This window comes from Balaenoptera borealis (assembly GCF_965194805.1).
Source record: "Balaenoptera borealis genome assembly, contig: HAP1_SCAFFOLD_947, whole genome shotgun sequence".
NCBI lineage: Eukaryota > Metazoa > Chordata > Mammalia > Artiodactyla > Balaenopteridae > Balaenoptera > Balaenoptera borealis.
In genome coordinates this window covers 198,226-270,314 of record NW_028123259.1, presented here as the reverse complement: position 1 = coordinate 270,314, position 72,089 = coordinate 198,226, and the positions used below count along the sequence as shown (strand labels likewise).

The 72,089-nt window shown below is 42.5% G+C and overlaps 1 protein-coding gene and 2 pseudogenes across 3 annotated transcripts; 1 reads left to right on the top strand and 2 right to left on the bottom strand.

Annotated features, from left to right (window-relative positions):
* Nucleotides 1-18,181: 18,181 nt before the first annotated feature.
* Nucleotides 18,182-48,466, top strand: LOC309621753 (uncharacterized protein; the record flags this gene model as incomplete). The annotated part of the gene is made up of 7 exons (XM_082409083.1): nt 18,182-18,319; nt 30,863-31,000; nt 33,797-33,853; nt 34,983-35,324; nt 39,824-39,997; nt 40,155-40,201; nt 40,912-48,466. Coding segments are annotated over 4 exons (350 nt in total), but the record flags the coding sequence as incomplete, so codon positions are not given.
* On the bottom strand, nt 20,449-27,407 carry LOC309621749 (uncharacterized protein C2orf78 pseudogene; annotated as a pseudogene). Its single transcript has 3 exons — nt 27,287-27,407; nt 23,645-24,394; nt 20,449-22,364 (listed from the first exon to the last, which is right to left on the bottom strand). The product of its transcript is annotated as an uncharacterized protein C2orf78 pseudogene (transcript).
* On the bottom strand, nt 35,335-39,825 carry LOC309621748 (RING finger protein 11-like; annotated as a pseudogene). The gene is made up of 2 exons: nt 37,011-39,825; nt 35,335-36,796 (listed from the first exon to the last, which is right to left on the bottom strand). The product of its transcript is annotated as an RING finger protein 11-like (transcript).
* Nucleotides 48,467-72,089: the final 23,623 nt, after the last annotated feature.

The following is a 72,089-nucleotide window of genomic DNA, read 5'->3' as shown; positions in this document are numbered from 1 at the left end:
AAAAGAAATCCATAGATATTAATGAAAACTGGGGTATGTGGCAAGTATCGAAGCCTAATGAATTTACTAACAAATGGCATTCTGTACCATCCATGCAATATTATGAAAGTGAATTTTGCCCACTCTATTTTAGTGAATACTATTAACCAGAAGACACGATGGAGGTGATAGAGGTGAATGAATTCCTAGCCAATGCATACAGACAGAGAAGGTATGTCAGTAAAAAATGCATAACAAGCAACAGAATGCAATAAATGTGCATGTATAGGTAGCCACAACACATATAGACAAGTATTTCAATGAAAACCGGTACGAAGCAGACAGCAAAATAATAAGTGTAAAAGAGTTTCATTATTGTGCTCCTTCATATTTTTACCCAGCAAGTAAGAGGTATTAAGCCTAGGAGAAATATATATTTCAATGAATATAGCTTATATAATAAGCAGAAAGGAAGCTTAAAATGTATCAGGAAGGTTTTTGGATTTATCCTAGAACTTAGATTAGAATCATCTTCAGCATCCAAGAAGATGGCATCCCAAAACCTCAAAAAACCATCATGCCTAGAATCCAATTAAAAAAGATTTTCAAATGTAAGAAAATCCACAGGACTCCACAATATGGTTTTCGATAAACGTGGATGTTTGTTTGTTTTGTTTCTTTGGCCGCGCCGCGTGGCCCTGGCCGTGAAAGCACCGAGTCCTAAGCACTGGACCGCCAGGGAATTCCCTAAGTGGGGGGAATTAGAGATGTGGGGCTTGACTTTTTCTTCTTCTTCTTCTTCTTCGGTAGCTAAGCTCTACAAGCGAACGATGGCTGTTGATCAATGTGCTCTCTGTGTTAGGAAGGAAATAACTGTAAAAATGAAAAGCAGCCTTGCCTTAGAACCTACATATCACACCAAGGAAAATAGTCCTTCTGATTCAATTTAGAAGATATCACTTAAAATGTTGAATTGGTGAAATGTCTACCTAGTTTAAAAATTAGAAAGAATAAAACACTGAAAAGCAGCCCCCTAGATAACCACTGTGGTTGCTTGTTTATAGGAGGCATCATTTCTAAAACGTATTTCTAAAATGTTTATATTCAAAACTGTCAAGTGGCCAACTGTATTCAGAGAGGCAATAAAAGAAAGAAAACGGAGTATGACTTTTCTGATAAGCTGCCTTTCCTGGTGATCCCCTGTTCTGGCCTTACTTTCCTTCTTAGTCTGTTAATGTAAGGGTTTGCTACCATCAACTTGGTTTTGCCCTGCTCTGAGCAGGTTTCCCTCTGTGCTGTTTCTGCTTTAATTGAAAATCTTTGGTTCCCATCAGCATTCCATTGCAAACTCCGTTTTTCTTGAGAGCTCCTCTATGCTTTCCCTCTTCATTCTTACATTTTCTCCCATCTCTTGGTGCCTGTTGGCCTGTGCTAATGAAAACCATCCTAAACTTCCTTACGCTCGACTCTGTGCCTCCCTGTAGAGCCCAGTACTCTCCATCCTCTCTCCCTATTCTCTCTTTTCAACTAGTCGAAATCCTAGTGGAGGGAGACCATTAGAGATGAAACATCTTGGTATATATTGCTAGTTTTCTATGTCCCCTGGCTTTTCTATGTTTCTGTTGAAACACTCTTGAGAAGTGTCTGATTTCGTTTTCTACATGGGTACCCTTTAAGGCTCAATACTGGAAAAGAAGGGGATCAGAGTGATCAACCCAACGTGGTATCCTAACGTAACAGTTAAGGAAAGCAACAGGCTTTGTGAGACAGCCAGTGATTTGTCCAAAGTCACACAGATAGTAAACGTCAAAGTCAAAAGTGAAATTAGGTCTCCAGACGTGTAGTTCAATACTTTCCCTCATTATTCCATGCTATTTTGAATCTCCTACTCAATTTAGGGGCAAAAGAATCGAACGCAAAACTTTCCAAAGTTTCTTTTCTTACCTGACATGGTCAGAGAAGAGGAAGCATCCACTGCAGGTACCAGGGATGAGGAGACAACACTAGAGGATGTCCGAGTGGCTGCAGCTGAACGGCGCACGTGTCCAGTACAGAGGTCACTGGTTACTGGTCCAAACAGCTCCACGGAAACCCCAAGACTCTACCAAGTGGTAGTAGGTTTGGTAGGAGAGTGATGTCACAAAGCAGGCAGTTGAAAGGTATGAGAGAGCCAATAGGGAGGTCCGATCCCCAACAGGAAGGCGGGCTTGGGTGAAGAGAGTGTAGGAGAGCTAAAACAACACCTGAGTTTCTGAGCTTTGGGGAGGAGGAAATCCTAGAAGACAGATTTACCTCCCCCAGGCTCTTCCATTAGGGAAATCATTGCCACATTTCTTACAGACGTTCATTAATACACTGAACTAAGAGTTACTTATATTCTACAGAGTATTCTATTTTATGTATCATATACTTAGAGCTATATAGATCTTATTTAATTAATAATCCTTAGGAAGGAAAGAGCCATCTAGTTTGAACTATTACAGTTGTTCTGAAATCAGATGTGTCTAATGAGTGAACTGATAGCAGCTTTTAAGGAGCCAAAGTAGGGATTAAGAAGCTCTCTTTGTAACTTGGTTCAAGAGTAGGGTGAAGTTTCTTGAGTGTACCTTGTGGAGAATGTTGTGGTCCAAGGCTCTTCTCTTTCAGTTTCTTCTCCTTGACTCCTACCTTCCTTGGGCTGGGCTAGGCTGGGGGCCAGGTTGGACTTGCGACTTAACATTTCTCTTCCGCTTTCTCTTTTTTTTTTTTCTTCCATTATGGGCATTGCTTCGAGGACAAGCCTTGATCTTGCATTGGACGTTACTTCCTGTCAACTTCCAGCAGCAGGAGTCTTCTTTTCAGTGCTTGATGCTTCACGAAATAGACTCTGCCCGTTGGCAGCAAATACCAGAGAGCTAGGAGACAGAGCTGGTTGCAGACCTTTCCTCTTCCAGCCTTTGGTTGCAATTGTTTGGCCCATAATTTGCTAGCTCTAGTTCCTTGGGCCACACAGGTATCCTGCCATCTCCAGCTCTTGTTATATGTGAGAGACATTCTGAACACTGTCCCTTTTTCTTTGCACAGAAGTATATACAGTGTGGCAGTTACTGTAATCTCCTCCGCCTTGCAAACAGCCACTCTAGAATCTTGGACCTCTAGGACTCTCTGTCTTGCATGCTTGGGGGCAAGGCCAAGCAAAATGAAGAGGAGAATAATTAGAGAAAGAGGAGGACGTTGGTGGAGAATTGGGAGCAGGTAAGGTGAAAGGGCACAGGAGAAAAGAGATGCATGTAGACTTTTTGGTTTCTGTGGGAAACAGGTTGACACACTTGGGCCTCATTTGGTATTAACAGAACAGAGAGTTAAAGATCTAAGTAGCTAGATAGTGTGCAGCAACTGCCATGAAGTCTGTACACTGAAGAGAAGAGTCTCACATCTAGTTTTCATTTTGTTTTATGTCATAGTACCTTATTTATAGCATTCACTGGTGTGTTTGTAGAATACAGATGTTTTCAAATGCTCTGGTTTTGTCTACATGGTTATCTCCTTGTCCTGTTTGTAAGGAATCCAACATTGTAAGACATATTGCATGTTTTTCTCTTGACGATTGTTGACCTTGAAGCGTCATGAACTAACTTGAGCTGTTGGATTCTGTGGAGAAACGTTCAAAAGGGTCTGTGAAAAAGGCACTGTGGTGAGTCGCATTATGCACCCGAGCGTAAGGAGCAAGATATCTGCCACCAGCCCAGCTTGGCCTGGATTGCCTCTGTTTTAGTTCCCCTGGTTAGTGCTTTTCTCCCTAACCACTCTTGTGACTGTGATAATGTGAGTAAGGGCGGAGTTGCTAATGATCTATGTGTGAGGTAAGCTGGTTTGAGGGAGGAAATCTATGGACCTAGTCATTTTCCTTGGTGGTAAGCTTTCAGGGGTGCAGAGATGGATCTTCCTGGGGCCTTTTCTGGTCCCAGGAAGATATCGCATAGATGGGACCTCCCAAGACACACATTGAATCTTTAGGCCTGTTTTTCCTATTATGAGGTACGAACGAGTTTCTTCACTGATGGGGATGATGCTTATCTGAGAAGAAATTGTGAAAGGTGGTGTAGTGTAGAGGTGTGGCTTAAGCTTTTAAGTTTTCCTCCAGGTTTTTCCCCTAAGCTTCCTACTTCGGACGGCCTACTTACATGATACTAGTAGGTGATGTCCGGCTAACAACTTCCTAAATATACCTGCAAGCCAGATCAGTGTCTCTTTTCTCTGTATTCCCATGGAAATCAAGAGTCCCGCCGAATTTTCCATCGAAACAGTTGATTTGTGTTGTCTCTAGGAATTCTAAAGGGCGTACCGTTGCTTCCTAACCGGTGTCATTTGGGAGATCCGCCTCTGTACGTTCAAATGATTAATTTTGAGACTTTGCTCATGTGTGCAGTAAACCCTTGAATTCCCTAAGACCTTCCTTTCCTCCATCTCCTACCCCATTAAGCCCGCTTCAGTTCATCTCCTGAATTTCTTTGGAATCTGTCAGCCAGCTCTTCCTCAACTTCCTAATACTGAACTTGCCTGTCTGTTGCGATTAGGTCCTAACTGGTGTCCATATATCTTGTTTCCTTCCAATCCACTCTTCACACAAGAAACCTTCAAAGCAAGTTGGAACGTTGCTCATAAACATCGCTCACAAGCATTGTTTTGAGAATAGAAAACACACTGTTGGCCTTTAAGACTCTGCGTGGTCTAGAATCCTCTCTGCTTCTCTAGCCCCATCTTGTGCCACTTTTGCCCTCACTTTCTATGCTTCAGATACACTGAATTAACCTTAGTTCTCACTCATCTGACAGAAGTCAGTTCAGATACTATTTTTCACTGTGATTCCTAGCATTAAGGAATTTGATTATCAGGTTTTGTATGAGGACTATTTCATCAGGGGTACAGAAGTTCTGGCCATCTCTGGTTTTGGATATCCCTTATTTGTTGAGACCTTTGCGTTGTTTGGTTGCCTTTTGTCTGTTTTCCAGATGGGAAAACAGGAACAAGGGAAGTATAGGTTATTACTAGGTGGGGTTGAGCAAGTGGAGCAGCAAACTGCAAAGCAGAAAGAAGAGGGACGTACTATAGAGGGATATGACTTCCATTCTCAAGGCGCCTGCATCCTGTGCAGGGAGACAGCCTAACATAAAATGTGCCTAACAACAAATATATTGACTTCTTACTAAAAATCTCCAGTTCATAGAACCGAGGGGTTTGTACCTTCTCCTTTAAAAGTGATAGTCCTGGGACTTCCCCGGTGGTCCCGTGGTGAAGACTCTGCGCTTCCAATGCAGCAGGCGTGGGTTCAATCCCTGGTTGGGGAGCTAAGATCCCACATGCTGCGCAGCCAAAGAAATTTTTGTCGAACGTTATACTCCTGTATTGTTGGCTTTAGTGGTTTAGATTTTGTTTTACTGTTAGGAAGATTTCAGTTTATTTACCGGGAACAAACAACACATAATGTAAAAATAGTTTCCCAGAAACGATTTCCATCATTCTCTTCTTCCCTTTCTCCCGCAGACTGGTGTTTCACCTTGACAAGTTCTCTGTCATTCCATAGGAAAGCTGTCTGGCTTGGAGGTTGCAATCCCAGGGAATTTTTCATCAGCGGGGAAGTCTCCATCACTACAGAGGAATCAAGGGAGAAGTCAGTCCCTGGTAAGTGAGATGCTCCCCCTAAACACCAACACAGCAGTCATGTACCTTTCAAGGGGTTCAGGGGCAAGATGGGCAAGGCATTTCTACTAACTCTTCTTAAGGATCACGGACAGTGCCCTATGCTACGAGGTAAGCGGTGACTGCTGTAGTTCTTACTGGTGATCCTTTCCTGTCACTGATTCTCGGCTTTCTTTGTATTTCATAGGACTGTTGTCAGTCCAATACAAAATGAGTCTTATTTTTAAAAACCTGAAATGTTTTACAGAGCCTAGCATTCTCATATAGGGTCCTTTCCATTCTCCCCACTTTCCCGAGAGGCCAAGAACACGTCACACCATGAACTAGGAGAGGGGGTAGAGCCCTTTCTGATGAAATACATCAACAAAGACAGAGCCTTAGCCTGCTTGCTCTCTGGACAGGATCTCGGACCACAAGGTCTTCAATCCTGGTATAAATGAAGGAAGTGAGGACAGTTCAACTGGCACTCTCATAACAAGAGTTCGGAAACACCTTCCGAAGAGACTATAGCAGTAGATGAGGGAAGGGAGTGCTACAGTGTGGCAGTACAGGGGGAACGATCGGCTACAGCAGTGAAAAGTGTGGTACCGATTGGTGTGCTCTCGGGGTTCTTGTACATGTAGCATAGATGACCTCTACGGTGGCCCTCCCACCTTCCCACCTGCATTAGGTGTTCTTTTTTTTTGTAATTTATGTTTATGTATTTATTTACTGTTTGAACTTATTTATTCTACGTATTTATGTTTTTGGCTGCACTGGGTCTCTCATTGCTGTGCACGGGCTTTCTCTAGTTGGCGGCTAGCGGGGGCTACTCTCGGTTGCGGTGTGCGGGCATCTCATCGCGGTGGCTTCTCTTGTTGCGGAGCATGGGCTGTAGGCACGTGGGCTTCGGTAGTTGAGGCTCACGGGCTCTAGAATGCAGGCTCCGTCGTCGTGGCACATGCGCTTAGTTGCTGCACGGCATGTGGGATCTTCGCAGACCAGGGCTCGAACCCGTGTCCCCTGCATTGGCAGGCGCCACCAGGGAAGCCCTAGGTGTTCTCATATAGAGTCTAAAAACAGAGAGCACTGAGAGAAGGTAGTGGTTATTAAAGGCTCAGGATCTAAATTCTACCTGTCTCTACACCCCTTCCCAGCTGTCGATTTGACCCCATTTTTGAATGCCGACCTCATTGTTCAACTTTTCTCTGCCGTCTGTATACTCACCTTGAAAACTTGTTTCTGTGATGCGTTGAGCAGACACAGGGTGGCAGACTGCAGAGGTGGAAGCTGGTGGTCGGATATTTGTGGGCTGAATCTCCTTCAGTCCCATTCCCATTTCTGGTTGCCCAGAGGCCCTACTTCCTGTGTGTGACGCCGAGCCGTAGGATTGCGGGCAGGAGCCAAGTTCTCCATACAGTAAAGACCCCAGTGTGCCTTGGTTACAGTAATATACCTGGCTTCCTTCCTGGCAGGGAAGTGACAGGCGGCTATGCCCCTGCTTTGTTCGTGGGCCTCCTGATCCAGCAGTTCCCTTGGCTCTGCCCCTGTCGTCAGCTGCCCCTAGGATAACTCTGAGCCCTAGCCACTTCTCTGGTAGATTTCCCTATTCCCCCACTACAGTCACACCTGAATAAGGCAACTCAGACCTTTCAGAGATGTGTCCTGAACCTCTTGTTTTCTGAAATACCTATCTGGTGGTTGTGAGACTTAAGGCCAGCGTCCCCGAGAGACTTTTTCTATTTCTCCTAGTAAACCTAGACTCATCTTCTGTCACCTTCAACTCTACTCCAATTGTGTTCTTTCAACCCAGACCTCTGACCCTGCTTTTTACTTCTGCCATTTCATCCTCGCTCCTGCTTCCTTTCCTAAATCCATACGTCTCTTTTGGCCTTCCTAGCCCTGGGCCAAGTTCCTTCCTCTTTGCTCAGTTTTTACCCCTTTCCTTCATTCTCCCATCCAACTTTCAGTCCTTCCTTTCTCACGCCCCAGTTAGCAGCATCTGAAAATTCGAAAGGTTTGTTACTCGTCTATTAATTGTATTCCATTTACTTACTCAGTTCTATACCTGTCTTACCTGTGTATGGAAGAACAGCTGGTAGCCAAGGTGGCACCAAGAATCCTAGCAGCTCTCACTTGACGTATCCGTAGTAGTCGGCAATTTCCATTTCGTTTTCCCTCTCGGTGAAAAATTGCAGCTTGCCCGAAGAGGTGTATCTGGCAGCATTCTCCCGTTGTTGTTGAGCCCGCCTCTTCATGGCCTCTCGCTCTGGCCTCTGCTCTTGTTCGATGGGCTTTGACATGACTGGCTCAGGCACGTTGGGTTCCCTCCATGGAACTCGTTGCTTGCTGAAGTCTTGGAGTAGAAAGTGGGTTTGGAGCTTGGGTGGGGACTGGCGCTTATTCACAGCAGGGGGAACAGGCTCCCGCTGGAGAGGAGCGCCAGATGAAGTTTTGGAGGGTGCAGGCCTAGGAGCAGCAGACTGAGGGACACGAGGCTGGGTATGGTTGGGCCAAGCCGGTTGGGTTGGGTTGGTCACAGTTGGCTGAGCTGGTTTGGCGGGGCCTGGCAAAGAGGCAGGAGCTGGCTGGGATGAATTGGCTGCAGCAGGTTGAGCTGAGTCAGTAGAACCAGGCTGGGCACGGTAAGCCCCAGCAGGCCGATGTGAGGCCAGAGACTGTGGCCTCCGAGGAGCGGGTCGAGCTTGAGGCTTGTCCCAGGCAGAAAAAGGCAGAGGTATCAACTTGACCTTCCCAGGAGGAGGCCGCTCATACTGGGCTGGAGACGGACACTCTGTTTCAGCACTGCTGTCTGGTTTCTGGGCTTGGACTTGCGTTTTCTCAGGACCCTTCCCCTCACGTGGGGTATGCCGCCATGGCTGGATAGCTGGGGGTGGCTGGGGGTCTTTGGGGTTGCTTGACTTTCCCAAGAGCCGACAGGAAGAGCGCCCAGTTTTCGTCTCATTCTTCTTCCCCAGCGCATGAAGAACCTTCACAGACTCCAGCATGCGCACGCCAAGGGAGGTTCGAGGCTTTTGAAAGCTCTGTTGGAGAAGCTCAGTTTGGTGTTCCTTTCGCTTCGTGTGGGGGATTGCTGGCTTCTCTTCTGCCTTGACTTTGTTCCCTGACTGCTTGTTCTCCTCAGCCTTGTTTCTCCCTCTGGTCCTTTTGGTCTTTTCCTGCCCGTGGCTCTTAGTTTTGCTGATCTTTCTGGATGCAGCTTTCTGAGGTTTGCCTTGAGAGTGCTTGGCCGTGTTCACAGGAGCCCTGTCACTGACTGCAGCGTGGCATATAACCACTTCTCCCCCTAACAGGCACTCTGGATTCTTTGGCTGGATTTTGGCCTTGGGAGCGCCACTGATAGGCTCAGAGGCTTTCTGTTTGTTCTTCCTGGGTTGATCAGAGGGAACCTTTATGACACTTGGCTTTTCCTGCACCTGATTCACCTTAATGGCTCTGGTGTCTTTAGCTTTGATCACGTTGGGACCTTGGGATTGATCAAGATCTTTCAAAGGATTAAAGAGCTGGGGAAGGTGAATATCCTCCGCCAGTGTAGTAATGTCTGCAAGACCACTGCTAGGTTCAATCCCATTTTCAAGTGTCCCTAGGTCCTGACGACTCCGGCTGTTCTCTCCCAGATCAGCATTTTCAGAACCAGGCTGCTCCTCTTGGCTGAGGGGATCGGTGCAGGCCAGCGGCTGGTGAATATCAGGGATTCCTAAAGGGAGTAGTGGAGGATCTTGGTTCTCTGTTGGGATCTGGTAGGCATCCAGAGGCTTTGAAAGCTTGGTTTTGATATCATCCACGTGCTTACTCTCTATTTGTCCCTGGCTTGGAGCTGGAGGCAGGGCCAGGAGACGCCTGGCACTCTGGACTGGAGCTGTCACTGAAATGTCCCCAAGTTCAGATGGTGGGTTACTCTCAAGTATGTGGCTGTTTCTGCTACTGCAGGACTTGGGGAGTTCTTGACTTTGTGTCACACAAAACGTCTGGCTTGGAGGTTGCAATCCCAGGGAATTTTTCATCACCAGGGGGGAGGTCTCCATCCCTACAAAGGGATCAAGGGAGAAGTCAGTCCCTGGTAAGTGAGATGCTCCCCCTAAACACCAACACAGCAGTCGTGTACCTTTCAAGGGGTTCAGGGGCAAGATGGGCAAGGCATTTCTACTAACTCTTCTTAAGGATCACGGACAGTGCCCTATGCTACGAGGTAAGCGGTGACTGTTGTAATTCTTACTGGTGAGCCTTTCCTGTCGCTGATTCTCGGCTCGCTTTGTATTTCATAGGACTGTTTATAAGTCCAATACAAAATGAGTCTTATTTTTAAAAACCTGAAATGTTTTACAAAGCCTAGCATTCTCATATAGGGTCCTTTCCATTCTCCCCACTTTCCCGAGAGGCCAAGAACACGTCACACCATGAACTAGGAGAGGGGGTAGAGCCCTTGCTGATGAAACACATCAACAAAGACAGAGTCTTAGCCTGCTTGCTCTCTGGACAGGATCTCGGACCACAAGGTCTTCAATCCTGGTATAAATGAAGGAAGTGAGGACAGTTCAACTGGCACTCACATAACAAGAGTTCTGAAACACCTTCCGAAGAGACTATAGCAGTAGATGAGGGAAGGGAGTGCTACAGTGTGGCAGTACAGGGGGAACGATCGGCTACAGCAGTGAAAAGTGTGGTACCGATTGGTGTGCTCTCGGCGTTCTTGTACATGTAGCATAGATGACCTCTACAGTGGCCCTCCCACCTTCCCACCTGCATTAGGTGTTCTTTTTTTTGTAATTTATGTTTATGTATTTATTTACTGTTTGAACTTATTTATTCTACGTATTTATGTTTTTGGCTGCACTGGGTCTCTCATTGCTGTGCACGGGCTTTCTCTAGTTGGCGGCTAGCGGGGGCTACTCTCGGTTGCGGTGTGCGGGCTTCTCATCGCGGTGGCTTCTCTTGTTGCGGAGCATGGGCTGTAGGCACGCGGGCTTCGGTAGTTGAGGCTCACGGGCTCTAGAATGCAGGCTCCGTCGTTGTGGCACATGCGCTTAGTTGCTGCACGGCATGTGGGATCTTCGCAGACCAGGGCTCGAACCCGTGTCCCCCGCATTGCATTGGCAGGCGGATTCTTAACCACGGCGCCACCAGGGAAGCCCTAGGTGTTCTCATAGAGAGTCTAAAAACAGAGGGCACTGAGCGAAGGTAGTGGTTATTAAAGGCTCAGGATCTAAATTCTACCTGCCTCTACACCCCTTCCCAGCTGTCGATTTGACCCCATTTTTGAGTGCCGACCTCATTCTTCAACTTTCTCTGGCGTTTGTTATACTCACCTTGAAAACTTGTTTCTGTGATGCGTTGAGCAGACACAGGGTGGCAGACTGCAGAGGTGGAAGCTGGTGGTCGGATATTTGTGGGCTGAATCTCCTTCAGTCCCATTCCCATTTCTGGTTGCCCAGAGGCCCGACTTCCTGTGTATGACGCCGAGCCGTAGGATTGCGGGCAGGAGCCAAGTTCTCCATACAGTAAAGACCCCAGTGTGCCTTGGTTACAGTAATATACCTGGCTTCCTTCCTGGCAGGGAAGTGACAGGCGGCTCTGCCCCTGATTTGGAATCTGAGATGGTGTTCCCTGAGCAAGGCTGGCAGAAAGCGATGGATGTAGAGGGACCATGTTCTTGGCGTCTGAAGTTTTATCATCCTGGGCTGCCAGAAACATGGAGGAGGCAGCTGTGTGGCGGTCAGTGAGTGCCAGAGTAAAGTCTCCGAGTGAAGAAGAATTCTTTTCAGTGCTTGCTGTGATGTCCCACTCAAGAACACCTGGATAGGAAGCAGCTGAAGTGGAGATCTGGCTGTGGTCAGTAACTCCAGATAACATAGTCGTGCTAGAATGTTGGTAAAGGTAGGCACTACCCATGAGTGTCTGGAAAGGGGTACCGGTAGCCGATGCCGAACTGACGGCAGGGGCAGAGACTCTGGAGAAGTTGCAGACACTTCGTGTTAGGGAAGTTGCATTGCTCACCACAGGAGGAGAATGCTGCAGAGAATTTAGAGTTCCAAGTAGAGATGGATGTTGGAAATTTTCTGTAAGAACAAGAGGGTCATGAAAAACTCAGGGAGGTTGAGAAATTCTCACTACGTTTGAGGAACGGCATCATCTGAAGGTTCTTGCTATCAGGACACCTCTACTATCACTACTTCCTGAGAAACCCAAAATCAGACAGTTAATGATGGCTGTAAGGACTGAGCAGTTTTCCACTCTTCTCTATTCACTGCCTGTGCTCCCATCTTGGGCACAGACGGGCAGAAGAGCCAAGTGGTGTGGTTCAGAGATTGTTCTCTAGGCTGGAAGCAACCTTCTCCCTGCCCTGTCTTTCCCTTCAGCCTGCACTCGTATTGACTTCTATGCTATTTCCTAGACTGGAAGCATTTTAGAACTAGGAGGCCCTTAGAGAACTTCAATGTTCTCAGTCTCATTTCGTGAGTAAGGAAACTGAGGCTCAGAGAGGTCGGGTTGACTTGTTCAAGTTCTCTCATTATGTTAGTATCATTACCAGGTTTCAGAACCTAAGTATCCTGACTTCCTTGCCAGGACTCCACTCTGAGCATGATACTGCCAGAAAGCAGGAGAAATAGAACTTATAATATAGGCATTTTTTTTGTCCATTAGAAAACAGTACGGCTATTACCATTGTCGTCTTCGGTGTCTCCCTTTGCTTGTGCAGTTCCCACACTATTACCTAGAGGTGACGTACAGCTCAGTCCAACTGGTGAATTGAAAGAGTCATTTTTGCCCTCTTCAAGCCTGGTTTCTCATCCTACCTCAAAATGATTACCCGAAAGTGGATTTCTTAAGTGCTTTTGGAAAGGGAAGAGTTATCTGATTACTTCAGATTCCTCATCTGTAAAGTGGTTATAACACCACCACCAATAATAATAGCAGTAATAATTAATAGATGAATAAGCTGATCTATTGCGTATGATTTATATGGAGGAAGATACAATAAGTTCTAGAAAGACAAAGAAAAATCATGACAAGCATATTACGTTAACGAAAAAGAAATCCATAGATATTAATGAAAACTGGGGTATGTGGCAAGTATCGAAGCCTAATGAATTTACTAACAAATGGCATTCTGTACTATCCATGCAATATTATGAAAGTGAATTTTGCCCACTCTATTTTAGTGAATACTATTAACCAGAAGACACGATGGAGGTGATAGAGGTGAATGAATTCCTAGCCAATGCATACAGACAGAGAAGGTATGTCAGTAAAAAATGCATAACAAGCAACAGAATGCAATAAATGTGCATGTATAGGTAGCCACAACACATATAGACAAGTATTTCAATGAAAACCGGTACGAAGCAGACAGCAAAATAATAAGTGTAAAAGAGTTTCATTATTGTGCTCCTTCATATTTTTACCCAGCAAGTAAGAGGTATTAAGCCTAGGAGAAATATATATTTCAATGAATATAGCTTATATAATAAGCAGAAAGGAAGCTTAAAATGTATCAGGAAGGTTTTTGGATTTATCCTAGAACTTAGATTAGAATCATCTTCAGCATCCAAGAAGATGGCATCCCAAAACCTCAAAAAACCATCATGCCTAGAATCCAATTAAAAAAGATTTTCAAATGTAAGAAAATCCACAGGACTCCACAATATGGTTTTCGATAAACGTGGATGTTTGTTTGTTTTGTTTCTTTGGCCGCGCCGCGTGGCCCTGGCCGTGAAAGCACCGAGTCCTAAGCACTGGACCGCCAGGGAATTCCCTAAGTGGGGGGAATTAGAGATGTGGGGCTTGACTTTTTCTTCTTCTTCTTCGGTAGCTAAGCTCTACAAGCGAACGATGGCTGTTGATCAATGTGCTCTCTGTGTTAGGAAGGAAATAACTGTAAAAATGAAAAGCAGCCTTGCCTTAGAACCTACATATCACACCAAGGAAAATAGTCCTTCTGATTCAATTTAGAAGATATCACTTAAAATGTTGAATTGGTGAAATGTCTACCTAGTTTAAAAATTAGAAAGAATAAAACACTGAAAAGCAGCCCCCTAGATAACCACTGTGGTTGCTTGTTTATAGGAGGCATCATTTCTAAAACGTATTTCTAAAATGTTTATATTCAAAACTGTCAAGTGGCCAACTGTATTCAGAGAGGCAATAAAAGAAAGAAAACGGAGTATGACTTTTCTGATAAGCTGCCTTTCCTGGTGATCCCCTGTTCTGGCCTTACTTTCCTTCTTAGTCTGTTAATGTAAGGGTTTGCTACCATCAACTTGGTTTTGCCCTGCTCTGAGCAGGTTTCCCTCTGTGCTGTTTCTGCTTTAATTGAAAATCTTTGGTTCCCATCAGCATTCCATTGCAAACTCCGTTTTTCTTGAGAGCTCCTCTATGCTTTCCCTCTTCATTCTTACATTTTCTCCCATCTCTTGGTGCCTGTTGGCCTGTGCTAATGAAAACCATCCTAAACTTCCTTACGCTCGACTCTGTGCCTCCCTGTAGAGCCCAGTACTCTCCATCCTCTCTCCCTATTCTCTCTTTTCAACTAGTCGAAATCCTAGTGGAGGGAGACCATTAGAGATGAAACATCTTGGTATATATTGCTAGTTTTCTATGTCCCCTGGCTTTTCTATGTTTCTGTTGAAACACTCTTGAGAAGTGTCTGATTTCGTTTTCTACATGGGTACCCTTTAAGGCTCAATACTGGAAAAGAAGGGGATCAGAGTGATCAACCCAACGTGGTATCCTAACGTAACAGTTAAGGAAAGCAACAGGCTTTGTGAGACAGCCAGTGATTTGTCCAAAGTCACACAGATAGTAAACGTCAAAGTCAAAAGTGAAATTAGGTCTCCAGACGTGTAGTTCAATACTTTCCCTCATTATTCCATGCTATTTTGAATCTCCTACTCAATTTAGGGGCAAAAGAATCGAACGCAAAACTTTCCAAAGTTTCTTTTCTTACCTGACATGGTCAGAGAAGAGGAAGCATCCACTGCAGGTACCAGGGATGAGGAGACAACACTAGAGGATGTCCGAGTGGCTGCAGCTGAACGGCGCACGTGTCCAGTACAGAGGTCACTGGTTACTGGTCCAAACAGCTCCACGGAAACCCCAAGACTCTACCAAGTGGTAGTAGGTTTGGTAGGAGAGTGATGTCACAAAGCAGGCAGTTGAAAGGTATGAGAGAGCCAATAGGGAGGTCCGATCCCCAACAGGAAGGCGGGCTTGGGTGAAGAGAGTGTAGGAGAGCTAAAACAACACCTGAGTTTCTGAGCTTTGGGGAGGAGGAAATCCTAGAAGACAGATTTACCTCCCCCAGGCTCTTCCATTAGGGAAATCATTGCCACATTTCTTACAGACGTTCATTAATACACTGAACTAAGAGTTACTTATATTCTACAGAGTATTCTATTTTATGTATCATATACTTAGAGCTATATAGATCTTCTTTAATTAATAATCCTTAGGAAGGAAAGAGCCATCTAGTTTGAACTATTACAGTTGTTCTGAAATCATATGTGTCTAATGAGTGAACTGATAGCAGCTTTTAAGGAGCCAAAGTAGGGATTAAGAAGCTCTCTTTGTAACTTGGTTCAAGAGTAGGGTGAAGTTTCTTGAGTGTACCTTGTGGAGAATGTTGTGGTCCAAGGCTCTTCTCTTTTAGTTTCTTCTCCTTGACTCCTACCTTCCTTGGGCTGGGCTAGGCTGGGGGCCAGGTTGGACTTGCGACTTAACATTTCTCTTCCGCTTTCTCTTTTTTTTTTCTCTTCCATTATGGGCATTGCTTCGAGGACAAGCCTTGATCTTGCATTGGACGTTACTTCCTGTCAACTTCCAGCAGCAGGAGTCTTCTTTTCAGTGCTTGATGCTTCACGAAATAGACTCTGCCCGTTGGCAGCAAATACCAGAGAGCTAGGAGACAGAGCTGGTTGCAGACCTTTCCTCTTCCAGCCTTTGGTTGCAATTGTTTGGCCCATAATTTGCTAGCTCTAGTTCCTTGGGCCACACAGGTATCCTGCCATCTCCAGCTCTTGTTATATGTGAGAGACATTCTGAACACTGTCCCTTTTTCTTTGCACAGAAGTATATACAGTGTGGCAGTTACTGTAATCTCCTCCGCCTTGCAAACAGCCACTCTAGAATCTTGGACCTCTAGGACTCTCTGTCTTGCATGCTTGGGGGCAAGGCCAAGCAAAATGAAGAGGAGAATAATTAGAGAAAGAGGAGGACGTTGGTGGAGAATTGGGAGCAGGTAAGGTGAAAGGGCACAGGAGAAAAGAGATGCATGTAGACTTTTTGGTTTCTGTGGGAAACAGGTTGACACACTTGGGCCTCATTTGGTATTAACAGAACAGAGAGTTAAAGATCTAAGTAGCTAGATAGTGTGCAGCAACTGCCATGAAGTCTGTACACTGAAGAGAAGAGTCTCACATCTAGTTTTCATTTTGTTTTATGTCATAGTACCTTATTTATAGCATTCACTGGTGTGTTTGTAGAATACAGATGTTTTCAAATGCTCTGGTTTTGTCTACATGGTTATCTCCTTGTCCTGTTTGTAAGGAATCCAACATTGTAAGACATATTGCATGTTTTTCTCTTGACGATTGTTGACCTTGAAGCGTCATGAACTAACTTGAGCTGTTGGATTCTGTGGAGAAACGTTCAAAAGGGTCTGTGAAAAAGGCACTGTGGTGAGTCGCATTATGCACCCGAGCGTAAGGAGCAAGATATCTGCCACCAGCCCAGCTTGGCCTGGATTGCCTCTGTTTTAGTTCCCCTGGTTAGTGCTTTTCTCCCTAACCACTCTTGTGACTGTGATAATGTGAGTAAGGGCGGAGTTGCTAATGATCTATGTGTGAGGTAAGCTGGTTTGAGGGAGGAAATCTATGGACCTAGTCATTTTCCTTGGTGGTAAGCTTTCAGGGGTGCAGAGATGGATCTTCCTGGGGCCTTTTCTGGTCCCAGGAAGATATCGCATAGATGGGACCTCCCAAGACACACATTGAATCTTTAGGCCTGTTTTTCCTATTATGAGGTACGAACGAGTTTCTTCACTGATGGGGATGATGCTTATCTGAGAAGAAATTGTGAAAGGTGGTGTAGTGTAGAGGTGTGGCTTAAGCTTTTAAGTTTTCCTCCAGGTTTTTCCCCTAAGCTTCCTACTTCGGACGGCCTACTTACATGATACTAGTAGGTGATGTCCGGCTAACAGCTTCCTAAATATACCTGCAAGCCAGATCAGTGTCTCTTTTCTCTGTATTCCCATGGAAATCAAGAGTCCCGCCGAATTTTCCATCGAAACAGTTGATTTGTGTTGTCTCTAGGAATTCTAAAGGGCGTACCGTTGCTTCCTAACCGGTGTCATTTGGGAGATCCGCCTCTGTACGTTCAAATGATTAATTTTGAGACTTTGCTCATGTGTGCAGTAAACCCTTGAATTCCCTAAGACCTTCCTTTCCTCCATCTCCTACCCCATTAAGCCCGCTTCAGTTCATCTCCTGAATTTCTTTGGAATCTGTCAGCCAGCTCTTCCTCAACTTCCTAATACTGAACTTGCCTGTCTGTTGCGATTAGGTCCTAACTGGTGTCCATATATCTTGTTTCCTTCCAATCCACTCTTCACACAAGAAACCTTCAAAGCAAGTTGGAACGTTGCTCATAAACATCGCTCACAAGCATTGTTTTGAGAATAGAAAACACACTGTTGGCCTTTAAGACTCTGCGTGGTCTAGAATCCTCTCTGCTTCTCTAGCCCCATCTTGTGCCACTTTTGCCCTCACTTTCTATGCTTCAGATACACTGAATTAACCTTAGTTCTCACTCATCTGACAGAAGTCAGTTCAGATACTATTTTTCACTGTGATTCCTAGCATTAAGGAATTTGATTATCAGGTTTTGTATGAGGACTATTTCATCAGGGGTACAGAAGTTCTGGCCATCTCTGGTTTTGGATATCCCTTATTTGTTGAGACCTTTGCGTTGTTTGGTTGCCTTTTGTCTGTTTTCCAGATGGGAAAACAGGAACAAGGGAAGTATAGGTTATTACTAGGTGGGGTTGAACAAGTGGAGCAGCAAACTGCAAAGCAGAAAGAAGAGGGACGTACTATAGAGGGATATGACTTCCATTCTCAAGGCGCCTGCATCCTGTGCAGGGAGACAGCCTAACATAAAATGTGCCTAACAACAAATATATTGACTTCTTACTAAAAATCTCCAGTTCATAGAACCGAGGGGTTTGTACCTTCTCCTTTAAAAGTGATAGTCCTGGGACTTCCCCGGTGGTCCCGTGGTGAAGACTCTGCGCTTCCAATGCAGCAGGCGTGGGTTCAATCCCTGGTTGGGGAGCTAAGATCCCACATGCTGCGCAGCCAAAGAAATTTTTTTCGAACGTTATACTCCTGTATTGTTGGCTTTAGTGGTTTAGATTTTGTTGTACTGTTAAGAAGATTTCAGTTTATTTACCGGGAACAAACAACACATAATGTAAAAATAGTTTCCCAGAAACGATTTCCATCATTCTCTTCCTCCCTTTCTCCCGCAGACTGGTGTTTCACCTTGACAAGTTCTCTGTCATTCCATAGGAAAGCTGTCTGGCTTGGAGGTTGCAATCCCAGGGAATTTTTCATCAGCGGGGAAGTCTCCATCACTACAGAGGAATCAAGGGAGAAGTCAGTCCCTGGTAAGTGAGATGCTCCCCCTAAACACCAACACAGCAGTCGTGTACCTTTCAAGGGGTTCAGGGGCAAGATGGGCAAGGCATTTCTACTAACTCTTCTTAAGGATCACGGACAGTGCCCTATGCTACGAGGTAAGCGGTGACTGCTGTAGTTCTTACTGGTGATCCTTTCCTGTCACTGATTCTCGGCTTTCTTTGTATTTCATAGGACTGTTGTCAGTCCAATACAAAATGAGTCTTATTTTTAAAAACCTGAAATGTTTTACAGAGCCTAGCATTCTCATATAGGGTCCTTTCCATTCTCCCCACTTTCCCGAGAGGCCAAGAACACTTCACACCATGAACTAGGAGAGGGGGTAGAGCCCTTTCTGATGAAATACATCAACAAAGACAGAGCCTTAGCCTGCTTGCTCTCTGGACAGGATCTCGGACCACAAGGTCTTCAATCCTGGTATAAATGAAGGAAGTGAGGACAGTTCAACTGGCACTCTCATAACAAGAGTTCGGAAACACCTTCCGAAGAGACTATAGCAGTAGATGAGGGAAGGGAGTGCTACAGTGTGGCAGTACAGGGGGAACGATCGGCTACAGCAGTGAAAAGTGTGGTACCGATTGGTGTGCTCTCGGGATTCTTGTACATGTAGCATAGATGACCTCTACGGTGGCCCTCCCACCTTCCCACCTGCATTAGGTGTTCTTTTTTTTTGTAATTTATGTTTATGTATTTATTTACTGTTTGAACTTATTTATTCTACGTATTTATGTTTTTGGCCGCACTGGGTCTCTCATTGCTGTGCACGGGCTTTCTCTAGTTGGCGGCTAGCGGGGGCTACTCTCGGTTGCGGTGTGCGGGCATCTCATCGCGGTGGCTTCTCTTGTTGCGGAGCATGGGCTGTAGGCACGTGGGCTTCGGTAGTTGAGGCTCACGGGCTCTAGAATGCAGGCTCCGTCGTCGTGGCACATGCGCTTAGTTGCTGCACGGCATGTGGGATCTTCGCAGACCAGGGCTCGAACCCGTGTCCCCTGCATTGGCAGGCGCCACCAGGGAAGCCCTAGGTGTTCTCATATAGAGTCTAAAAACAGAGAGCACTGAGAGAAGGTAGTGGTTATTAAAGGCTCAGGATCTAAATTCTACCTGTCTCTACACCCCTTCCCAGCTGTCGATTTGACCCCATTTTTGAATGCTGACCTCATTGTTCAACTTTTCTCTGCCGTCTGTATACTCACCTTGAAAACTTGTTTCTGTGATGCGTTGAGCAGACACAGGGTGGCAGACTGCAGAGGTGGAAGCTGGTGGTCGGATATTTGTGGGCTGAATCTCCTTCAGTCCCATTCCCATTTCTGGTTGCCCAGAGGCCCTACTTCCTGTGTGTGACGCCGAGCCGTAGGATTGCGGGCAGGAGCCAAGTTCTCCATACAGTAAAGACCCCAGTGTGCCTTGGTTACAGTAATATACCTGGCTTCCTTCCTGGCAGGGAAGTGACAGGCGGCTATGCCCCTGCTTTGTTCGTGGGCCTCCTGATCCAGCAGTTCCCTTGGCTCTGCCCCTGTCGTCAGCTGCCCCTAGGATAACTCTGAGCCCTAGCCACTTCTCTGGTAGATTTCCCTATTCCCCCACTACAGTCACACCTGAATAAGGCAACTCAGACCTTTCAGAGATGTGTCCTGAACCTCTTGTTTTCTGAAATACCTATCTGGTGGTTGTGAGACTTAAGGCCAGCGTCCCCGAGAGACTTTTTCTATTTCTCCTAGTAAACCTAGACTCATCTTCTGTCACCTTCAACTCTACTCCAATTGTGTTCTTTCAACCCAGACCTCTGACCCTGCTTTTTACTTCTGCCATTTCATCCTCGCTCCTGCTTCCTTTCCTAAATCCATACGTCTCTTTTGGCCTTCCTAGCCCTGGGCCAAGTTCCTTCCTCTTTGCTCAGTTTTTACCCCTTTCCTTCATTCTCCCATCCAACTTTCAGTCCTTCCTTTCTCACGCCCCAGTTAGCAGCATCTGAAAATTCGAAAGGTTTGTTACTCGTCTATTAATTGTATTCCATTTACTTACTCAGTTCTATACCTGTCTTACCTGTGTATGGAAGAACAGCTGGTAGCCAAGGTGGCACCAAGAATCCTAGCAGCTCTCACTTGACGTATCCGTAGTAGTCGGCAATTTCCATTTCGTTTTCCCTCTCGGTGAAAAATTGCAGCTTGCCCGAAGAGGTGTATCTGGCAGCATTCTCCCGTTGTTGTTGAGCCCGCCTCTTCATGGCCTCTCGCTCTGGCCTCTGCTCTTGTTCGATGGGCTTTGACATGACTGGCTCAGGCACGTTGGGTTCCCTCCATGGAACTCGTTGCTTGCTGAAGTCTTGGAGTAGAAAGTGGGTTTGGAGCTTGGGTGGGGACTGGCGCTTATTCACAGCAGGGGGAACAGGCTCCCGCTGGAGAGGAGCGCCAGATGAAGTTTTGGAGGGTGCAGGCCTAGGAGCAGCAGACTGAGGGACACGAGGCTGGGTATGGTTGGGCCAAGCCGGTTGGGTTGGGTTGGTCACAGTTGGCTGAGCTGGTTTGGCGGGGCCTGGCAAAGAGGCAGGAGCTGGCTGGGATGAATTGGCTGCAGCAGGTTGAGCTGAGTCAGTAGAACCAGGCTGGGCACGGTAAGCCCCAGCAGGCCGATGTGAGGCCAGAGACTGTGGCCTCCGAGGAGCGGGTCGAGCTTGAGGCTTGTCCCAGGCAGAAAAAGGCAGAGGTATCAACTTGACCTTCCCAGGAGGAGGCCGCTCATACTGGGCTGGAGACGGACACTCTGTTTCAGCACTGCTGTCTGGTTTCTGGGCTTGGACTTGCGTTTTCTCAGGACCCTTCCCCTCACGTGGGGTATGCCGCCATGGCTGGATAGCTGGGGGTGGCTGGGGGTCTTTGGGGTTGCTTGACTTTCCCAAGAGCCGACAGGAAGAGCGCCCAGTTTTCGTCTCATTCTTCTTCCCCAGCGCATGAAGAACCTTCACAGACTCCAGCATGCGCACGCCAAGGGAGGTTCGAGGCTTTTGAAAGCTCTGTTGGAGAAGCTCAGTTTGGTGTTCCTTTCGCTTCGTGTGGGGGATTGCTGGCTTCTCTTCTGCCTTGACTTTGTTCCCTGACTGCTTGTTCTCCTCAGCCTTGTTTCTCCCTCTGGTCCTTTTGGTCTTTTCCTGCCCGTGGCTCTTAGTTTTGCTGATCTTTCTGGATGCAGCTTTCTGAGGTTTGCCTTGAGAGTGCTTGGCCGTGTTCACAGGAGCCCTGTCACTGACTGCAGCGTGGCATGTAACCACTTCTCCCCCTAACAGGCACTCTGGATTCTTTGGCTGGATTTTGGCCTTGGGAGCGCCACTGATAGGCTCAGAGGCTTTCTGTTTGTTCTTCCTGGGTTGATCAGAGGGAACCTTTATGACACTTGGCTTTTCCTGCACCTGATTCACCTTAATGGCTCTGGTGTCTTTAGCTTTGATCACGTTGGGACCTTGGGATTGATCAAGATCTTTCAAAGGATTAAAGAGCTGGGGAAGGTGAATATCCTCCGCCAGTGTAGTAATGTCTGCAAGACCACTGCTAGGTTCAATCCCATTTTCAAGTGTCCCTAGGTCCTGACGACTCCGGCTGTTCTCTCCCAGATCAGCATTTTCAGAACCAGGCTGCTCCTCTTGGCTGAGGGGATCGGTGCAGGCCAGCGGCTGGTGAATATCAGGGATTCCTAAAGGGAGTAGTGGAGGATCTTGGTTCTCTGTTGGGATCTGGTAGGCATCCAGAGGCTTTGAAAGCTTGGTTTTGATATCATCCACGTGCTTACTCTCTATTTGTCCCTGGCTTGGAGCTGGAGGCAGGGCCAGGAGACGCCTGGCACTCTGGACTGGAGCTGTCACTGAAATGTCCCCAAGTTCAGATGGTGGGTTACTCTCAAGTATGTGGCTGTTTCTGCTACTGCAGGACTTGGGGAGTTCTTGACTTTGTGTCACACAAAACGTCTGGCTTGGAGGTTGCAATCCCAGGGAATTTTTCATCACCAGGGGGGAGGTCTCCATCCCTACAAAGGGATCAAGGGAGAAGTCAGTCCCTGGTAAGTGAGATGCTCCCCCTAAACACCAACACAGCAGTCATGTACCTTTCAAGGGGTTCAGGGGCAAGATGGGCAAGGCATTTCTACTAACTCTTCTTAAGGATCACGGACAGTGCCCTATGCTACGAGGTAAGCGGTGACTGTTGTAATTCTTACTGGTGAGCCTTTCCTGTCACTGATTCTCGGCTCGCTTTGTATTTCATAGGACTGTTATAAGTCCAATACAAAATGAGTCTTATTTTTAAAAACCTGAAATGTTTTACAAAGCCTAGCATTCTCATATAGGGTCCTTTCCATTCTCCCCACTTTCCCGAGAGGCCAAGAACACGTCACACCATGAACTAGGAGAGGGGGTAGAGCCCTTGCTGATGAAACACATCAACAAAGACAGAGTCTTAGCCTGCTTGCTCTCTGGACAGGATCTCGGACCACAAGGTCTTCAATCCTGGTATAAATGAAGGAAGTGAGGACAGTTCAACTGGCACTCACATAACAAGAGTTCTGAAACACCTTCCGAAGAGACTATAGCAGTAGATGAGGGAAGGGAGTGCTACAGTGTGGCAGTACAGGGGGAACGATCGGCTACAGCAGTGAAAAGTGTGGTACCGATTGGTGTGCTCTCGGGGTTCTTGTACATGTAGCATAGATGACCTCTACAGTGGCCCTCCCACCTTCCCACCTGCATTAGGTGTTCTTTTTTTTTTGTAATTTATGTTTATGTATTTATTTACTGTTTGAACTTATTTATTCTACGTATTTATGTTTTTGGCTGCACTGGGTCTCTCATTGCTGTGCACGGGCTTTCTCTAGTTGGCGGCTAGCGGGGGCTACTCTCGGTTGCGGTGTGCGGGCTTCTCATCGCGGTGGCTTCTCTTGTTGCGGAGCATGGGCTGTAGGCACGCGGGCTTCGGTAGTTGAGGCTCACGGGCTCTAGAATGCAGGCTCCGTCGTTGTGGCACATGCGCTTAGTTGCTGCACGGCATGTGGGATCTTCGCAGACCAGGGCTCGAACCCGTGTCCCCCGCATTGCATTGGCAGGCGGATTCTTAACCACGGCGCCACCAGGGAAGCCCTAGGTGTTCTCATATAGAGTCTAAAAACAGAGGGCACTGAGCGAAGGTAGTGGTTATTAAAGGCTCAGGATCTAAATTCTACCTGCCTCTACACCCCTTCCCAGCTGTCGATTTGACCCCATTTTTGAATGCCGACCTCATTCTTCAACTTTCTCTGGCGTTTGTTATACTCACCTTGAAAACTTGTTTCTGTGATGCGTTGAGCAGACACAGGGTGGCAGACTGCAGAGGTGGAAGCTGGTGGTCGGATATTTGTGGGCTGAATCTCCTTCAGTCCCATTCCCATTTCTGGTTGCCCAGAGGCCCGACTTCCTGTGTATGACGCCGAGCCGTAGGATTGCGGGCAGGAGCCAAGTTCTCCATACAGTAAAGACCCCAGTGTGCCTTGGTTATAGTAATATACCTGGCTTCCGTCCTGGCAGGGAAGTGACAGGCGGCTCTGCCCCTGATTTGGAATCTGAGATGGTGTTCCCTGAGCAAGGCTGGCAGAAAGCGATGGATGTAGAGGGACCATGTTCTTGGCGTCTGAAGTTTTATCATCCTGGGCTGCCAGAAACATGGAGGAGGCAGCTGTGTGGCGGTCAGTGAGTGCCAGAGTAAAGTCTCCGAGTGAAGAAGAATTCTTTTCAGTGCTTGCTGTGATGTCCCACTCAAGAACACCTGGATAGGAAGCAGCTGAAGTGGAGATCTGGCTGTGGTCAGTAACTCCAGATAACATAGTCGTGCTAGAATGTTGGTAAAGGTAGGCACTACCCATGAGTGTCTGGAAAGGGGTACCAGTAGCCGATGCCGAACTGACGGCAGGGGCAGAGACTCTGGAGAAGTTGCAGACACTTCGTGTTAGGGAAGTTGCATTGCTCACCACAGGAGGAGAATGCTGCAGAGAATTTAGAGTTCCAAGTAGAGATGGATGTTGGAAATTTTCTGTAAGAACAAGAGGGTCATGAAAAACTCAGGGAGGTTGAGAAATTCTCACTACGTTTGAGGAACGGCATCATCTGAAGGTTCTTGCTATCAGGACACCTCTACTATCACTACTTCCTGAGAAACCCAAAATCAGACAGTTAATGATGGCTGTAAGGACTGAGCAGTTTTCCACTCTTCTCTATTCACTGCCTGTGCTCCCATCTTGGGCACAGACGGGCAGAAGAGCCAAGTGGTGTGGTTCAGAGATTGTTCTCTAGGCTGGAAGCAACCTTCTCCCTGCCCTGTCTTTCCCTTCAGCCTGCACTCGTATTGACTTCTATGCTATTTCCTAGACTGGAAGCATTTTAGAACTAGGAGGCCCTTAGAGAACTTCGATGTTCTCAGTCTCATTTCGTGAGTAAGGAAACTGAGGCTCAGAGAGGTCGGGTTGACTTGTTCAAGTTCTCTCATTATGTTAGTATCATTACCAGGTTTCAGAACCTAAGTATCCTGACTTCCTTGCCAGGACTCCACTCTGAGCATGATACTGCCAGAAAGCAGGAGAAATAGAACTTATAATATAGGCATTTTTTTTGTCCATTAGAAAACAGTACGGCTATTACCATGGTCGTCTTCAGTGTCTCCCTTTGCTTGTGCAGTTCCCACGCTATTACCTAGAGGTGACGTACAGCTCAGTCCAACTGGTGAATTGAAAGAGTCATTTTTGCCCTCTTCAAGCCTGGTTTCTCATCCTACCTCAAAATGATTACCCGAAAGTGGATTTCTTAAGTGCTTTTGGAAAGGGAAAAGTTATCTGATTACTTCAGATTCCTCACCTATAAAGTGGTTATAACACCACCACCAATAATAATAGCAGTAATAATTAATAGATGAATAAGCTGATCTATTGCGTATGATTTATATGGAGGAAGATACAATAAGTTCTAGAAAGACAAAGAAAAATCATGACAAGCATATTACGTTAACGAAAAAGAAATCCATAGATATTAATGAAAACTGGGGTATGTGGCAAGTATCGAAGCCTAATGAATTTACTAACAAATGGCATTCTGTACTATCCATGCAATATTATGAAAGTGAATTTTGCCCACTCTATTTTAGTGAATACTATTAACCAGAAAACACGATGGAGGTGATAGAGGTGAATGAATTCCTAGCCAATGCATACAGACAGAGAAGGTATGTCAGTAAAAAATGCATAACAAGCAACAGAATGCAATAAATGTGCATGTATAGGTAGCCACAACACATATAGACAAGTATTTCAATGAAAACCGGTACGAAGCAGACAGCAAAATAATAAGTGTAAAAGAGTTTCATTATTGTGCTCCTTCATATTTTTACCCAGCAAGTAAGAGGTATTAAGCCTAGGAGAAATATATATTTCAATGAATATAGCTTATATAATAAGCAGAAAGGAAGCTTAAAATGTATCAGGAAGGTTTTTGGATTTATCCTAGAACTTAGATTAGAATCATCTTCAGCATCCAAGAAGATGGCATCCCAAAACCTCAAAAAACCATCATGCCTAGAATCCAATTAAAAAAGATTTTCAAATGTAAGAAAATCCACAGGACTCCACAATATGGTTTTCGATAAACGTGGATGTTTGTTTGTTTTGTTTCTTTGGCCGCGCCGCGTGGCCCTGGCCGTGAAAGCACCGAGTCCTAAGCACTGGACCGCCAGGGAATTCCCTAAGTGGGGGGGGGAATTAGAGATGTGGGGCTTGACTTTTTCTTCTTCTTCTTCGGTAGCTAAGCTCTACAAGCGAACGATGGCTGTTGATCAATGTGCTCTCTGTGTTAGGAAGGAAATAACTGTAAAAATGAAAAGCAGCCTTGCCTTAGAACCTACATATCACACCAAGGAAAATAGTCCTTCTGATTCAATTTAGAAGATATCACTTAAAATGTTGAATTGGTGAAATGTCTACCTAGTTTAAAAATTAGAAAGAATAAAACACTGAAAAGCAGCCCCCTAGATAACCACTGTGGTTGCTTGTTTATAGGAGGCATCATTTCTAAAACGTATTTCTAAAATGTTTATATTCAAAACTGTCAAGTGGCCAACTGTATTCAGAGAGGCAATAAAAGAAAGAAAACGGAGTATGACTTTTCTGATAAGCTGCCTTTCCTGGTGATCCCCTGTTCTGGCCTTACTTTCCTTCTTAGTCTGTTAATGTAAGGGTTTGCTACCATCAACTTGGTTTTGCCCTGCTCTGAGCAGGTTTCCCTCTGTGCTGTTTCTGCTTTAATTGAAAATCTTTGGTTCCCATCAGCATTCCATTGCAAACTCCGTTTTTCTTGAGAGCTCCTCTATGCTTTCCCTCTTCATTCTTACATTTTCTCCCATCTCTTGGTGCCTGTTGGCCTGTGCTAATGAAAACCATCCTAAACTTCCTTACGCTCGACTCTGTGCCTCCCTGTAGAGCCCAGTACTCTCCATCCTCTCTCCCTATTCTCTCTTTTCAACTAGTCGAAATCCTAGTGGAGGGAGACCATTAGAGATGAAACATCTTGGTATATATTGCTAGTTTTCTATGTCCCCTGGCTTTTCTATGTTTCTGTTGAAACACTCTTGAGAAGTGTCTGATTTCGTTTTCTACATGGGTACCCTTTAAGGCTCAATACTGGAAAAGAAGGGGATCAGAGTGATCAACCCAACGTGGTATCCTAACGTAACAGTTAAGGAAAGCAACAGGCTTTGTGAGACAGCCAGTGATTTGTCCAAAGTCACACAGATAGTAAACGTCAAAGTCAAAAGTGAAATTAGGTCTCCAGACGTGTAGTTCAATACTTTCCCTCATTATTCCATGCTATTTTGAATCTCCTACTCAATTTAGGGGCAAAAGAAATCGAACGCAAAACTTTCCAAAGTTTCTTTTCTTACCTGACATGGTCAGAGAAGAGGAAGCATCCACTGCAGGTACAAGGGATGAGGAGACAACACTAGAGGATGTCTGAGTGGCTGCAGCTGAACGGCGCACGTGTCCAGTACAGAGGTCACTGGTTACTGGTCCAAACAGCTCCACGGAAACCCCAAGACTCTACCAAGTGGTAGTAGGTTTGGTAGGAGAGTGATGTCACAAAGCAGGCAGTTGAAAGGTATGAGAGAGCCAATAGGGAGGTCCGATCCCCAACAGGAAGGCGGGCTTGGGTGAAGAGAGTGTAGGAGAGCTAAAACAACACCTGAGTTTCTGAGCTCTGGGGAGGAAATCCTAGAAGACAGATTTACCTCCCCCAGGCTCTTCCATTAGGGAAATCATTGCAACATTTCTTACAGACGTTCATTAATACACTGAACTAAGAGTTACTTATATTCTACAGAGTATTCTATTTTATGTATCATATACTTAGAGCTATATAGATCTTCTTTAATTAATAATCCTTAGGAAGGAAAGAGCCATCTAGTTTGAACTATTACAGTTGTTCTGAAATCATATGTGTCTAATGAGTGAACTGATAGCAGCTTTTAAGGAGCCAAAGTAGGGATTAAGAAGCTCTCTTTGTAACTTGGTTCAAGAGTAGGGTGAAGTTTCTTGAGTGTACCTTGTGGAGAATGTTGTGGTCCAAGGCTCTTCTCTTTTAGTTTCTTCTCCTTGACTCCTACCTTCCTTGGGCTGGGCTAGGCTGGGGGCCAGGTTGGACTTGCGACTTAACATTTCTCTTCCGCTTTCTCTTTTTTTTTTTTCTTCCATTATGGGCATTGCTTCGAGGACAAGCCTTGATCTTGCATTGGACGTTACTTCCTGTCACCTTCCAGCAGCAGGAGTCTTCTTTTCAGTGCTTGATGCTTCACGAAATAGACTCTGCCCGTTGGCAGCAAATACCAGAGAGCTAGGAGACAGAGCTGGTTGCAGACCTTTCCTCTTCCAGCCTTTGGTTGCAATTGTTTGGCCCATAATTTGCTAGCTCTAGTTCCTTGGGCCACACAGGTATCCTGCCATCTCCAGCTCTTGTTATATGTGAGAGACATTCTGAACACTGTCCCTTTTTCTTTGCACAGAAGTATATACAGTGTGGCAGTTACTGTAATCTCCTCCGCCTTGCAAACAGCCACTCTAGAATCTTGGACCTCTAGGACTCTCTGTCTTGCATGCTTGGGGGCAAGGCCAAGCAAAATGAAGAGGAGAATAATTAGAGAAAGAGGAGGACGTTGGTGGAGAATTGGGAGCAGGTAAGGTGAAAGGGCACAGGAGAAAAGAGATGCATGTAGACTTTTTGGTTTCTGTGGGAAACAGGTTGACACACTTGGGCCTCATTTGGTATTAACAGAACAGAGAGTTAAAGATCTAAGTAGCTAGATAGTGTGCAGCAACTGCCATGAAGTCTGTACACTGAAGAGAACAGTCTCACATCTAGTTTTCATTTTGTTTTATGTCATAGTACCTTATTTATAGCATTCACTGGTGTGTTTGTAGAATACAGATGTTTTCAAATGCTCTGGTTTTGTCTACATGGTTATCTCCTTGTCCTGTTTGTAAGGAATCCAACATTGTAAGACATATTGCATGTTTTTCTCTTGACGATTGTTGACCTTGAAGCGTCATGAACTAACTTGAGCTGTTGGATTCTGTGGAGAAACGTTCAAAAGGGTCTGTGAAAAAGGCACTGTGGTGAGTCGCATTATGCACCCGAGCGTAAGGAGCAAGATATCTGCCACCAGCCCAGCTTGGCCTGGATTGCCTCTGTTTTAGTTCCCCTGGTTAGTGCTTTTCTCCCTAACCACTCTTGTGACTGTGATAATGTGAGTAAGGGCGGAGTTGCTAATGATCTATGTGTGAGGTAAGCTGGTTTGAGGGAGGAAATCTATGGACCTAGTCATTTTCCTTGGTGGTAAGCTTTCAGGGGTGCAGAGATGGATCTTCCTGGGGCCTTTTCTGGTCCCAGGAAGATATCGCATAGATGGGACCTCCCAAGACACACATTGAATCTTTAGGCCTGTTTTTCCTATTATGAGGTACGAACGAGTTTCTTCACTGATGGGGATGATGCTTATCTGAGAAGAAATTGTGAAAGGTGGTGTAGTGTAGAGGTGTGGCTTAAGCTTTTAAGTTTTCCTCCAGGTTTTTCCCCTAAGCTTCCTACTTCGGACGGCCTACTTACATGATACTAGTAGGTGATGTCCGGCTAACAACTTCCTAAATATACCTGCAAGCCAGATCAGTGTCTCTTTTCTCTGTATTCCCATGGAAATCAAGAGTCCCGCCGAATTTTCCATCGAAACAGTTGATTTGTGTTGTCTCTAGGAATTCTAAAGGGCGTACCGTTGCTTCCTAACCGGTGTCATTTGGGAGATCCGCCTCTGTACGTTCAAATGATTAATTTTGAGACTTTGCTCATGTGTGCAGTAAACCCTTGAATTCCCTAAGACCTTCCTTTCCTCCATCTCCTACCCCATTAAGCCCGCTTCAGTTCATCTCCTGAATTTCTTTGGAATCTGTCAGCCAGCTCTTCCTCAACTTCCTAATACTGAACTTGCCTGTCTGTTGCGATTAGGTCCTAACTGGTGTCCATATATCTTGTTTCCTTCCAATCCACTCTTCACACAAGAAACCTTCAAAGCAAGTTGGAACGTTGCTCATAAACATCGCTCACAAGCATTGTTTTGAGAATAGAAAACACACTGTTGGCCTTTAAGACTCTGCGTGGTCTAGAATCCTCTCTGCTTCTCTAGCCCCATCTTGTGCCACTTTTGCCCTCACTTTCTATGCTTCAGATACACTGAATTAACCTTAGTTCTCACTCATCTGACAGAAGTCAGTTCAGATACTATTTTTCACTGTGATTCCTAGCATTAAGGAATTTGATTATCAGGTTTTGTATGAGGACTATTTCATCAGGGGTACAGAAGTTCTGGCCATCTCTGGTTTTGGATATCCCTTATTTGTTGAGACCTTTGCGTTGTTTGGTTGCCTTTTGTCTGTTTTCCAGATGGGAAAACAGGAACAAGGGAAGTATAGGTTATTACTAGGTGGGGTTGAGCAAGTGGAGCAGCAAACTGCAAAGCAGAAAGAAGAGGGACGTACTATAGAGGGATATGACTTCCATCCTCAAGGCGCCTGCATCCTGTGCAGGGAGACAGCCTAACATAAAATGAGCCTAACAACAAATATATTGACTTCTTACTAAAAATCTCCAGTTCATAGAACCGAGGGGTTTGTACCTTCTCCTTTAAAAGTGATAGTCCTGGGACTTCCCCGGTGGTCCCGTGGTGAAGACTCTGCGCTTCCAATGCAGCAGGCGTGGGTTCAATCCCTGGTTGGGGAGCTAAGATCCCACATGCTGCGCAGCCAAAGAAATTTTTTTCAAAAGTTATACTCCTGTATTATTGGCTTTAGTGGTTTAGATTTTGTTTTACTGTTAAGAAGATTTCAGTTTATTTACCGGGAACAAACAACACATAATGTAAGAATAGTTTCCCAGAAACGATTTCCATCATTCTCTTCCTCCCTTTCTCCCGCAGACTGGTGTTTCACCTTGACAAGTTCTCTGTCATTCCATAGGAAAGCTGTCTGGCTTGGAGGTTGCAATCCCAGGGAATTTTTCATCAGCGGGGAAGTCTCCATCACTACAGAGGAATCAAGGGAGAAGTCAGTCCCTGGTAAGTGAGATGCTCCCCCTAAACACCAACACAGCAGTCGTGTACCTTTCAAGGGGTTCAGGGGCAAGATGGGCAAGGCATTTCTACTAACTCTTCTTAAGGATCATGGACAGTGCCCTATGCTACGAGGTAAGCGGTGACTGCTGTAATTCTTACTGGTGATCCTTTCCTGTCACTGATTCTCGGCTTTCTTTGTATTTCATAGGACTGTTGTAAGTCCAATACAAAATGAGTCTTATTTTTAAAAACCTGAAATGTTTTACAGAGCCTAGCATTCTCATATAGGGTCCTTTCCATTCTCCCCACTTTCCCGAGAGGCTAAGAACACTTCACACCATGAAGTAGGAGAGGGGGTAGAGCCCTTTTTGATGAAATACATCAACAAAGACAGAGTCTTAGCCTGCTTGCTCTCTGGACAGGATCTCGGACCACAAGGTCTTCAATCGTGGTATAAATGAAGGAAGTGAGGACAGTTCAACTGGCACTCTCATAACAAGAGTTCTGAAACACCTTCCAAAGAGACTATAGCAGTAGATGAGGGAAGGGAGTGCTACAGTGTGGTAGTACAGGGGGAATGATCGGCTACAGCAGTGAAAAGTGTGGTACCGATTGGTGTGCTCTCGGGGTTCTTGTACATGTAGCATAGATGACCTCTACAGTGGCCCTCCCACCTTCCCACCTGCATTAGGTGTTCTTTTTTTTGTAATTTATGTTTATGTATTTATTTATTGTTTGAACTTATTTATTCTACGTATTTATTTTTTTGGCTGCACTGCGTCTCTCATTGCTGTGCACGGGCTTTCTCTAGTTGGCGGCTAGCGGGGTCTACTCTTGGTTGTGGTGTGCGGGCTTCTCCTCGCGGTGGCGTCTCTTGTTGCGGAGCATGCGCTCTAGGCGCGTGGGCTTCGGTAGTTGCGGCTCACGGGCTCTAGGATGCAGGGTCAGTCGTTGTGGCACATGGGCTTAGTTGCTCCACGGCATGTGGGATCTTCCCAGACCAGGGCTCGAACCCGTGTCCCCCGCATTGCATTGGCAGGCGGATTCTTAACCACGGCGCCACCAGGGAAGCCCTAGGTGTTCTTACATAGAGTCTAAAAACAGAGAGCACTGAGAGAAGGTAGTGGTTATTAAAGGCTCAGGATCTAAATTCTACCTGTCTCTACACCCCTTCCCAGCTGTCGATTTGACCCCATTTTTGAATGCCGACCTCATTCTTCAACTTTCTCTGCCGTTTGTGTACTCACCTTGAAAACTTGTTTCTGTGATGCGTTGAGCAGACACAGGGTGGCAGATTGCAGAGGTGGAAGCTGGTGGTCGGATATTTGTGGGCTGAATCTCCTTCAGTCCCATTCCCATTTCTGGTTGCACAGAGGCCCTACTTCCTGTGTATGACACAGAGCCATAGGATTGCGGGCAGGAGCCAAGTTCTCCATACAGTAAAGACCCCAGTGTGCCTTGGTTATAGTAATATACCTGGCTTCCTTCCTGGTAGGTAAGTGACAGGTGGCTCTGCCCCTGATTTGGAATCTGAGATGGTGTTCCCTGAGCAAGGCTGGCAGAAAGCGATGGATGTAGAGGGACCATGTTATTGGCGTCTGAAGTTTTATCATACTGGGCTGCCAGAAACATGGAGGAAGCAGCTGTATGCCGGTCAGTGAGTGCCAGAGTAAAGTCTCCGAGTGAAGAAGAATTCTTTTCAGTGCTTGCTGTGATGTCCCACTCAAGAACACCTGGATAGGAAGCAGCTGAAGTGGAGATCTGGCTGTGGTCCGTAACTCCAGGTAACATAGTCGTGCTAGAATGTTGGTAAAGGTAGGCACTACCCATGAGTGTCTGGAAAGGGGTACCAGTAGCCGATGCCGAACTGACGGCAGGGGCAGAGACTCTGGAGAAGTTGCAGACGCTTCGTGTTAGGGAAGTTGCATTGCTACAACAGATTTTTAAGCAACAGAGCAATCCAGCCAAGTTTATATTTTAGAGAGAGAACATCTTCCATGTGGAGGATCAGTTGAAATAGAAGAGATTGTTAGAATTGTAGGGCGGTAGTATTCCAGGCAGGAGATGACGAATGCCAGACACCACCTAGTCACAGACATAGCTTTTGCAGAGATCAGCTACATGTTGTTGTTTTTTATTTACTCTCTCATATAATTTTTTTTAAGTCCTGGACCACAAAATACTGTGGCATCGTTGGAAAAATCTGAGACTCGATTCTAGTCTTTTTTCTGTTTGCCTGCTCTGCAGCTTGGGCTTACGTTCTCAAGCCTTACTTTTTCATTGTGAAATAAGAACGGTGCTACTTAACCCGAGAACTCCCCAGGCATATAGACCCGTGGCGTGTGAGGAGCAGTGAAGGAGAGAAGGAATGGAAGTGCTTTGGGGACCCCAAGAGCCCTTCAGAAACCGTTTGTTCTTTTTAATATTGAGCATTAAAAGTGAAGGCATTCCATTTGTTTCACTCAAAAACAAATTCTGTTCTTCTGATAGCCTGTTTTTTTTTTCCACTCCCTTTTTCTATAGTCAGATCAGTTCCTGATGGGCATTCTCCAGTCCACACTATTGCATCTGATTGGAGGCTATGCAAAATTTCCCAGAGACAATGAATTTTGACTGTATAGTAGTTAATTCTTTATAGTACGTTCCTGCAAAAACACTCTTTTCTTCAGAGTTTTTCCTTTTCAGGATAGTGGTAGTGTTGTGGTAACTAATAAAGGCTACTCTTCAGAAAATTGTATAACTCGTTTTTAGTGTATCTACTTCGCTTACTTAATTCCATATTCCCTGTTTTCTAGACAGACTTCTTGGTGTCCACTGTACCCATGGTTTCAACAGGACTGGCTACCTCATGTGCAGGTGAGTTGCCAACCCCAAGAGGCAGAGCATGTTTAAATTGTTCTGTTTACAATAGTAATGTAAGCTAATGTAAGCTGAATGCAAAAAATGCAGTCAGAGAAGTGTATGAAGTGGAAGGCAATTTTGCCCCCTACTCAGATGTTACCACCAGTAATAATTTAGCACATATTTTTTCAGACGTAAAAAATGCAGATATAAGCATATACAATGGTCCCTTGGTATCTGCAGGGGGATTGGTTTTAGGACTCCCCATGGATCCGAAAATCCTCGGATGCTCAAGTCCCGTATGTAAAATGGTGTAGTACAGTCGGGCTTCCATATCTGCAGGTTATGGAACCGTTGGATATACAGAACTGACTGTACCTGTGATTTAATGGTATAGTGTTTTAGACATTCTGGTTTATAATTTAATATATGGAGGACATCTTCGTCTGACAATATTTGGAGACCTCATTCTTATTTATTTATTATTCTTTTTTTTCCTCCAAATTTGCTTTATGTAGTTGGATATAAATAAATGAGCACAAACTTAAGCAAGATACATGTAACAATTTAATAGAACCTGATACTCTTAATTCTTTCAGTGTTTCTCCAACTCATCATGGGGCTCGTAAGAAAAGTAACCAACATGGATACTACTACAGTTGAATGTCAAATCTTTAAGTGCTTAGGACATACTAAATCCTTGTATAATGCACTTATGAGGAACCCTTCAAGAGACTTGTGTTTTGTATGTAGCAAAAAGTGTTAAGAGTCAAATATTCAACTCAGTATAAAATAATAAGAAACACTTCTGATTTGTTAGGTTGAGATTGCTTCTCCTTTTACTAATGAATGATTGTTTTAGCTGTAATATCACTGAGCTGAACAAATATGTCACCTTGGAGTACATAAGGAAAAATAAACACATGCTAAATGGGTAAAACATTACAACTACATCTTTACTAGACCATCTCTACTAACGCTTCAGAAACTTAGAGATTTAGAGTGTTCTTACGTTAATTGCAAGAAAAATAGAAAGAGAGAAATTCCTTCTTTTTTGAGATCACAGCTGTGAAGTCGTGATTATACAAATTCTTCATTTGTGTGCAAAACATGAAACACATTTCTCTTAATTCTCCCTGCTTAGAATTGTCAGTCAACTAGCAGGACTTTCCTTCCAAGAAACAAGAGACTGAGATGTGTTTTATATAACTTCAATAACCTCAGCACTACAGTAAGAAGACATGCAGTATCCTTTTGCTGTGCTTCAAGACAACAGGGAAGGAGGTCACAGGAAAGAAGAAATCAAAATGGTTACAACTGAGAAACTTTTCTCAGTGTAACCATGGTGCCACTTTCATTTTTACATAAGCATGGTGGCATAATTCAAGCTCAATACATCAGAATTCTTAATATTTAAAATTTACCTTGACTTTTAATTATCACCATGTTAACAACCAAAATAATTTGACGAAACTCATAAGAAAGGGTAATGTTAATAAACCCCACTTTACTAGAGTTAGTTTCTGGACACATTAGCTCATTTTTTTTATAGAAGAGGGACAGTGAATCTCAGTTGGCTTACAAGCTAGGAGATCACTTTGAATTCTGCATTTCTTAACTGCAAACAGATATAGCACTTGTAACAGGTTATAACTGGTTTTCAGCTGGTTTTCAAGCACAGAGCCAGCCCCAACAGTAATAGTACACTATTGAAAAAGACCTAAGGCAATGAATTCCATTTCCAGTGGAAAGAAAGAATCGTATGGTCTTGGACAAACAATTCTGATGGTTTACTTAACAGTCACTTAGTAGTTCTTCCTTGCTCATAGAGCTTTATGACTTTTTTGAGGAGTGAAGCATTCAGCTTGAGTGGATAAATCCTTGTTAGGCTAAGACAATCATTATCATATCCCTCTTTGCCATGAATTGTCTTACGAATGGTCATATCAGTCTGTTTTGGCAAATGAGTAATTAAGGGAAGGCTGTTATTGTGCTTATGAGAATGATATTTTTCTCTGAGAAAAGATAAATAGGCATTAGGAAAATGACCATTTGGGCTCTTTTTCTGCTTCCTCCTTGTTTTGTGAGAATATGATATTTGGTTTTACAGCAGCCATCTTGTGACCCTGAGATGATCATATGCCAATAATGACAAATGGTAGATTAGAAAGAACCAGCAAAGACAGAAAACAGCAACATCAATAGTAACAACAATCACAGCAAAAGAACAATGGGACCTTAACTTGTGGAGTTCCTATAAAGTAAAAAATATAAGTGCTCTATGTTTATTCTAAAACAAAAAAAGAACTATGCAAACCAGCTTAAAACTCCTTTTTTTGTGCCAGTGTTCTAAAATGTGGCTTTTCATAAAACCTTGACCCAAATGCCAGCAACTTCAGAAAAGAATTTGGGTAGGGGGAAGAAGAAAGTTATCTCACTTAGGAAAAACAACCACTATCTTTATCCTAATCTTTGGCACACAGTTGAAACATATATAGCTGCTGTAACACTTTACACAATTCCTATGTACTGGAGGAATAACAAGATCTAAATAACAATTATATTTTTCAACACTGGGTGAAGGCTTTACATAAAAATACCATCCTCCTTTTTCCCCCTAAATTTCTAAAATATCACGTGCTTTTCCCCAACATCTGCAGCCGTTCAGGAATTTTTAGGAAACTTTCATGCATGATCTTAATTCCTAATCCCTGGCTCTTTGGGCTCAACCACAAAAGATCAAAACCACCAAAAATGATGGTTCACTTGAAGTCAGGTGAGAGACACTGGCTCAGTTAGTCTCGTAGGACAAAAGCAGTGCTGCATCAACTGTCTCCATGCAGGAGGGGCACGTGAAGGATCTCATCAGCCAGTCATCTGTACAGCCCAGGTGATCTGCATACACAGCAGAAATCAAATTGGGTTCTCATAAACAAAGTGCATCATACAGATCACACACTCCCCGATCTTTTTTTTAAATATTTGTTTTATTTTATTTATTCATTTATTTGGTTGCGCCGGGTCTTAATTGCAGTCGGTGGGCTCCTTAGTTGTGGCATGCAAACTCTTAGTTGCGGCATGCATGTGGGATCTAGTTCCCTGACCGGGGAACGAACCCGGGCCCCCTGCGTTGGGAGTGTGGAGTCTTTAGCCGCTGCACCACCAGGGAAGTCCCCCGGATCCTTTTTTCTGATCCATTTCTTCCAGGGTCATAAACTCCTTCAGGCTGATGCTGTATGAGGCCTATTCTTTGAGCTATCCTAATTTGCTCCTCTCAGCTGAGGTGCTAGGCGAGTCTGACTAGGTGTTGGATGAGAGACCAAAACTGGAACTTGATCCAGATATGGCAGCAGCAGCTCCTGATCCAGCTCCGTCCCCTTGCCAAAGCTAGCCCAGTCGGATTGAGACTTGTGAGGCAGGGAGATGTCATCCGAAGTGGGGGACTTAAGGCAGTTCCCCATCTTCCGGGGCTTGAGTGTGTGATCTGTGTGCTGTTTTGACAGTCTCCCAACCTCATTCTTTTTTTTTTTTTTTTTTTTTTTTAATTAGTTTATTTATTTATTTATTTTTGAATTTAAAAAATTTATTTATTTTTTATACAGCAGGTTCTTATTAGTTATCTATTTTATACATATTAGTGTATATATGTCAATCCCAATCTCCCAATTCATCTCACCACCACCGACCCCCGCCCTGCCCCGCTTTCCCCCCTTGATGTCCATACGTTTGTTCTCTACATCTGTGTCTCTATTTCTGCCTTGCAAACCGGTTCTTCTGTACCACTTTTCTAGATTCCACATATATGCATTAATATATAATATTTGTTTTTCTCTTTCTGACTGACTTCACTCTGTATGACAGTCTCGAGGTCCATCCACGTCTCTACAAATGACCCAAGTTCGTTCTTTTTTATCGCTGAGTAATATTCCATTGTATATGCGTACCACATCTTCTTTGTCCGTGCACCTGTCGATGGGCGTTTAGGTTGCTTCCGTGACCTAGCTATTGTGAATAGTGCTGCAGTGAACATTGGGGTGCATATGTCTTTTTGAATTATGGTTTTCTCTGGGTATATGCCCAGTAGTGGGATTACTGGGTCATATGGTAATTCTATTTTTAGTTTTTAAGGAACCTGCATACTGTTCTCCATAGTGGCTGTATCAGTTTACATTCCCACCAGCAGTGCAAGAGGGTTCCCTTTCCTCACATCCTCTCCAGCATTTGCTGTTTGTAGATTTTCTGATGATGCCCATTCTAAGCGGTGTGAGGTGATACCTCATTGTAGTTTTGATTTGCATTTCTTTAATAATTAGTGATGTTGAGCAGCTTTTCGTGTGCTTCTTGGCCATCTGTATGTCTTCTTTGGAGAAATGTCTATTTAGGTCTTCAGCCCATTTTTTGATTGGGTTGTTTGTGTTTTTAATAGTGAGCTGCATGACCTATTGATATATTTTGGAGATTAATCCTTTGTTGATCGGTTTATTTTTTTTTTTAAGGCTGCATTGTTCCTTTGCTTACTGATGAACATGTACAAGTCAGAAGTTTTTGATATTATAAAACATCAAAGTAATGAACATTCCTGTGTGAACATCTTTGAATATATATGCTTTGTCTCAGTTAACTTCACTCAGAATGGGACTTCTGCATCAAGGAGTTTATGCCCTTATGCTTTTTGTGGGTGTTGCTACACTGTACCAATGTATGGTTGTTCATGCAGGAAATACGTATTGAGCATCTGTTATGTTTAAGCACTGTGCTGGGTGCTAGCAAAAAGACTTGAGAAATTTTGTGAGTGAGGAGACTTGACCTGCCTGCCCTTTGTGAATTCTAGCAGTCCAGAGAGGGAATAGCTATTCAAGAATCACACTCTGCATGTAGAATTACAACTCTGACAGGTGCCAAGGAGAGGGACATGGTACCATGAGAGCATATTTTAGGGAGGATTTGATCTCATCATGGAGATTAGAGAAGGTTTAGGGATGTTTCAGCTGATATCTGAAGGATGAGTAGGTATTAACCAGATAGGGACGTTGGGGAGAGATTTCTGAGCATAAGGAATAGCAAAAGACCCTCTAAGAGGAAAGCATATGCTGTGTTGGAGGAACTGGCCAGGAAGGTGGGGCCGTTGGGGGAGCATGTCATTATAATGGAGCTGCAAGTGTGGGTAGGAGCTCGATCGTGCAGGCTTATGTTTAAGGTTTCAGACTTGAAGAGTAATAGAAAACCATTGAACTATTTTTGTTGAAGGTGAGTGTGTGGAACATACCCAATTGCATTTTCAACCTATCGTTTTGCTACCGAGTGGAGAATACACTGCAGGGAGAAAGAGTGGAAGCGAGGAAGCAAGTTAGGAGACTTGTGTAGAAATTGGGCATAATGGTGGCTTGGACCAGGGTATGGTGGTCATTTTGGTGGAAAGATGTGGACAGATTCTAGAGGTATGTAGGCAGTATCATTGTCAGCACTGGTGGTGGGTTGAGGATGAGGGTGAGGGAGAAATAGCTGTCAGTGATGGTGATTCCTAAGTTTCTGGCTCCTGTGGTTGGTTAGATAGGGTTTTTTAGATATGATGTTAATATTTGTCCTAATTTGTCTTTTGTTATTTGTTGGTTCTTGATGAATACTCTTGTCATATTAAGTCTCCTGTTTTTAGTGTACAAAGCATTTTGACCGAAACTGACCGTTGTATGTTATCAGATAACTTTTTAACATCTGCCAGTTTGGTCCTGTATTTTATTCTCTTTCATTTATTGATTAAATTGTTGTATTAATGTAAATAACTATATTAATAGATTTTCTAAAGTTGCGTTATCCTTGCATCCTTGGTCCTTGGAATAAAGCCTGTTTTTTTTTTTTTTTTTTTTTTTTTTTTGGCTGTGTTGGGTCTTTGTTTCTATGCGAGCGCTTTCCCTAGTTGCGGCAAGCGGGGGCCACTGTTCATCGCGGTGGGCGGGCCTCTCACTATCGCGGCCTCTCTTGTTGCAGAGCACGGGCTCCAGACGCGCAGGCTCAGTAGTTGTGGCTCACGGACCCAGTCGCTCCGGGGCATGTGCGATCTTCCCAGACCAGAGCTCGAATCTGTGTCCCGTGCATTGGCAGGCAGATTCTCAACACTGCGCCACCAGGGAAACTCCGGAATAAAGCCTTTTTGTAGTCATGGTATATATCATGCTTTAATAATTATTGATTAGATATGCTGATATTTTCTTAGGATTTTTCTATCTGTATTTGTAAAGCACAATTGGACCTTTTTTTGCAAAAACTTGATTTTCTTTCCTTTTTATTTACAAATGACTCGAATTTTGTTGTTTTGTAGATATTTGATTGATGTAGAAGGCATGTGGCCAGATGATGCAATTGAATGTAAGTATAAGGGTTGTCACTACTTTTCCCTTGTTATAAAATTTGAAGGGAGAAATGTAAGGGAATTTCTCAAATTTTGGAAAAATAGAAAAGTCTGTAATTCATTTGTTCTGACATACGATAACCTTTTACCAAAAGTTTATAAAGGGATGTATCTGGAAATAGCAAGATATAATAGCCTGAATAATTAGTCAGTGGATTTCAGCATTTTTTTTTTCTTTTTAAAATTTATTTAATTAATTAATTTACTTTTGATATTATATCCACTGCCCCACCAAGGAAGTCCCTTTTTCTTCCTTCCTTCTTTCCTTCCTCCCTTCCTTCCTTCCTTCCTTTAAAGCTCCAAGTCATTTAAAATACATGACTTCTTACTAAAAATCTCCAGTTCATAGAACCAAGGGGTTTATAACTTCTCCTTTAAAAGTGATATTCCTGGGACTTCCCTGGTGGTCCCGTGGTGAAGACTCTGCGCTTCCAATGCAGCAGGCGTGGGTTCAACCCCTGGTTGGGGAGCTAAGATCCCACATGCTGCGCAGCCAAAGAACTTTTTTTCAAAAGTTATATTCCTGTATTATTGACTTTAGTGGTTTAGATTTTTTTTTTAATGTTTAGAAGATTTCAGTTTCTTTACCAGGAACAAACAAAACGTAATGTAAAACTAGTTTTGCAGAAACGATTTCCATCATTCTCTTCTTCCCTTTCTCCTGCAGACTGGTGTTTTATCTTTACAAGTTCTCCGTCATTCCATAAGAAAGCTGCTCGTCTTCTGGTTTCATAAGAGATGGTGAACAGTGGTAAAATATCCAGTTGACCGAAATTTCTAGAGTACACTTCAGGGAGCGAATGATGGGGTGGAATGTTGGGGCAGAGTGAGAGATACAGATTCTGGTGAGACTGAGAGTCATGCACAAAAATTACTGGGCTGTGGTGAAGGGAGAACAAAACTAAATCAGGTTCCTGCTGGTGGACAGGAAGCCAAGATGAAGAAGAATGGTGCGTAGCTAGGCAGTGTAATTAGGCCCCTAAGTGCTGTGTCTCCTGATAGTAATTATGAACAGAAACCAAATAATAGTTACTAATAACATGGAGGTGACCAATCCTTGAGAGCTGAGGCAGAGAGAAGGAAAGATGGCATTATGCCTTGTCTCTGGTGCCTTGAGTTTCCCAGGCTGGTTTGTGACCAATCTTGGGTGAAATCATAACTAAGTCATTTCTGCTAAGGTGATCAGCTTTCGTGGGGTCCTTTCTCTGCACTCTGTCCAATGGTAAAGCCCACTGGTTTATGCCTCCTGGAAAACAGTTATTCCAAAGCAGTATAAGTGAAGCATTGATGAAACAGCCATGAAGAACATGTTTCCACATGGCCTCGCACCACCTTTTCAAAGTGCTGTAAAACTTTTTTCATCCAAAAATCAGTAACAGAAAAGGATTGGGATCAAATCCCGTACAGAGGTAGTGTAAGAAAAAAGAGAATAAGGAGCAGAATAGCATGTCTTCAGACAATAAAATCAAGTTGGAAAAGACAGGTCCACAAAACAGATCAAAACTGTAACCTATTATTTCAAAGTGGGCTAAAAGATGTTAGGAAAAACAATGCGAAAGATGAAAGAACATGGATCGAGGAGGGAATGGGAAGTTATTGTTTAGTGGCTATAGAGTCTCTGTTTGGGATGGTGGAAAAGTTCTGGAAATGGTAAATGCTGATAAATGCCACCTATGGGTGTTTGGTTTTAGTTGATCTTCTTCCATGAAAGGGTTTGGAGAGATTCAGAAGCTATGCTGCTGCCTCCATCTTTCTGATGTCCTGCTCAATCTTTTGACATAATTATTTTGAATTTGCACAGTGGTGATGGTTGCACAGCATTGTGAATGTATTTAATGTCACTGAATTGTATACTTGAAAATGGTTGAAATAATAAATTTTGTTTTATGTATATTTTACCATAATAAAAAAAAGATGAAAGAACAGCATAAACCAGAATTAGGTAAGATGATAGAACTCAAGACAGAATTCAAAATAAAAGAAAAAAGTTTCAGAAATGAGGACTAAATTTAAAATAATACAAGAGTGGGGACTTCCCTGGTTGTCCAGTGGTTAAGAATCCACCTTGCAGTGCAGGGGATGCAGGTTCGGTCCCTGGTTGGGGAACTGAGATCCCACATGCTGCAGGGCAACTAAGCCCGCACGCCGCAAGTACTGAGCCCACGTGCTCTGGAGCCCACGCGCCACAACTGGAGAGCCCACGAGCCGCAAGGAAGAGCCCACGCACTGCAACAAAGAGCCCACGTGCTGCAACTAATACCCGACACCTCCAAAAATAAATAAGTTAATTAATTAAATAAATTAAATAAAATAATACGAGTGAATGAACATAATGGATAATGCCTTAAGAGAAACAAACAAGAAGAGGAAAAAATTTTTTTAAATCAAAAAGAAGATAAAAAGAATTTTAGAGAAATGGCAAACATAACAGATAGGCAAGAAAGAGTCAGGACAGCTCTGAAAAGAGAAATATAAATACGTATAAGGGGCTTTCCTGGTGGTGCAGTGGTTAAAAATCCTCCTGCCAATGCAGGGGATATGGGTTCGATCCCTGGCCCAGGAAGATCCCACATGCCATGGAGAAGCTAAGCCCGTGAGACACAACTACTGAGCCTGTGTGCCACAACTACTGAAGCCCACGCGCCTAGAGCCCGTGCTCGGCAACACGAGGAGCCACCGCAATGAGAAGCCCGCTTGCCGCAACTAGAGAAAGCCTGCGCACAGCAACAAAGACCCAAAGCAGCCAAAAATAAATAAATAAATACATTAAAATATATATATACGTATAAGAATCTGTTATACCATAAAAGTGACATTTCAAATCAGTGGGACAGATTAGTCAATAAGTTGTGATACATAAATGTTGGGGTATAAATATTTCTCTGGAAGGATCCACAGCACGGCCAAAGCAGATGTCTCTGAGGAGGGAAATGTGTGGCTGGGGAACGTGGGGAAAAGGGTCACTTTTCATTGAATACCCTTGTGTACCTTTTCTAGTGTTCTGTCATGTGAATCTATTACCTCTGAAGTTTGCCTGAGTTCAAACCCCAGTTCCCCCAATTGCTAGCTCTTAATCTAGGGCAAACTCTTCACACTCTCCAAGCCTCTTAATCTGTGAAGTAAGGTCAGTAACTCAGCCTGGTGCTGCCTGGCACAGAATAAACTCTCAAAAAATGGACATTATTAGTGAAAAAAACCCAAATGCCCATCAGTGGATGAATGGATTTTTTTAAATGTGGTGGATATGTGAAATATTATACAGCCATAAAAAGGAATGAAGTACTAACACATGCTACAACATGGACGAACTTGAAAACATTATGCTAAGTGAAAGAAGCCAGAGACAGCGGTCACATTTGTATTATTTCATGAAATGTCCAGAAAAGGCAAAACCATAGCAACAGAAAGCAAATTAATGGTTGCCAGGGCTGAAGGAAGAGGGGATGAAGAGTGCCTGCTGATGCTTAAGGGGGCTTCTTTTTGGGGTGATGAAAACGTGATGGGTTAGATGCCGGTGATGGTTGCATAGGCTTGTGGATGTACTAAATGACACTGAATTTGCAGTTTCAGAAGGTGAATTTTATGGCATGTGAATGACATCTCAAAAAAATAATTTTGAAAATGAAAATTGCCCATTTTCCCATAGTCACTATCCACTGTCTCCATCTCTCCCTTCTCCCCACTGCATTCCTTTTCACGCCCAGCCCTGCCGCTCTCTCCCATCGTCACTCCCTCGAGCTGCCCCACGAGGCCTCCCAGGGAGCCTCTGAACCCCTGGGCGCCTGCGTCCTGTGGCTGTTGGAGCTGCTGCCCAGTGCGCGTGCCCCCACCACTCTCACCCGTGAGAGTGGACGCTTCCGTCGGATTTTTTCTCATGCGTTTCAGTAGATGGTGATGTTTACAAAAGGCGGCACGTGCCCTGCTCAATGGAGGAAGCCCCTCAAGTTAATATTTAGGCGCGTGCAGAAGTTTGATCTCGTCCACCAGTAACCTCAGGATGCTGTGCTCTGAAAGCCAGGTTGGCCGCCTACGGGCATCTGCAAATACAGAGGACTTCAGAGGCATTTGGGCCTCAAATTGAGTCCTTGTACCTCCACATGGGATGTGACCTCAGCCCTTTGCTGCACCTCTGTAAGTGAAGTGGCACAGGAATACCGGCCTTGCCTGTCTTTGCCAAGGTTAACTGAAGAGCGCATTCGCTCCCCTCGTGCTTAGGTGTTGAGTACATCGTGATTTACATACCAGGCCCTATTCGTGGGCCTCCTGATGCAGCAGTTCCCTTGGCTCTGCCCCTGTCGTCAGCTGCCCCTAGGATAACTCTGAGCCCTAGCCACTTCTCTGGTAGATTTCCCTATTCCCCCACTATAGTCACACCTGAATAAGGCAACTCAGACCTTTCAGAGATGTGTCCTGAACCTCTTGTTTTCTGAAATACCTATCTGGTGGTTGTGAGACTTAAGGCCAGCGTCCCCGAGAGACTTTTTCTATTTCTCCTAGTAAACCTAGACTCATCTTCTGTCACCTTCAACTCTACTCCAATTGTGTTCTTTCAACCCAGACCTCTGACCCTGCTTTTTACTTCTGCCATTTCATCCTCACTCCTGCTTCCTTTCCTAAATCCATACGTCTCTTTTGGCCTTCCTAGCCCTGGGCCAAGTTCCTTCCTCTTTGCTCAGTTTTTACCCCTTTCCTTCATTCTCCCATCCAACTTTCAGTCCTTCCTTTCTCACGCCCCAGTTAGCAGCATCTCAAAATTCTTAAGGTTTATTACTCATCTATTAATTGTATTCCATTTACTTATTCAGTTCTATACCTATCTTACCTATGTATGGAAGAACAGCTGGTAGCCAAGGTGGCACCAAGAATCCTAGCAGCTCTCACTTGACGTATCCGTAGTAGACAGCAATTTCCATTTCTTTTTCCCTCTCAGTGAAAAATTGCAGCTTCCCCGAAGAGGTGTATCTGGCAGCATTCTCACGTTGTTGAGCCCGCCTCTTCATGGCCTCTCGCTCTGGCCTCTGCTCTTGTTCGATGGGCTTTGACATGACTGGCTCAGGCACGTTGGGTTCCCTCCATGGAACTCGTTGCTTGCTGAAGTCTTGGCATAGAAGTTGGGTTTGGAGCTTGGATGGGGACTGGCGCTTAGTCACAGCAGGGGGAACAGGCTTCCCGCTGGAGAGAAGCGCCAGATGAAGTTTTGTAGGGTGCAGGCCTAAGAGCAGCAGACTGAGGGGACACGAGGCTGGGTATGGTTGGTCCAAGCCGGTTGGGTTGGGTTGGTCACAGTTGGCTGAGCTGGTTTGGCGGGACCTGGCAGAGAGGCAGGAACTGGCTGGGATGAATTGACTGCAGCAGGTTGAGCTGAGTCAGTAGAACCAGGCTGGGCACGGTAAGCCCCAGCAGGCCGATGTGAGGCCAGAGACTGTGGCCTCCGAGGAGCGGGTCGAGCTTGAGGCTTGTCCCAGGCAGAAAAAGGCAGAGGTATCAACTTGACCTTCCCAGGAGGAGGCCGCTCATACTGGGATGAGGATAGACACTCTGTTTCAGCACTGCTGACTGGTTTCTGGGCTTCGACTTGAGTTTTCTCAGCACTCTTACCCTCATGTGGGGTATGCCGCCATGGCTGGATGGCTGGGGGTCTTTGGGGTTGCTTGAATTTCCCAAGAGCCGACAGGAAGAGAGCCCAGTTTTCTTATCATCCTTCTTCCCCAGCGCATGAAGAACCTTCACAGACTCCAGCATGCGCATGCCTAGGGAGGTTCGAGGCTTTTTAAAGCTCAGTTTGGTGTTTTTTTCGCTTCGTCTCGGGAATTGTTGGCTTCTCTTCTGCCTTGACTTTGTTCCCTGACTGCTTGTTCTCTTCAGCCTTGTTTCTTCCTCTGGTCCTTTTGGTCTTTTCCTGCCCGTGGCTCTTAGTTTTGCTGATCTTTCTGGATGCAGCTTTCTGAGGTTTGCCTTGAGAGTGCTTGGCCGTGTTCACAGGAGCCCTGTCACTGACTGCAGCGTGGCATATAACCACTTCTCCCCCTAACAGGCACTCTGGATTCTTTGGCTGGATTTTGGCCTTGGGAGCGCCACTGATAGGCTCAGAGGCTTTCTGTTTGTTCTTCCTGGGTTGATCAGAGGGAACCTTTATGACACTTGGCTTTTCCTGCACCTGATTCACCTTAAAGGCTCTGGCATCTTTGGCTTTGATCCCGTTGGGACCTTGGGATTGATCAAGATCTTTCAAAGAACTAAAGAGCTGGGGAAGGTGAATATCCTCCGCCAGTGTAGTAATGTCTGCAAGACCACTGCTGGATTCGATCCCATTTTCGAGTGTCCCTAGGTCCTCACGACTCAGGCTGTTCTTTCCCAGATCAGCATTTTCAGAACCAGGCTGCTCCTCTTGGCTGAGGGGATCGGTGCAGGCCAGCGGCTGGTGAATATCAGGGATTCCTAAAGGGAGTAGTGGAGGATCTTGGTTTTCTTTTGGGATGTGTTAGGCATCCAGAATCTTTGAAAGCTTGGTTTTAATATCATCCACGTGCTTACTCTCTATTTGTCCCTGGCTTGGAGCTGGAGGCAGGGCCAGGAGACGCCTGGCACTCTGGACTGGAGCTGTCACTGAAATGTCCCCAAGTTCAGATGCTGGGTTACTCTCAAATATGTGACTGTTTCTGCTACTGCAGGACTTGGGGAGTTCTTGAGTTTGTGTCACACAAAATGTCTGGCTTGGAGGTTGCAATCCCAGGGAATTTTTCATCACCAGGGATGTCTCCGTCACTACAAAGGAATCAAGGTAAAAGTCCAGTCCCTGGTAAGTGAGATGCTCCCGCTAAACTCCAACACAGCAATCATGTACCGTTCAAGGTACATGATTGCTGTGTTGGTGTTTAGGGGCAGGATGGGCGAGGCATTTCTAGTAACTCTTCTTAAGGATCATGGACAATGCCCTGTGCTACGAGATAAGCGGTGACTGTTGTAGTTCTTACTGGTGATCATTTCATGTCACTGATTCTTGGCTTTCTTTGTATTTCATAGGATTGTTATAAGTCCAATACAAAATGAGTCTTATTTTTAAAAAACTAAAGTGTTTTACAAAGCCTAGCATTCTCATGTAGAGTCTTTCCAATTCTCCCCACTTTCCTGAGAGGCTAAGAACACTTCACACCATGAACTAGGAGAGGGGGTAGAGCCCTTTCTGATGAAATACATCAACAAAGACAGAGTCTTAGCCTGCTTGCTCTCTGGACAGGATCTCGGACCACAAGGTCTTCAATCCTGGTATAAATGAAGGAAGTGAGGACAGTTCAACTGGCACTCTCATAACAAGAGTTCTGAAACACCTTCCAAAGAGACTGTAGCAGTAGATCAGGGAAGGGAATGCTACAGTGTGGTAGTACAGGGGGAATGATCGGCTACAGCAGTGAAAAATGTGGTACCTATTGGTGTGCTCTCGGGGTTCTTGTACATGTAGCATAGATGACCTTTACAGTGTCCCTCCCACCTTCCCACCTGCATTAGGTGTTCTGTTTTTTTTTTTTAATTTGTTTATTTATTTTTTGAACTTATTTATTTTATGTATTAATTTTTTTGGCTGCACTGGGTCTTCATTGCTGTGCACGGGCTTTCTCTAGTTGCGGCTAGCGGGGGCTACTCTTGGTTGCGGTGTGCGGGTTTCTCATCGCAGTGGCTTCTCTTGTTGCGGAGTATGGGCTCTAGGCGCATGGGCTTCAGTAGTTGTGGCTCCCGGGCTCTAGAATGCAGGCTCAGTAGCTGTGGCACATGCGCTTAGTCGCTCCACTGCATCTGGGATCTTCCCTGACCAGGCCTCGAACCCGTGTCCCCTGCCTTGGCAGGCGGATTCTTAACCACGGCGCCACCAGGGAAGCCCTAGGTGTTCTCATATAGAGTCTAAAAACAGAGAGCACTGAGCGAAGGTAGTGCTTATTAAAGGCTCAGGATCTAAATTCTACCTGTCTGTACACCACTTCCCAGCTGTAGATTTGACCCCATTTTTGAATGCTGACCTCATTCTTCAACTTTCTTGCTGTTTGTGGGGCTTGCACTTTGGCATTTTCTTAAAAGCTAAACATAAACTTACCATATGACCCAGCAATTCCAGTCCTGCGTATATATGCAAAAGAAATGAAAACCTATGTCCACAGAAAAACTTTTACAAAAATGTTCATAGCAGCATGATTCACGTTATCCGGAAAAAAAAAAAAAAAATGAAACAATCCAAATGTCCAACAACTGGCAACTGGATAAACAAAATGTGGTAGAGCCATACAATGGAATACTAACCAGCAATAAAAAGGAGTACTGGTACACACTATAACAAGGATGAATCTTGAAAACATCATGCTAAGAAGCTAGATGCAAAGACTAGATATTATATAATTCTATTTACATGAAATGTGCAGAAAAGGAAAAAGGCAGATTGGAGGTTGTCTGGGGCTGGGAATGTGGATTGATTGCAAACAGGTATAAGGGACTTTTCTGGGTAACAGAAGTGTTCTAAAACTGGATTGTGGTGATGATTGCACAGCTCTGTAAATTTACTAAAAATAATTGAATTGTATACTTAAAATGGATGTATTTTATGGTATGTAAATTAAACTTCTATAAAGTGTTTTAAAAATCTCTGTAAAGATATGCCAGAACAAGTCACACTGAGTAGCTCTGGAAAGGAAAGATGGGTGCCTGGGAAACGGGAGAGGGAAGACACTGTATCAAATACTCCTTTCTATATTTTTAATTTTGTACCATGTATTGTCAGTTTAAGAAATGAGAATAAACAAAACAAAAACTTACAAGGAAGAGTGTGGCAATAAAGGTTTAATGGCTTTGGTGAGTTCAATAGGAGTAAAACATATGTTAGGCCATAGAAATGTTCTAGCTTACAGAAAGGAAGATGATAAATCCTCTGTCACCATCTGAAGCACAACATGCTTAGTTCAAAGGGACATGCTTAAAAACAGGATGTCAACAAATAGACCCAGAAGCTGTCAACTTAGGAAAGGGGAGTAGAAAGGATGACCTGTGAGAAACGGTTCAAAGAGTGAAGACCTGAGGGAAAATACTTCAGGGAAGGAAGTGGGGACCTGAGAGGTAGAAGATTAGGTCTCTTTTGTGCCTTCAGAGAGCAGAACTGGAAGCAGAGCCAGGAAATCTAGTACAGGCAGATTTTGGATCTTTTTAAGTTTTAAAACCTTTGCCAGCTGGAGCCTTAGACAAATGGAACAAGTTGCCAATGAGCGGCAAGTGAGTGGTGGAGCTGTTGAAGCAGAGGCTGGAGCACCCTGTGGAGCAGAGGCAGCGGAAGTGTTGACGGTCCCTTCCGAGAACGAGTCTGAGAACCTCTGGCACTTCCAGAGGACATGGTATGCACCGCTGGGTGTAAAGCACACACGTTTACATCTGATTAAATGAGGGAGGAGCCTTGGTGTGTGTGTTTCTGCTTCTAGTTTCAATCTTTCTGATTAAGTTCATTCCTGCCTATAAAACGGTAAACATTTAAAAATAGAAAATAGTCTAAAAATAAATTCTTTCTCAACAAAATGTATCTAGTTAGCCCTCTAGGATGGTGAAAATCAAAAGGACAGACGCCAACAAGTGTTTTCAAGGATGTGGAGAAATGGGAACCTTCATACATTGCTGCTAGGAATGCAAAATGGTAACAATACTTTGCATAACAGTCTGGTAGTTCCCCAAATGGTTAAATATAGAGTTAACTGTATTATCCAGAGTATATCCATTCATCGGCATATGCCCAAAAGAAATGTAAAATACGTCCACACAAAAACTTGTACATGGATGTTCACAGCAGCTTTGTTAATAGTAGCCAAGCAGTGGAAGAAATGCAAATGTCCAGTAACTGATGAATAGATAAGTGAAATATGTGCATTCATACAGTGGAATATGATTTGGCCATAAAAAGGAATGAATACATGCTACAGTGTAGATGAACTCTGAAAATATTAAGTGAAAGAAGCCAGTCACAAAAGATCACATGTTGTATGATTCCATTTACATGAAATGTCCAGAATAATGAAATCTATAGAGACAGAAAGCAGATTAGTAACCACAGCCGGGGCAGGGGCTGGGGCAGGGGTGGGAGATTGGGAGAAATGAGTGACTGCTAATGTACATAGGGTGTTTATGGTAGGTGTTGAAAATGTCTTAAAATTAAACTGGGGTGACGGTTGCACAGCTCGGTGAATACACTGAAACACACTTAACTGTACGCTTTAAATAGGTGACTTTTATGGTATGTTAAGGATCTCAAGAAAGCTATAACAATGTGTTTATTCATGTACGCAAACTAAAATACATGTCGATTATGAAGCCTTATTTGGAGAAAAAAGCTTCTCGGGCTCTCTGTTCTTACATCTTCTGTTACTGAATCAGGGGTACAAGAACAATGGAAGGTGACCAACAGCGTCATTTCCATTTAACAGTGGACAGTCCCAACAAAAATGTGGGCGCTGGGTATTGTACGTTTGGTGCAGTGCTACACACACTACGGCTAGCACTAAGTGCAAACCGTCAGAACCGTGCCGTCACGCTAATTTGACTTCCACAGATTCAATCAATAACCACAATTCACAGGTCTGCACTGTGTGTGACAATTTGTGCTGAGGACCCACCATGGGATAGAACATAGAACTGTTGCTGAATTCATTTACAGATGCCGTCGGTAAACCACAACAATCCACTTTCCTTAGTCCGTGGGAGAGTCTCAGGCATTTCCTCTAATGATCTCATCATCCCTTAGCGCCTGGATGTGAATCAACCCACTCTGTTCTCTGCAACTGGGCTTACGCATAAAGATTGAAGTGACTACAAGTCAACTCACATTATCAGCTACCATGATTTAAGCTTTCTGTTGCAGAGAGTCTTGAAAGGAGATACACACTGGCTGGCTTCTTCTGTTATAATTTCTATTATTGTGAGAGTAAACTCACCTGTTAATGCCTTATTACAACTGGGGAAAAAGTAACTGCCACCATCTCAGAGATGTTTCAGGCTTTTTGTAGTACTTTTTAGTTTAATTAAAATCTAGGTGAAATTCATTCCCGTGTTCATTGATCAGACAAACCATCATAGAGACCCAGGGGGGGAAAAAGAAAAGCTTTTCAATTAAATAATGACTTTTTAGGTGGAAACTGAACTTAGGAAAACATCTCTAATATAGGAAAAAGGCTGTATTTTCTTACATCACCTTATACAGCTATTCTTCATGTATGAAGATTGTTATTGCTGACCTTCTGCCGGCAAGGTGCCTGCTGAAAGATGCTTTTCTTTCAGAAAAATGGGTTTATGCTCATTTATTTATAACCACTAAAGTTTAGGACCAGAGATACACATTGATAAGACAGAGTCAAAATTAGAAATACAGTCGATGGCACCAAAAGACAGTCTTTTCTTGTGAAAAGTTTTTAGATATGCACCGTTCAAACTGGCAACTGGCGTTTCAGTACGAAAACGTACTAGCTCGTCTGCCCCCAAAATAACATTTTGACGTAGATTTAATTCTGAAAGGCAAGATTAGAACTTCTAAAAGCAGGAACTAAGGTGATAACTGTCTAGTAGTCACCATCAGAAAATCAGAACTGGTCAATTACTTCTGCAAGTATGGTAGATGATAACTCTAATATATCCTCCCCCTCAAATCAAAAATGCATTGCGCCTGCAGAATGGTCCTCAGAAAATTTCTTTTCATACATGAATGAGTAAAGATTGCAGAGACATAACGAATCTGAATAATGCCAAAATTCCAGGCCATGAGACTGTAGAGTTAAAATGTAATGGAAGTACTTGTCATTAGAACCGAGGTCAAGAAACTAACAGGATGGTAAGGTTCCCAGATAGTGGCTGGGTTTGGGGTAGAAAAGAAAGAAAATCAAGAGCTAAAGCCCTCAATATACAGGAAAAACTGGAAGGTTAGCAAATGATCATTAAAATCTTGTAGAGGGTGGTAGAGCTAGATGACTTAAGTCCCAAAGGATTTTCTATCAGGTTTGAAAAATTATGGTCTGGAAGTGACCCTCTCACTCTCTGCTTCTCTGCATTCTCTGAAATCTTTCCTCTTAGCTTTAGTATTTGTGAGGATTATGATCACCTTTTTTACATGGATGGCTCTAAAATCTTTATTCCACTCATGACATACTCATGAGGTCATACGTAGCTATGTTTTTAGATAGTTTCACTTGGATGTTTTGATCTAACTTCAACTTTAATCAATAAAACTCCTTCATATTTCAGTCAGAATTAGTTTCCTCTTCCAATCTCTCCATTTTGATAAGGTGTTTGCATAGTATTTTAGTTGCTTTGGGTAGAAATTTCAAAAGAACCACGGCTATTAATTACCAAGTCCAAGTGATGAGAGTCCAGCTTAGTTTCTTCTCATAAATTAATTGATGAATATCACTTTCTTATTTAAAAATCTCTGCTGACAATTAGCTAAACATTTGGCAATAAAATTATATCTAGACACACAAAATAAATTCCATGTGGATTAAGTGTTTAAATGCATTGCCCTCCACCCTAAATAAGTATTAAAAAAAAAAAAAAAAAAGGAGAATACTTTTTTATAATCTTGTGGTTGGGGACATCTTTCTTAGCATGGAAAAAAGAAATAAAGAAGTTGAGTACACAACAATGCTATTACACTATTAATACAATATCAATAATGCTCAAGAATTAATAAGAAAAATTCTTCAGAGAAAAATGGGCAAAGGATATAAGCAGCTAATTCTCAAAACAAGAAATGTAAAGAGCAATCTCTGAAACCTAATATTTAAAAAATGCAATTTAAAGCAATGAGTTTTTTCACACATTAGATTAGCAAATATTAAAAAGACTGATACTACCCATAGTTGGCAAAGGAATGAAGAAACACATCCTCTCATACTTTTGGTGGGCACATATATTTGTACAAAATTCCCGGAGGGCACATAGTTAGAGGTGGGGAGGTCTACAGATTACTGACAGTCTTTTAAATTTCTATTATTAATGATCTACTTAGGATTTAAAACTTCTTGGTCAACTCTGTTAATTTATATTTTCTTAGAAAATCACCCATCTAATTTCGGTTTTAAAATATATCAGCCTAGGGCTTCCCTGGTGGCGCAGTGGTTGAGAATCTGCCTGCCAATGCAGGGGACACGGGTTCGAGCCCTGGTCTGGGAGGATCCCACATGCCGCGGAGCAACTAGGCCCGTGAGCCACAACTACTGAGCCTGCGCGTCTGGAGCCTGTGCCCCGCAACAAGAGAGGCCACGACAGTGAAAACCCCGCGCACCGCGATGAAGAGTGGCCCCCGCTTGCCACAACTAGAGAAAGCCCTCGCGTAGAAACGAAGACCCAACACAGCCAAAAAAATAAAATAAATAAATAAATAAAATCCAGCCATTCATATTAAAAAAAAAAAAAAAAAGGAAAAAAAAATATATATATCAGCTTAAAGTTGCATACAGTAATCTTTTTAAAAAAAACACTTCTTTGACTGTGGTTATACCCTTCCATACTATTAGTGTTGATCCTTTTCTCATGGTCAGAATAACCAGAGATTTGGTCTATTTTTTTTTTGAAAGAACCAGATCTTGGTTATATCGATCAATTCTGGGGACTGATTTATAGAATGCTTATTTCAATTGTTTCCTAGTTGAGTTTGTTGAACTAAAATATCATTGAAGGCTATACATTTTCCTCTCAATATAGATTTAGTCACATCCCGTAAGTTTTGGATATGTGCTTTTACTGTCATTAATGAAAAAAATTCTATAATCTCAATTTTTAGTTCTCCTGTAGCCCAAAAGCTTAGACTGTTTTAAAATGTTTATTTAAGGAAAAAGTTATAGTTGTTAAATTCCAACCTTATTGTACTGTGGTTAGAGAATATAAGCTTAGTTAGAAATGTTCTACTTTGCGGATTTATCAACATTTTGCCTAAATGTACAGTTAATTTTTGTAAATATTCCGTGGGCATTTGGAACAACTGTGGCTGCTGTGTTTTGGGAATAAAGTTTTCTATAGATACTTTAAATCAAACTTCTTAATATTGCTATTAAAATCTTCCATATCTTTTATCTGTTATATGTCAAAATCTGATAAAAACAATGAAAATATCCCATTCTTGTACTTTTGTCACGTTGTATATTGTAATTATGTCTGGATGAACATATGAATGCACTCTGGTTGAAAGCACAGCAGTAATTTTGGAAGTCTCTGAAAGACTCTTTCTTCCCTTGGAAATTACAGAGTGGAGATAGGGTAGATTCTCAAGACAAGTAACATTTAATTAGAAATGACCCCAAAACGCTACCTTTCCATGGTATAGAAACTTGTATTTCTAATCCGGAAAAACTATAAATTATTGGCAGAAAGGTGGAAGTATAGGAATTTTCATGCATTGCAGGTAGGAATATAGACTGGAAATTAATTTGGTACTAATGTAGAAAATTAAGTATACATATAGCTTATGATCCAAGATTTCCACTTCTGGGTCTGTGCAACAAAGGTAGTCTCACAAGGTCCATAAGGCAATATGGACAAGGATGTGCACTGCTGGTGTTTTGCCTTGTTGGGAATTGACGGCGACCTGGGTGTCCATTACAGGGCAAGTGCATAGGTAGATTGGTAGATGCACTCCATGGAGTACTATGCAGTGATCAGAAACCTGAATTAGACGTGTGTATAGCAATGTGATGAATCTTAAAAATACAAGCTTAGTGAAAATAACAAAAGTAATGACATACCTTTTATATACATTGAAAATACATGACAACACAGAATACATATTTTGTAAGAACTCTTGTAAGCCAAAAGATATTTACATAACAAGGCCAGTTCCGACGGGAGGACAGGAATGAGGATGGGATATGGGAATGAAATTTTAAAAAGAGAGGCCATGAACCTAGGAGTATACTTAACTCAACTCTTGGCAGCTGAAGTTAAAAAAATTTTTTTAACTTTATCTTGGCATAGAAACTGCGTACTAATTCTATGCTTTCGCTCTGCTTCTAGAAGGATTTGTTATGACTAGATTGGAGGTTCAAACAGGTACTTTAGGCAGAAACTAGAACACAATGAAAAGCTTGAGAATTCTCTCTTCCAGCTCATAACTAACGTTTTATGTTTGATCAGTCTGGCTGAGGTCACTTTTTAATTAATGTCACAAAGAAATTTTTATGGTTTCATAGTAGAAAAGATGTGCTTCTTGTTTAAAAAAAAACATGAAAAATTTTTTTTAAAAAAAGTATAATCCCATAATCTTAAAATAATCTGCTAATATTTAATTTTGATCCAGTCGTATAAATACATGTAAATATTATATCTTGCTTTTTACCTCTTAGCATATAATGAAATGTATCCTTGGGTTCCAAGATACTGCTTTGGACTGTTGTTTCTCTCCATATATGTGTGATTGTGAAGAGTGATACGAAATTAGCCTGTTTTATAAAAATGTAAGAAACACTGGTAAACATTTAATTAAATATTACTAAAGCTCTCATTTTATTCTCTCATGGAGGTCTCTTTGTTTGGTAGTTAGTTTGTGTTGTTCATTTGCCCCACTGCTGAAAACGTGGGCAACTGGAAATAATGAGAGGTCAAAAATACAGAGAAATTATTCATCTTCAGCTTTTTCTCTGTAAACAAAAACTGTTAAATATGGCTTCTTTTGTACTGACAGTAGTAAACTATCCCTTTTCTTTGATCCCAGTATACACCCAGACATTGAGAGAAAAAGATGGGAAAGGGAGGGGGAAAGAAAGAAAAAACAAGAAGGAGAGAGAGAAAGAGCACAGAGACAAACACAGCAAGAACATGAGAGAAGGAGAGGAGAAAAGGAGTAAGCAGAAGAACAAGAGAGCTACACAGCAGAGACAGTGAGACAAGAGACAGCATGGGGTGGGGTGGAGGAGAGCACAAGTGCACAGAATGCGGGTGCACAGAGGCAGAGAGAAAGAACACAGAAGCAGACAGGGTGCAAAGACACTGTAATAAGAGAAAAGCATGAACTATAGAGCCTGGGGACAGCCTGCATAGACACAGCAGAGAGAGGCACAGAAAGAATGAGTCAAAGAAAGAGTAGGTGTAATCAAAGGAAGAAGGGAAGAACAAGCAGGCAGTTGCACTTATTCCCTTATATTCACTCTTAACCCCTCAAATGTACATGTCCTGGGTACACATGTTCAGGGGGAAAAAAGCATTAGCATATCTAAGGAAACCTGGGTTAAAGATAAGATAGGCAGTTCCAAAAAGAAGAAATACGGTAGATCAACACACAAAAGAAACTAAAAACTCCATGTGATTAAAGAAACGTGGATCAGGATAGATACCATATTTCTGGCCAATGTGGCAAGTATTAACAAGGATGCTGTTGGCAGGTATTGACCAAAATATTATTGCACATTACTGGTGAACAAATAATTGAATCAACATTTCAGAAGGACAATTTAGTAGTGTGGCTTAAACATTTTTAATGTGCCTACTTGGTAACCCAGAAATTCCATGTTTAGAAATGTTTCTCAAGGAAATTGAAAAATTCAGAAAGATGTAACAAGACTACCCATCGAAGTGCAGATTATGATAAAGAAAAATTCCAAAAAAACTTAAATATCTGTCATTAGGAACTAACTAAATATTATATTTATACAATGGAACCCATAAAGCTATTAACAATGACTACATAAATCTTTATTTACTGCATAGAAAGATGTCTATGATATACTAAGTGCAGAGCTTCAAAACAATACATATATTGTATTCATACATATACATAGTATGTATTCATACATATGTATTCATACATATACATAGTATGATTTCATTTTTTTGGACTGTTGTTTCTCTCCATATATGAACATGATTTTGAAGACTGGTATGAAATCGGCCTGTTTTATAAAAGTGTAAGAAACACTGGTAAACATTTAATTAAACATTAATAAAGCTCTCATTTTATGCTCTCATGGAGTTCTTCATTTGATATTTAGCTTCATTAGATTGCAGACCTAATAAAATAGATCCAAGATAGGCAGTAGGTATGTGAATCATAAAATATAAACCTGGAAGCTTATCTGTAATGTTAATCACGACTATTTCAGGATGGTGAGAATTATGGGTGATTTCCAAGGTCTTTATATTTTATATATTATCTAAACTCTTTATATTTAGTTACCTTTTTACTTTTATACTCAAAAGTAATAAAATATCTTTTTTGACCAAAGTATTTAGTAATAAAGAGAAGAGAGAGATGTAAAGTGGTAGAAGCATCAACCACAGGCAAGCCCTCCACTCCCCAGTCTATGATAAGGAGAGACATAAGCATGGTTCTAGCTGAGAGGAAGGAGCCTACAGAAAAGGAAGAAATGGAATATAAAAGAGAGAGCGAAAACAAAACTGAGAAAACAGATAATGGATTTTAGAAAATATGACAGCACAGAGACCTTAATGAACCTTTTCTTTCATAACTGAAAGACACAAACAAAAAACATCAAAAAGTAAAAAAATAGGGCTTCTCTGGTGGCACAGCGGTTGAGAATCCGCCTGCCAAGGCAGGGGACATGGGTTCGAGCCCTGGTCAGGGAAGATCCCACATGCCGTGGAGCAACTAAGCCCGTGTGCCACAGCTACTGAGCCCATGTGCCACAACTACTGAAGCCCACATGCCTAGAGTCCGTGCTCCACAACAAGAGAAGCCACCACAATGAGAAGCCTGCGCACCACAACGAAGAGTAACCCCCACTCGCCACAACCAGAGAAAGCCCGTGCACAAAGCCCCAAACGCAGCCAAAATAACTAACTACATAAATAAACAAATTTATTAAAAAAGTAAAAAAATATTCAGAATCTAGGGAACAGACTCAACTCACACCACAAAATCCCAGAAATAATGTCTAAAGAAACAACTGGGAATAAATATAAGGAGCCACCACAAAGCTCTTCCTACACAAAGGACCATACAGCAGAAGGGTAAAAGGTGAGTCAACAATTCAAAATATCCCACTGGTATCTCAGAAAGGGGACTGAGGTAATAAGTGGCCCAGGAGAAAGATAAATGTCCCAATTGGAGACACGTTCCCTGTGAAAAAATAGCTCCTTATGTCCTTGCCAGAATGGTTCACTGTATGCCTACTCTGGCCAGGAAGAAGTCAGAAAAAGGGATGGGAAATAACCTTTTAAGTCTAAATGTCTTAGTTTTATTACTAAGATTTGCTAGAAAAAAATAAGGCCTCAGCCATATCACTGCCCACACGACAATGCTATGAAAGCAGCTGCCAGGTGACTTTACAGTAGTGTAATAGCAAAACCCCAAGGGCATGTCCTATAGAACAAGATACTTTCCTCACCTCCACACTTGATAAGGTGGCCATCAATTTATGAGTTTCAAAACAATGGCAGAGAAAAATGTCACCTACTGTAGCTGTCCAGAGTCCTAGAATCAATTACTATCTTTCTGCCTTTCCCAAACTCTGAGGGGCAAAAGAAATACAAGCCATACACAATGAGCCTTCAAGTTCATGTCCTAGGAAGGGGACTCAAGCAGTATCTTGTAAATAGGTAATAAGGTCATCAAATGTGATCAAATAAATGGTTGTGATCAAATAAATGGCTTCCACAGAACTGTTTTGAGACAAAGGTCATCTGAAAACAAAAGAGAAGGATTTATGAAAATATTCTATAGCATTAAAGTGGAAGAAAGGGGGCTTCTCTGGTGGCGCAGTGGTTAAGAATCCGCCTACCAATGCAGGGGACACGGGTTCGAGCCCTGGTCTGGGAAGGTCCCATATGCCGCGGAGCAAGAAAGCCAGGGTGCCAGAATTACTGAGCCTGTGCTCTAGAGCCTGCGAGCCACAACTACTGAGCTCACGCGCCACAACTACTGAAGCCTGTGTGCCTAGAGCCCGTGCGCCACAACAAGAGGAGCCACGGCAATGAGAAGCTCCCGCACCACAATGAAGAGTAGCCCTCGCTCACCACAACTAGAGAAAGCCTGGGCGCAGCAATGAAGGCCCAATGCAGCCAAAAATAAATAAATAAAATAAATAAATGTATAAAGAAACAAGTGGAAGAAAGGAAGGAAAAAAAGAAGGGAAAGAGAAAGAATTTATTTTGCCAGAAGGTTTACCCATTTTAGTCAATAAAGAATTTGTACTCTCACTCTAGAGAAAATTTAAAAAGAACATGGACTTAATGAAATGGATCCAAGATAAGCTAGGACAATACAGGGAGACTAAAAGGTAGTTGACAAATTAACACACTTCATCCAAAAATTAATGAATGTCTGCCATGTGTTGGAAAACCAAGGACAGGTACCAAAGGAAAAAAACTGACAGAAATGAAGGGAGACATAGACAATTCAATAGTAATAGCTGGAGACTGCAATAGTACACTTTCAAAATGGATAGAAAAACTCGACAGACCAATAAGGAAATAGAAGGCTTGAACAACACTATAATCCAACTAGACCTAAAGACATATACATAATACTCCAACCAACAGAAGCAGAATACACATTCTTCTGAGGGAACATAATAATGTTCTCCAGGAGAGACCATGTGCTAGGCCATAAAACAAGTCACAATATATTTACAAACTATACAAAGTATGTTTTCTGACCACAATGGAATGAAACTAGAAATCAATAAGGAAATTTGGGAAATTCAAAAATATAGAGAAATTAAATGACACACTCTTAACTACCAATGTTCAAAGAAGAAATCACAAGGGCAATTAGAAAATACTTTGAGATGAATGAAAACGAAAGCAAAACATCCCAAAACCTTTGGGATGCAGTGAAGGCAGAGCTTACAGATATTTGTATCTGTAAATGTCCATATTAAAAGAAGAAAGATTTCGAAACTATAACCTCACCTTCAACCTTAAGAAACCAGAAAAAGAAGACCAAATAAAACCCAAAGCAGGCAAAATGAAGGAAATTATATAGATTAGAATGAAAATAAATGAATCAGAGAATCAAAAAAAGAGAAAAATCAAAGAAATCAAAAGTTGGTTCTTGGAAAAGGTCAACAAAAATGGACAAATCTTTAGCTAGAATTCACCAAAAGCAAAAAGGGGAAAACTCAAATCATTTACATTAAGAATGAACCAGGGGATGTTACTACCAATCACACAGAAATTAAAAAGGATCATAAGGGAATATTATGAACAATCACATGTCAACAAATTAGGTAACCCAGATGAAATAGACAAATTCCTAGAAAAACAACCTAGCAAAACTGACTCAAGCAAAAATAGAAAATCTGAACAAACCTATAATAAGGACAGAGGCTGAGTCAGTAATCAGAAAACACCCCCCAAAGAAAAGCCCAGGCCCAAACTGGTGAATTCTAAAAAACATTTAAAGTAGAATTAACAACAACCATTCACAAACTCAAAAAACAACATCATCATCAAAACAAAATGAGAAGAAGGATTACTTCCCAATTCTTTCTATAAGGAGATTATTACCCTGATAAAAAAGGCAAAGATACAGTAAAACTACAGACCAATACCCCTTATGAATATAGAAGGAAAATCCTCAACAAAATACTAGCAAACTGAATCCAGCAACACAGAAGAGGGATTATACATTAAAACCAAGAGGAATTTATCCCAGGAAGGCAAAGTTGGTTCAATATATGATTATCAATCAACGTAACACACCATCTTCATAAAGAAAACATAGGATCATTTCATTATACGTAGAAAAAGCATATGGCAAAACCCAAAACCCTTCCATAATAAAAACACTCAACAAAACAGGAATAGAAGTTCCTCAACCTGATAAACGGCATTTATAAAAAAAACTCACAGCTAACATCATGCTTAATGACCAGAAAGATTTCTCCTTAAAATCAGGAACAAGACAAGGATACTCATTCTTAACACTTCTATTCAACACAGTACTGGAGGTTCTAGCAAGGGCAACTAGGCAAGAAAAAGAGATAAATGACATGATATCGGAAAGAAGAAGGAAAACTATCTCTCTTTGCAAATGACACAATATTTTATATAGAAAACACTAAGGAACACACAAACACAAATTACTCAAACTTATAAGCAAGTTCAGCAAAGTTGCAGGAACCAAAATACATACAAAAACCAGTAATATTCCTGTACCACAAGGAAAATTCCCAAAATGAACTTAAGAAACCAATACTAGTTACACTGGTATCAAAAAGAATGAAATACTCAGGGATACTTTTTTTTTTTTAAACATCTTTATTGAAGTATAATTGCCTTACAATGGTGTGTTAGCTTCTGCTTTATAACAAAGTGAATCAGTTATACATATACAATATGTTCCCATTTCTCTTCCCTCTTGCATCTCCCTCCCTCCCACCCTCCCCATCCCACCCCTCTAGGTGGTCACAAAGCACCGAGCTGATCTCCCTGTGCTATGCGGCTGCTTCCCACTAGTTATCTATTTTACATTTGGTAGTGTATATATGTCCATGACACTCTCTTACCCTGTCACATCTCACCCCACCCCCTCCCCATATCCTCAAGTCCATTCTCTAGTAGGTCTGTGTCTTTATTCCCGTCTTGCCACTAGGTTCTTCGTGGCCTTTTTTTTTTTTTTTCCTTAGATTCCGTATATATGTGTTAGCATACTGTATTTGTTTTTCTCTTTCTGACTTACTTCACTCTGTATGACAGACTCTAACTCCATCCACCTCATTACAAATATCTCCATTTCATTTCTTTTTATGGCTGAGTAATATTCCATTGTATATATGTGCCACATCTTCTTTATCCATTCATCTGTCGATGGACATTTAGGTTGCTTCCATGTCCTGGCTATTGTAAATAGAGCTGCAATGAACATTTTGGTACATGACTCTTTTTGACCTATGGTTTTCTCAGGGTATATGCCCAGGAGTGGGATTGCTGGGTCGTATGGTAGTTCTATTTGTAGTTTTTTAAGGAACCTCCATACTGTTCTCCGTAGTGGCTGTATCAATTTACATTCCCACCAACAGTGCAAGAGTGTTCCCTTTCCTCCACACCCTCTCCAGCATTTATTGTTTCTAGATTTTTTGATGATGGCCATTCTGACCGGTGTGAGATGATATCTCATTGTAGTTTTGATTTGCATTTCTCTAATGATTAATGATGTTGAGCATTCTTTCATGTGTCTGTAGGCCATCTGTATATCTTCTTTGGAGAAATGTCTATTTAGGTCTTCTGCCCATTTTTGGATTGGGTTGTTTGTTTTTTTGTTATTGAGCTGCATGAGCTGCTTGTAAATCTTGGAGATTAATCCTTTGTCAGTTGCTTCATTTGCAAATATTTTCTCCCATTCTGAGGGTTGTCTTTTGGTCTTGTTTATGGTTTCCTTTGCTGTGCAAAAGCTTTTAAGTTTCATTAGGTCCCATTTGTTTATTTGTGTTCTTATTTCCATTTCTCTGGGAGCTGGGTCAAAAAGAATCTTGCTGTGATGTATGTCATAGAGTGTTCTGCCTATGTTTTCCTCTAAGAGTTTGATAGTGTCTGGCCTTACACTTAGGTCTTTAATCCATTTTGAGTTTATTTTTGTGCATGGTGTCAGGGAGTGTTCTAATTTCATACTTTTACATGTACCTGTCCAATTTTCCCAGCACCACTTATTGAAGAGGCTGTCTTTTCTCCACTGTATATGCTTGCCTCCTTTATCAAAGATAAGGTGACCATATGTGTGTGGGTTTATCTCTGGGCTTTCTATCCTGTTCCATTGATCTATATTTCTGTTTTTGTGCCAGTACCAAACTGTCTTGATTCCTGTAGCTTTGTAATATAGTCTGAAGTCAGGGAGCCCGATTCCTCCAGCTCCATTTTTCGTTCTCAAGATTGCTTTGGCTATTCGGGGTCTTTTGTGTCTCCATAGAAATTGTGAAATTTTTGGTTCTAGTTCTGTGAAAAATGCCAGTGGTAGTTTGATAGGGATTGCATTGAATCTGTAGATTTCTTTGGGTAGTAGAGTCATTTTCACAATGTTGATTCTTCCAATCCAGGAACATGGTATATCTCTCCATCTATTTGTATCATATTTAATTTCTTTCATCAGTGTCTTATAATTTTCTGCATACAGGTCTTTTGTCTCCTTAGGTAGGTTTATTCCTAGATATTTTATTCTTTTTGCTGCAATGGTAAACGGGAGTGTTTTCTTAATTTCACTTTCAGATTTTTCGTCATTAGTGTATAGAAATGCAAGAGATTTCTGTGCATTAATTTTGTATCCTGCTACTTTACCAAATTCATTGATTAGCTCTAGGAGTTTTCTGGTAGCATCTTTAGGATTCTCTATGTATAGTATCATGTCATCTGCAAATAGTGACAGCTTTACTTCTTCTTTTCTGATTTGGATTCCTTTTATTTCTTTGTCTTCTCTGATTGCTGTGGCTAACACTTCCAAAACTATGTTGAATAATAGTGGTGAGAGTGGGCAACCTTGTCTTGTTCCTGATCTTAGTGGAAATGGTTTCAGTTTTTCACCATTGAGGACAATGTTGGCTGTGGGTTTGTCATATATGGCCTTTATTATGTTGAGGAAGGTTCCCTCTATGCCTACTTTCTGCAGGGCTTTTATCATAAATGGGTGTTGAATTTTGTCGAAAGCTTTCTCTGCATCTATTGAGATGATCATATGGTTTTTCTCCTTCAGTTTGTTAATATGGTGTATCACATTGATTGATTTGCGTATGTTGAAGAATCCTTGCATTCCTGGGATAAACCCCACTTGATCATGGTGTATGATCCTTTTAATGTGCTGTTGGATTCTGTTTGCTAGTATTTTGTTGAGGATTTTTGCATCTATGTTCATCAGTGATATTGGCCTGTAGTTTTCTTTCTTTGTGACATCTTTGTCTGGTTTTGGTATCAGGGTGATGGTGGCCTCGTAGAATGAGTTGGGGAGTGTTCCTCCCTCTGCAATATTTTGGAAGAGTTTGAGAAGGATAGGTGTTAGCTCTTCTCTAAATGTTTGATAGAATTCGCCTGTGAAGCCATCTGGTCCTGGGCTTTTGTTTGTTGGAAGGTTTTTAATCACAGTTTCAATTTCAGTGCTTGTGATTGGTCTGTTCATATTTTCTATTTCTTCCTGGTTCAGTCTCGGCAGTTTGTGCATTTCTAAGAATCTGTCCATTTCTTCCAGGTTGTCCATTTTATTGGCATAGAGTTGCTTGTAGTAATCTCTCATGATCGTTTGTATCTCTGCAGTGTCAGTGGTTACTTCTCCTTTTTCATTTCTAATTCTATTGATTTGAGTCTTCTCCCTTTTTCTCTTGATGAGTCTGGCTAATGGTTTATCAATTTTGTTTATCTTCTCGAAGAACCAGCTTTTAGTTTCATTGATTTTTGCTATTGTTTCCTTCATTTCTTTTTCATTTATTTCTGACCTAATCTTTATGATTTCTTTCCTTCTGCTGGCTTTGGGGTTTTTTTGTTCTTCTTTCTCTAATTGCTTTAGGTGCAAGGTTAGGTTGTTTATTCGAGATGTTTCCTGTTTCTTGAGGTAGGCTTGTATTGCTATAAACTTCCCTCTTAGCACTGCTTTTGCTGCGTCCCATAGGTTTTGGGTCGTCGTGTCTCCATTGTCATTTGTTTCTAGGTATTTTTTGATTTCCCCTTTGATTTCTTCAGTGATCACTTCGTTATTAAGTAGTGTATTGTGTAGCCTCCATGTGTTTGTATTATTTACAGATCTTTTCCTGTAATTGATATCTAGTCTCATAGCGTTGTGGTCGGAAAAGATACTTGATACGATTTCAATTTTCTTAAATTTACCAAGGCTTGATTTGTGACCCAAGATATGATCTATCCTGGAGAATGTTCCATGAGCACTTGAGAAAAATGTGTATTCTGTTGTTTTTGGGTGGAATGTCCTATAAATATCAATTAAGTCCATCTTGTTTAATGTATCATTTAAAGCTTGTGTTTCCTTATTTATTTTCATTTTGGATGATCTGTCCATTGGTGAAAGTGGGGTGTTAAAGTCCCCTACTATGATTGTGTTGCTGTCGATTTCCCCTTTTATGGCTGTTAGTATTTGCCTTCTGTATTGAGGTGCTCCTATGTTGGGTGCATAAATATTTACAATTGTTATACCTTCCTCTTGGATCGATCCCTTGATCATTATATAGTGTCCTTCTTTGTCTCTTGTAATAGTCTTTATTTTAAAGTCTATTTTGTCTGATATGAGAATTGCTACTCCAGCTTTCTTTTGATTTCCATTTGCATGGAATATCTTTTTCCATCCCCTCACTTTCAGTCTGTATGTGTCTCTAGGTCTGAAGTGGGTCTCTTGTAGACAGCATATATATGGGTCTTGTTTTTGTATCCATTCAGCCAGCCTGTGTCTTTTGGTGGGAGCATTTAATCCATTTACATTCAAGGTAATTATCGATATGTATGTTCCTAGTCCCATTTTCGTAACTGTTTTGGGTTTGTTATTGTAGGTGTTATCCTTCTCTTGTGTTTCTTGCCTAGAGAAGTTCCTTTAGCATTTGTTGTAAAGCTGGTTTGGTGGTGCTGAACTCTCTCAGCTTTTGCTTGTCTGTAAAGGTTTTCATTTCTCCATCACATCTGAATGAGATCCCTGCTGGGTAGAGTAATCTTGGTTGTAGGTTTTTCTCCTTCATCACTTTAAGTATATCCTGCCACTCCCTTCTGGCTTGCAGAGTTTCTGCTGAAAGATCAGATGTTAACCTTATGGGGATTCCCTTGTGTGTTATTTGTTGTTTTTCCCTTGCTGCTTTTAATATGTTTTCCTTATATTTAATTTTTGACAGTTTGATTAATATGTGTCTTGGCGTGTTTCTCCTTGGGTTTATCCTGTATGGGACTCTCTGTGCTTCCAGGACTTGATTAACTATTTCCTTTCCCATATTAGGGAAGTTTTCAACTATAATCTCTTCAAATATTTTCTCAGTCCCTTTCTTTTTCTCTTCTTCTTCTGGGACCCCTATAATTCGAATGTTGGTGCGTTTAATGTTGTCCCAGAGGTCTCTGAGACTTTCCTCAGTTCTTTTCATTCTTTTTTCTTTATCCTGCTCTGCAGTAGTTATTTCCACCATTTTATCTTCCAGGTCACTTATCCGTTCTTCTGCCTCAGTTATTCTGCTATTGATCCCATCTAGAGTATTTTTAATTTCATTTATTGTGTTTTTCATCGTTGCTTGGTTCCTCTTTAGTTCTTCTACGTCCTTGTTAAATGTTTCTTGCATTTTGTCTATACTATTTCCCAGATTTTGGATCATCCTTACTATCATTATTCTGAATTCTTTTTCAGGTAGACTACCTATTTCCTCTTCATTTGTTAAGTCTGGTGTGTTTTGACCCTGCTCCTTCATCTGCTGTGTGTTTTTCTGTCGTCTCATTTTGCTTATCTTACTGTGTTTGGGGTCTCCTTTTCACAGGCTGCAGGTTCGTAGTTCCCGTTGTTTTTGGTATCTGTCCCCAGTGGCTAAGGTTGGTTCAGTGGGTTGTGTAGGCTTCCTGGTGGGGGGGACTAGTGCCTGAGTTCTGGTGGATGAGGCTGGATCTTGTCTTTCTGGTGGGCACGTCCACGTCTGGTGGTGTATTTTGGGGTGTCTGAGGCCTTATTATGATTTTAGGCAGCCTCTCTGCTAATGGATGGGGCTGTGTTCCTGTCTTGCTAGTTGTTTGGCATAGGGTGTTCAGCACTGTAGCTTGCTGGTCATTGAGTGATGCTGGGTCTTGATGTTGAGATGGAGATCTCTGAGAGATTTTTGCCGTTTGGTATTACGTGGAGCTGGGAGGTCTCTTGTGGACCAGTGTCCTGAAGTTGGCTCTCCCACCTCAGAGGTACAGCCCTGATGCCTGGCTGGAGCACCAAGAGCCTTTCGTCCACACGGCTCAGAGTAAAAGGGAGAAAAAATAGAAAGAAAGAAAGAAAGAAAGAAAGAAAGAGGCTATAATATAGTGAAGTAAAAGAAAGCTATTATAAAGCAAAGCTATACAGACAAAATCTCACCCAGAAGCATATACATATACACTCACAAAAAAAGGAAAAGGGGAAAAATTAATATATCCTGCTCCCAAAGTCCACCTCCTGAATTTGGGATGATTCGTTGTCTATTCAGGTATTCAACAGATGCAGGCACATCAAGTTGTTTGTGGAGTTTTAATCCGCTGCTTCTGAGGCTGCTGGGAGAGATTTCCCCTTCTCTTCTCTGTTCGCACAGCTCCTGGGGATCAGCTTTGGATTTGGACCCGCCTCTGCGTGTAGGTCGCCTGAGGGCGTCTGTTCCCCGCCCAGACAGGACGGGGTTAAAGGAGCAGCTGCTTCGGGGGCTCTGGCTCACCCAGGCCGCGGGGAGGGAGGGGTACAGAGGAGGCGGGGCGAGCCTGCGGCGGCAGAGGCCGGCGTGACGTGGCACCAGCCTGAGGCGCGCCGTGCGTTCCCCCCGGCGAAGTTGTCCCTGGATCACGGGACCCTGGCAGTGGTGGGCTGCACAGGCTCCTGGGAGGGGCGGTGTGGAGAGTGACCTGTGCTCGCACACAGGATTTTTGGAGGCGGCAGCAGCAGCCCCAGCGTCTCACGCCCGTCTCTGGGGTCCGCGCTGATAGCCGCGGCTCGCGCCAATCTCTGGAGTTCGTTTAGGCGGCGCTCTGAATTCCCTCTCCTTGCGCGCCGCGAAACAAAGAGGCAAGAAAAAGTCTCTTGCCTCTTCGGCAGCTGCAGACTTTTTCCCGGTCTCCCTCCCAGCCAGCTGTGGTGCGCTAACCCCTTCAGGCTGTGTTCACGCCGCCAACCCCAGTCCTCTCCCTGCGATCCGACCGAAGCCCGAGCCTCAACTCCCAGCCCCGCCCGCCCCGGCGGGTGAGCCGACAAGCCTCTCGGGCTGCTGAGTGCTGGTCGGCACTGATCCTCCGTGCGGGAATCTCTCCGCTTTGCCCTCTGCACCCCTGTGGCTGCGCTCTCCTCCGTGGCTCCGAAGCTTCCCCCCTCTGCCACCCGCAGTCTCTGCCCGCGAAGGGGCTTCCTAGTGCGTGGAAATCTTTCCTCCTTCACAGCTCCCTCCCACTGGTGCAGGTGCCGTCCCTATTCTTTTGTCTCTGTTATTTCTTTTTTCTTTTGCCCTACCCAAGTACGGGGGGAGTTTCTTGCCTTTTGGGAGGTCTGACGTTTTCTGCCAGCATTCAGTGGGTGTTCTGTAGGAGCAGTTCCACGTGTAGATGTATTTCTACTGTATCTGTGGGAAGGAAGGTGATCTCCGCGTCTTACTCTTCCGCCATCTTCTCTTCTCCCCCCTCAGGGATACTTTTAACAACAGAAGTGCCAAACTACAAAGAAGTGGAACCCACAAACATCGTTGAAGAAATTAAAGATGACCTAAATAAATGGAAAAACACCCCAGTTCATGGATTAGAAGATTTTATATCGTTATGACAGCAGTACTCCCTAAATTTTTCTACAGTTTCAATGCAATCCCTACCCAAGATTCAAGTTGTCTTTTTTTTTTTCTTTTTGGCAGAAATTATTGACAAGCTGATCTGAATATTCCTATGACCTAAGAATAGATAAAACAATCTTGAAAAAGAAAAAACAAAGTTGGAGGAGTCACACTAATTAGACAGTGTGGTAGTGGCATAAAGAGTGACATATAGATCAATAAAATAGGGTTTATAGTCTAGAATAAACCCTTACATTTATAATCAATCGCTTTTTTTTTTCATTTTTTAAGTTTATTTTTATTTTTCTGATTTTTTTTTTTCTTATGATCAATTGATTTTTGCCAAGGGTGCCCAGACAATTCAATGGAAGAAAGAATAGTCTTTGCAACAAATGGTACTACGACACTGGCTATCCACAGGCAAAAGAATAAAACTGTACTACCTCAATGCCACATAACAAAAGTTAACTAAAAAATGATCATAGAACTAAAAGTAAGAACTACAATTATAAAACTTTTAGAAGAAAATAAAGAGTAAATATTTTGTAACCTTGGGTTAGACAATAGTTTTAGATATGACATGAAAAGCACAAGTGACAAAAGAAGAAACAGACAAATTGTACTTTGTCAAAATTAAAACTTTTGTACCACAAGTAAAGTCATCAAGAAAGTGAAAAGGATGGCACAGAATGAAAGAACATGTTTGCAAAACATATCCTAATAAGGGACTTGTATTCAGAATAGACAAAGAAACAGAACTCAGTAATAAAATGACAAATAAGCCAATTTTAAAATGGGCAAAGGATTGGAATAGACATTTCTCTAAAGGTAAACAAATGGCCAATAAGCATATGAAAAGATGCTCAACATCTTAGTCATTAGCGAAATGCAAATTAAAATCATTAAAAAGTGAGATACCTCTTCACACCCATTAAGATAGTTATTATCAAAAGACAGACAACAAGTGTTGATGAGGATGTAGACAAACTGAAATATGATCCAGGTGGGAATATAAAATGGTGCAGCCACTTTGGAAAACACTTTGGCAGTTACTCAGAAGCTTAAACAGAGTTACCATATGATCCAGCAATTCTACGCCTAGGTATATACGTAAGAAAATTGAAGGAACATGTCCACACAAAAACCTGTGCATTAATGTTTACAGCAGCATTTTTCATAATGGCCAAAAAAGCAGAAACAATCCACATGTCCAACAACTCATGAATAAACATGTTGTATATGTATTTGAAATACTGTTTGTTACTGTTCATAACAAACAACAAGTACTGATTCCTGCTACAAAATGGATGAACCTTGAAAATATTAAGTAAAAGAAGCCAGACACAAAAGGCCACATATTGCATGATTTGCTTATAGAAAATGTGCCCAATGGGCAAATCCATAGATACAGAAAGTAGATTAATGGTTGAAGGCTAGGAAATGACTGTGAAGGGGCACAGGGTTTCTTTTTGGTATGACAAAAAGTTCTGGAATTAGTGGTGACAGTTGTATAACCTCCTCTGAATATATTAAAAACCACTGAATTGTATACTTTACAAGAATGAATTGTAAGGTATGTAAATTTTATTTTTAAAAAATCAATAGAGATTGACCAACGCTGAGACATACCCTGGGAAAGTAAGAAAACTTAAATTTTAAAAACCCAACAACAATCCAGGATCCAATAGGGAAAAAATATTAGGGTTGCCTCTGGCACAGAAATATTAATTGTATGTGCCCAGAAAGGGGGAGCAAATCTGACTGAGTTTTGAATTAAAGATTATTATTCAAAAGTTTTATACCCAAACAAGTTGTTATTCCTATACAAAGGTTACAGAATGATAATCTCAAATTTATAAGAACTGAAGAGATGCTCACTCCTGAACAACTGTTGAAAAATCTAGCTAAATAATAAAATTATTTAAATTAATAAACTCACAAACAGTTACACTGAAAAGACTGATGATATTGACCCCCTTTAAAAAACACATAAAATGGTGATTTTGCTTATAACATGGAAGAAAAATGCTATACTTCTTAAAAATAAAGCTAATCAATACAGTAGTAATACTACCATAATGAACTGAGACAACATTCACAAAATTAACGAATATTGTTATGTTGGGGGAAGTGTGTGTAGGTGGAGAGTGGGGAGAAGTAGGGCAAGTGCAACCAGTTTCTTAATTTTTTATATAATGGAGTCAATAGATACTATTTCATATCTGAGTGGTACATTGAGACAGTGGCTTAAGCATATTTGTTAATTACATGGCTGCTAAGTTAGCAAAAAAAAACAACTCAAAGAAAATCATATAGCAATAAAAAAAATGGAAAACAATAAGAAATCATTAAAAATGATAAGAAACCCTGAAGAACCAAAACAACTTTGAAAGAGAACAACAAAGTTGGAGGATTCACACTTCCTGATTTCAAAACAGTAATACAATAACACTGTGGTACTGGCATAAAGATAAATAGATCAATGGACTAGAATAGAGAGCCCAGAAATAAACCTTTGTGCCACATGGTCAAATGATCTCTGACCCTTGACAAGGGGCCAAGACCATTCAACAGGAAAAGAGCAGTCTCCTTAACAAATGGTGCTGGGAAAACTGGATATGCACATGCTCTTAAAAAGAATGAAATGGGGAAAAAAAAAAAAGAATGAAGTTGGAGCCTTATCTTACATCGTATACAAAAATTACCTCAAAATGGATTAAAGACCTAAAACCATAACATTCTTGGAAGAACACACAGGGGAAAAGCTTCATGGCATTGGACTTGGTAATGACTTCTTAGATATGACACCAAAAGCACAGGCAGCAAAAGTAAAACTCGACAATTGGGACTACATCAATATTAAAAATTTCTGGGCATCAAAGGACACAATCAACAAAGGTGAGAAGGCAACCCACTGATTGGGAGAAAAATTTATAAATCATATATCTGATAAGAGGTTAATACTCAGAATATGTAAAGAACTACTACAACTCAATGACCAAAAAATAACGCGATTCAAGAATGGGCAAAGTACTTGAATAGACATTTCTCCAAAGATGATATACAAATGGCCAAGAAGTATATAAAAAGATGCTCAATATAATCATGAAAGAAATGCAAGTCAAAAACATATCACTTCATACACACTAGGATGCCACTATAAAAAAAAAAACAGAAAATAACAAGTGTTGACAAAGATGTGGAAAAAGTGGAACCATTGTGTGCTGTTGGTGGGACTGTAAAATGGGCAGCTGCTGTGGAAAACAGTAGGGTGGTTCCTCAAATAATTAAAAATAGAACTACCATATAATCCAGCCATTCCACTTCTGGATATGTAACCCCCAAAATTGAAAGTAGGATCTTGAATGGATATTTGTACACTCATGTTCATAGCAGCATTATTCACAATGGTCTAAAGGTGGAAGCAACACAAGTATCTATTAACGGATGGATG